General features: G+C 37.1%; 2 protein-coding genes across 2 annotated transcripts; both read left to right on the forward strand.

The window, feature by feature from the left end:
• The first annotated feature begins 16,334 nt into the window (after nucleotides 1–16,334).
• Nucleotides 16,335–42,767, forward strand: LOC110465158 (serine-rich adhesin for platelets-like). Its single transcript, XM_021520779.1, has 15 exons — nucleotides 16,335–16,655; nucleotides 17,462–17,610; nucleotides 18,562–18,736; nucleotides 21,071–21,162; nucleotides 21,492–21,629; nucleotides 21,940–22,064; nucleotides 23,814–23,987; nucleotides 27,978–28,179; nucleotides 28,740–28,812; nucleotides 30,209–30,280; nucleotides 30,840–31,823; nucleotides 32,510–34,103; nucleotides 35,397–35,536; nucleotides 38,445–40,713; nucleotides 41,135–42,767. Exons 1-15 carry the CDS (start codon nucleotides 16,403–16,405, stop codon nucleotides 42,765–42,767), a joined length of 8,073 nt encoding a protein of 2,690 aa, XP_021376454.1. The 5' UTR covers nucleotides 16,335–16,402.
• Nucleotides 42,724–60,466, forward strand: LOC110465154. The gene is made up of 6 exons (XM_021520775.1): nucleotides 42,724–43,091; nucleotides 43,415–43,527; nucleotides 44,917–45,072; nucleotides 45,456–45,612; nucleotides 46,286–47,213; nucleotides 47,580–60,466. The coding sequence occupies exons 1-6, from the start codon at nucleotides 42,840–42,842 to the stop codon at nucleotides 52,970–52,972; spliced, it is 6,999 nt and encodes a 2,332-aa protein (XP_021376450.1). The 5' UTR covers nucleotides 42,724–42,839; the 3' UTR covers nucleotides 52,973–60,466.
• The last annotated feature ends 1,188 nt before the right edge of the window (nucleotides 60,467–61,654 follow it).

Consider the following 61,654-nt stretch of genomic DNA (forward strand, 5'->3'; position numbering starts at 1 on the left):
AATTCTTTCGCAAAAATATGTATTCGCTAAGAAAAAAATAGATATTTAGGGCAACCTCGTTACCGGAAACGGAAGCGGAAATAGCGTCAAGACGACCAGACACCGGTAGCTAGTGTCTGATCAACTGGCGCGGTATACGTAGGATACCGTTGTGGGTATCACAATGATTATATAATAGCTAGAATCAATGTTTCCCTGTCAAACAAACTCCATTGTATAGAAATAACATTTATATTTCTAAATAGATTTGTCTGGAAATTGACTTTGGGTTAGAGCGCAAAGACCTCTATCTTTGAAAGCCTCACTTACCAAATTGATATGAAATGTGATTATACGCGAGGTCAGGGACGTTTAGGACCGTCAGACATTGTATAGGGTTTCTACGGGTCGGGCATTGCAATGATTAAGGTGAAACGCATTAATAGGAAAATCCCGTTGGGACCGAGAAGTGTATTGCACGTGGTTTGGGATAATTGAATTCTAAACATTTGTTGCCAAGATATCTTTAGAATGGCCCGACGGGTTAGAATTTTGGCTTTTTTTAAAAAAAAAAGAGTTAGGCAGAGCTGTTTCAATCATTGTAAGCATATATATGGGTCAAGGTCTAAGTCATAATTCTTGTTGACGGTGATTCATCGATGATGTCATCGTTTGGTTGCTGGGATTTCCATTAGGATACATTCTGACGAATTTCGGTCGCGTTTTCGGAAAGGGAAGTCAGTGGGATTACTTTATCAGGACAAACGGCGTGAATCTAAATGGGTGGTGACATAATCTTCAGTGAAAATCTAGTTATTTGTAAAGATAACGCAAAAAACATGTTATTTTCTGAAAATGAAAAATAACTGTAGTTTTTGCATCATGTTAAATTATTATACAATCCTAGTCATTTTAAGTCCAGATATACTTTCTTTTATTTCTTTGATAGGTGACATGCAGAAGCGGTGCTTTAGTTCTCACAACGGACTTTCCTCTGAAGGTCTAATACTGATTATTATCCAATTGGCGAGTCACTAGTGTCCTGTCGGGATATATGTAAAACTATTACCAATCTATCTTCAAATGTACTGTTCTATCAATTACATAAACCAGAAACCAATATTACTGATTATCCGACAGCTGTGCTAATTTGATGTCAGTGTCTGTCGATCTTCGATCGCTTTTTGAACTCGAGTTGCCATGTACTATGCAGTTGTTTTGAAACCAGAAGCTAATGAATTTTGAGTTTGAGTACAGGATTTAACTGTTTTCTAGGAAAACTACACATTTAAGAGTTGCTCTTTTGTATGGCGGTCCAATGCTGCCACTGATAAAACAAGTCGATCTGGGACATTTCAACAACGGAGAAAAAACGGTAAAAAATGGCATGATCAGTGTTGCTAAATATAGATCGCCTCTTTGTCTACATGGAAGTCAGTTATGTAGGTTCTATTTCTTTGAACTCACTTACTAATACACTAAAGCTCCTCACACTTTTGAGTTCTTAACCTGTGGTAAATTTTAAGCAAACTTGATTTTAAATGCAAACATTTTAAAAAAAGAGAGAAACTACCGAATTGCCAACAAAACTGCAATTCGAACCCAACACCAATAAAACTAGAAAAAAATGGAACGATTTACATGTAGACCGTTGTAAAAGTAAGACGACTATTACAATAAATATGACCAGGTGTTCAGGAAGGGAAACCGTCTCCTGTTTCATCGACGATACCCGCCGTTTAAATCAATGTCACATCTGAGAAACGTCATGTCCTAAAAGTAAGAACCGGGCTAGCGACAACGAAACAACAAGACACACTACTGAGCAAAGTCAAAACCCCAGGAAACGGCATCCATCCCAATGATATAACGGCGGATTGGTCGAGTGGTGAACACTCCGACCTTCCACGCAGGTGGCTGTGGTTCGATCTCCGAAGTCGTCGTACGCGTGGATATTCAAAGAAAGTGTTTTTCTCCTGCCCACTCAACTCCAACAACCCAGGTGGAGTATAAATTGGTTTGGGGTGGATGTTGCGGTATCTGTACTGTAGCGTTCAAGTGAGATGGCACTATAAATGATGCCGTTGGAAGCACGGTCCCACTACAAACAGAACACATCACATGTCCAGCACACATGCAGGCATATACACATAGTGAGATATTAGCCAGGTGGCATAAGACTAGTAGTTAGCGCCTGATAAGGCAGCTTCTGCGAATTCCTCAAAATTGTATTGATTAATGTATATGCTTATTGTATTAATTGTATATCTATGTACTGCACAGGTAGAGAGCTTTAGAGTGGTTTATGTTAGCTAGATAGGGCGCTATATCAAATGTTGTATATTATCATTATTAATAATGATAGCGACCATAAACCTTGCCCATAGTATTAATCATGCTACCTGCATCTCTGGAAACATTGTGTTGTAAGTTTGGCCGTCAGCAGTCCACATGTATCACGGAAATCATGATATTCGGCGCGAGTTCTTCAATACCGAATCAATTACAACACGTAAACACTGAAGTTTGGGGAAGCAGAGATGTTACTATCAAGACAGGGAAAGTTCACGACCGGAAAATCGAAATCGTCACACTTATCGTACAGCTTAGTAGTATGCCGATCTGTTGGTAGAGGAAATCGGGTGATGTCAAGGAGTCTGTAGTGGCCTTCATTTCAAGATCTTGAGGTTATATAGCGACCAACTTGGTAAAGAAATGCCATGTGATTTAGAGGAAGCACATCGATGAGATATTTGAAAGTGAAATGAAAGAACTTTGCCAGGACTTTTTTACCTGTCCTGTGATTGATAAATTCAGTCTCATATGAAGACAAAGCAAACAGAACAGGGACACTGTTTGTTCCCTTCGGAATGCCGAGAGTCTGTCGAACTCAGCAAAGACATTTTCAACTCAATCATTCTTATGATTTCATCTTCGGTATATTTATTGTTTGGTCTTAGGCGCCTTTTCAAAATAAATGTATGCTTCAAAATATTTTAACCATGTTATACTCATAGAAGAATTATTCATGAAAAGAGGGTGCTCAAGATTGATCAAAAGATTTTAAGTTTATTTCTCATAACCAACATCCCATTAATTCCGCTTCCTGAGCATACTGTGTCACCATACGACGACACTAGGAACAGCAGTAAAAATTTGGATAATGGCTTTGTTGAGAAAATAGCAGAGCTAGCGATAAAACGTTGTACATGAAAAGTCGACCTTAGATCCGGGTCTAGACATTAGTATACACTTAGAGACTCCCGGTTAGACGGAATAAGTGCACGGGTATATTTTGTGTAAGACTTCAAGATTTATTATCAAAGACAAAACCGTGTATAACTATCTCCCAAAGTGAGACATACGTTTGCTGTGGAACAGCAAAGTATACATTTTGGAATAAATCAAGAAAAAATATCACTTTCTTCATCGGCGTTAGGCCTACTCAATAGTGACCTATTACAATGAAGCAACTATGTGGTTTAACACTTAGTTTAGTTACGAATAGTTTTCATTCAGGTCCTTTATTTTTGTGGAGTAGAGCAGAGAACATCGTATGCGATACAGGGTCATCAAATTAAGTTTTTTTCTGAAGCAGAGTGGCAGCCTGGGCAACATCAGACAATATAACGGACATGTTTGTGATAGTCGTTCAGCGATCTGAGTCTTTGTGGCTTGCATACTTATCTTTATTGACAGCAAAAGAGAAGAATCAAATATACTGGAATTGATTACGTGTCACTTCAAACACGCTGCAAGCTCAAAGCTAAAAGTCAAGGACAAGGGCTTGCGGTCAGAGTGATTTAGGAAATATTATAGACCTATCTGTCTTTACACAGCTTATACAGAGGGTCGAATGAATACCAATATACTGTATTTGATGTGTCTGAAATACTCTCTAACTCAATTTAAGCATGTTTATAGCCAAACGTATAGCAAGGGGTTTAACACAAGTTATTCCAGTTTATCGATGCCTTCTCCCAACGTACATTAACATTACTGTGACAGCAAAGGAAACAGACCTATTATCATTAGCATCAATGAAATCAAAATATATTTCTGGATGCCTGTTTTGCACATATCTAAATATGTCCACGGTAATTAGCACCAGAACACACTTCCATTCGTAAAGCATTTGGCATTATCAAAAAATGGTGAACAACATTCTCACGTGGGTTTCCTAAATACAAACTGCAATATTGCCATAATTCAACTCATTCACCCCTGAAATTTCATCATTAACTACAATGTATTCAAACCTGTGAACAGTTTAAATCTTGTCAGAGGTGAATGAAAACGCGTTGGAAACAAATCTTGTTAGAATATCATATCGTTGAATGGAGACAGCACATATATTTACATAGTATGTACATTGTAGGTATGAGGTTGATAGATAATATGAATGATTTGTTTTTTATGAAAATTAGGACAACGAACGTGATGTAATGACATGTCCATAGGTCAGTCATGACCATCTGATGATTGCAGCGTGCGTGTAGTCTTAACTAACACGTAGTAACAGTAACCCCTCCAGAGTAAAGATAAACCACAAATGTTCAGTCGTGTTTGAGGGCGACTTTTATTACATTTACGGTGCACATATTCGTTAAGTATTTTTTCGATACTTGTTATATAATATAAACTTTTTTTTATTTTACAACAAGTATGAAAGTTATTTCCACTTATAGTAATTAATTTCGTTAGTCCGGATGTTTCCGCGCGTGAGTCGTAGTTTTAGGAGGAAACCGGAGTACCAAGAAAAAACGTGGTTGGGTAGGTGAACCAACACATTTTCACGTCCAATCGGGGAATCGAACCCCGGCCGCCGGGTGAAATGCTAGTGCGCTATCCACTGCGCGACCCGACCACCAGACCACCCGATATGTTTGAGATATTTGTTTCGATGCCAATAACATATTACAGCTATTGACATCGACATCTTCAAGTTGAATGTCAGTTTCTAGATTTTAAAGGTATAGATTTCAATCCACAGATGATTCTTCCAGTATTGCCAGTGTCGATATTAGACATGCTGTATTTTACACATCCGTGAATTTTCGAAAAGGACTCATGTGCATGCCGCTTCCGATTAAAGGGAGATTAACCCGGAAATATAAATGTTTTAATTGTTAAATAGTCAGTACTATCAATAATTTGTCCGGTTACAAGTGGCTCTCGCCCACATACAATATTACATGAACACTTTTTTTAAAACACACAAGCGAAATAGATTTGAGTAATACGTTACAAAACGCACCTTTGTTACCATCTTTATGTAGAATGAGATTTTGAAATTGAAATATCCTTTTTGCGTTTTGACATATTGGTGTATTCAACCTTCACAGAATGATTAAATGGTGTTTGTGAACTTTGAAGCTAAGCGATAACTGCTGACACATTGTTATCGATATTTACACTGTGTAAGCGTAAACCCATAACGTTCTGAACATTTATATGTGATCCATTCTACAGTTAAACCATCAGCACACCGTCCCTGTCAGTCGTAGTTCTATGACTGATACACAAGGTCGTGTCACTTCCTGAATCAAGGACATGTACCATTGTCTACTCGTTAATGCCTCCAGTTCGTCTGTCGCCACTACAAAACATGGACGTACCGCACCAGACAGTTTTCATTTTAAAACGGAGATTGATGCATCAGGCTGTCCTGTCACCGTCACTTTAACACTAAGGCTGACGCCATGACATCTTTTCACTATAAAACAGACGATGACGTCATGTAATATCGTTAGTACAAAACAAACAATGACGTCATGTATTCTCTTCACTATAAAACGGATGATGACGTCTTGTCATCTCATAACTACAAAACAATGGATGACGTCGTGTCATATCATCAGTACGAAACAGGATGGCGTCATGTCATATCGTTAGTACAAAACAGAGGATGGCATCATGTCATATCGTTAGTACAAAACAGAGGATGGCGTCATGTCATAACGTCAGTACAAAACAGGATGGCGTCATGTCATACATGTATCGTTAGTACAAAACAGGATGGCATCATGTCATATCGTTGGTACAAAACAGGATGGCGTCATGTCATATCGTTAGTACAAAACAGAGGATGGCATCATGTCATATCGTTAGTACAAAACAGAGGATGGCGTCATGTCATATCGTTAGTACAAAACAGAGGATGGCGTCATGTCATATCGTTAGTACAAAACAGAGGATGGCGTCATGTCATATCGTTAGTACAAAACAGAGGATGGCGTCATGTCATATCGTTAGTACAAAACAGAGGATGGCGTCATGTCATATCGTTAGTACAAAACAGAGGATGGCGTCATGTCATATCGTTAGTACAAAACAGAGGATGGCGTCATGTCATATCGTTAGTACAAAACAGAGGATGGCGTCATGCCATATCGTTAGTATAAAACAGAGGATGGCGTCATGTCATATCGTTAGTACAAAACAGCGGATGACGTCATGTCATCATTGCATGTCGTGTCGCAGTGGTTTTTTTCTACTTTTCTACCTCCTTTCCACAGGGGCTGCACCTTGTGAGTTTGAGAAAATATCACTGAAAGCATGATTTGGGAGACAGAAAGTGATTTTTGCATTGATTTTGTGAAAATACAGAAGAAAGTACAGGGGAAGGGGCTATATCAGGTCCCCAAATTCCTACTAAAAATCATTGTCCCATCAGTACAAAGCATGCATCTTACAAGTTTTTATTTTAAATTTGGATACATACATTACATACTGTAGTCTCTGTTCATATTCAGTCCTTTACTACGTCACAAAGGTCCTTTATCACACAAAATTCATCAAATTCATTCGAGAAAAATAAAAGACTAAATGAGAAAACAATAGACAATTTAGTTGGGGTTTTTTCATTTCACAACCCGTATAAGTCCTCGACCAATATCATCCCCACTTGCCTACAGGGGATATTGATCGTTGGGAGTGCACTGAAATACCTTCATGGACCCGTAACATTTGTAGGTCGGTACTTAGTAAAATTTCCTCGCCCTACTCTGACCCCGAGATTGCTGTTATCTGAGGAATAGGCACACCAAACCACACCTCCCTGACATCCGCCCTTATACACGTCACTTCCGCCACATTTTCCCGGAAATTACAAGCATTGGCTTGACATGGTGTCATTATAAATGAATAAGATCGGACAGCCAGCCGGCCTGTATGTATTCCAAAAACTCGATTAATCACGTGAACTAACCACATCACTGTAATTACCTTACGTGGTCAGGATCAATAGCGAAAGTATAGTACCGTAACTGTCTCAATTAAAACCCATATGGACTTACTGCATTACTGTAATTGATAGTACCGTAGCTGTCTCAGTAACACCCACTTGATCTAACTGCTGCACTGCAATGGTGTGTCAGGATCAATAGGTTTGTTATAGTACCGTAATCGTTTCAATAAAAAAAAAACATGTACAAACTTTATCATTTTAGTTATTACTATACAGAACGTGTTCAGGATCAACACCACGTTCAGGATCAACACAGGTAGTATAGTACCGTATCCGTCTCAATAAACCCTCCGTGTGGTAAAACCGCATCGCTATAAGGTTCTCTACGTAGCTATGGTATATAGGGGTAGTTTACTACCGTAACTGTCTCTCTAAAAGCCCCGTGAATTAACAGCATCACTACAATTACTTACGTCGACACAGAGACGTATAAAATCCTTCAGAAGTTTGTAAATGTCTCTGGTCTGTGGTCGACAGTATCATTAGAAGTTTTTATTAAGTTTTCACTTTTTATCGCTATTATCGAAAGGGTAAGATGAGTCTGGTGATTTTTTTTCACATTTCCACTAATATTGGATCAAAAGATTGTGAAATTGCTTGCATTTCGGGAAAGGCGATTGTACTCACAAACCTACTGTATCCGTCATAGACGTAGCTGTAAGTTCGATGGAGATGATCGGAAGATAGCGCCTACAGTCAAGATACAGCCTGTACAAGTGTTGGCGGTGGACGTTTGTAGGTAGGCGTGATGTTCCGACCATATTGGGAGAACTTTGATATCTTGTTCACATGGAATTAAGAATTTGGCACAGCTAAATTTGGACCTAAACTAAGGTGTTCAAAGTAACTTTACAAGTTTAGATATCATTGGGGTGGCATTTTTACGGAAAGTTGATGTAAACCCCTAGAACTTGTAAAATTACTTTGAAGACCTAAGTTTAGGTCCAAATATAGCCGTAAAAAAATCTCAAGTCCCTGTGCTCTTGCTATCAACCATGTACGTACCCGATGCAATGAATCCACCCCACCTGACATCCCACCGTAGGCCACGGGAGTTATTGGGTGTTGGAGCGAACTTCTGTACAGTATTCGGTAAAGGGGAAGTACGTGGAAAGGTCATGTCTAGTTATGAGAGCTGCGTGAAACCAAATCAGACCCAGACATTGATCCTCCTCTCCCCGCCCTGTTTCGTTCCTCTTTTGATTAAGGAGGTATGAAACGCCGCTAATTGCGTTCTGTAGATCATACTCACGTGTCATACGATATTATCTAGACAGTCTGTCAGAGGAGACAGCATCCGTAGCCAGGGGTGACGTCAGACTTCACACACAAATATTGATGAATCAACCTATATTATCTTAAGTCTTGTGGGGTAGATTGGAAAGTCGGGATGGACTCTTTATGAGTTTTTTTTATCAAAACTTGCCGCCAGATATTAAAAAGATAAATAAGTCAGTGTGATCTTTAAATGACTTAGAATGGGGAATTTACGCTTAGAACCGTTTGTTGAAGGAAACACGATTCTTTGTTTCCCCGATACTTTATCATATTAACAAAGAACAATAACACAACAGGAAAAAATAATCAGGCTTACACGCCATTGGTGTCTGTTGGAGACTGAAATTTGATGTGTTATGTTTAATGAACTGTTGAAAAACTTCAAAAAAAAATATAACAAAAAAATAAACATGCACGTACAATTCCAAAAAGAAACCACCCAAAAAACCCAATACAGTATATATGAGTGCCTGGTTCCTATTAACTACAAACTTCGAAAAATACATTTGATATTATACGTATTTAACCGCTTTTAAACGGACCGATCTAAGGCGAAGTACAATGCATAACATATTAGTCCATACTGGTTTGATATTATGTAAAATATGTACCCGTGTATTACGAACAGAAACTGTCCCGCGTCCGGTTTATACAGGTTTCACTGTATAGGTCCTGACAATAGGTCAGGCGACCCTAGACCGTGTTCTTCATCGACGACTGAAAGGGAAGTTGAATAAAACATACAATCTTATGATATACATGATGGACTAAGCTCTTTAAGTCCCCCATCTCCTCCTGTATGTGAGCTATCAAGGCAATGCAAGGACCCAGTAGTAATCACACAGATCTAGGCTGCCGAGTCAGCAATAATTCAAAATAGATCTGTATATCGATCGACAGGGCTGTCCTTGTTGGTGTAAACCAGAGATACTGCACCGTGTACAAGGTTACTAGGAACGCAGCGCGTGTCCAATTTCTTTTCCTTTCTAATTAACTGAGGGTGCAGATTTATTTTGACCATACTAACCAAACTCTAAGGTATAAAAATCATGAGATATCTGTATGGTTTTACGTCAATTCAGAATTACAGTAGATGAACTCGTTCTTCTTCCTTTCTACTTGACTTCCTCCTTTCTTAATGGTTAAAAGGGTTTGATGTAGCTCCAATACGTGATCATCTTTATAAAGTGTGACGTACTACAAGGAGATGATCAAACTTGTGTCCAAATAATTGTGTACGATATTTCATATACAATGTGTTTAAGCTAATAATATACAATTGCATCACTCTCCTTTCGAGCACCACTGGCTAAAATTGTTTTGCGATATAAAATAAAGATTCTACGACAAAACACCTATTTAAGACAATTTTCATATGAAATGGTATCATATAACGAACTATAAAGGTCACCGTGGAGCGATGTTTTAGTGATTTATATAACAGTCAGATGATATGATTAATGATACTTTCTTGGTATTTTAATGGTATTAACCATGTTTTAAAGTTTGAAGTCAGTTTAATAACAAGATATTAAGCAGAGACAACGATGTAGAAGAAATAAGGGTTCAAAAATTAATTAGTCGGATAAAAATGAAAATTGTCCGAGCTTGCTTGGCCCTTATTATTTTACGATTTGAGTTTGAAACTAATTGAATATCTTAATATAATTGAGCGGACACTGGGCATATATCTATCTATATACGTATGTTACCCTGTGTCAGCCGTCACGATCATTGCGGTCGGAATCAGAATCTTTGTTTTGTGTCCCAAAATCTCGTACTGTGACCTACGGAAACAGATGCTTTGGGAGGGTTTCGGCCACGTTGTGGAATAGCTTATCATCTGCTATTAGAAAGTCAAATACCCTGGTCAAATTCAAGAAAGACATAATAAATCACCTCTTCACGTCTGCATTTTTGGCTCTTTGCACATCTCTATTTGTGCACATTGAGATAATCTTCTTGCTTAATGTATAATGGTGATTAAAAGCCTTTTTGTTTAACAATTATAACTAATGTTATTATCCTTCTGTTGCAAAGCGCTTTAGAGTAATTTACAAATTATATAGGGCGCTATATAAATGTTGTATATTATAACTATTACTATAAAGAATAATAGTGGTTATCGAACCTATCCGAGCGTTCATGGTGAATTTTTAAATTCAGCCATAACTGATGAACAGATATTTCGAGTACCGACCACTTGCTCACGTGAAAACATAATAAACTTGTTGTGATCAGACAGCGTAATGAAACCTGCCGTTTTCGTTTATCGCGATCCAAACGGTTGAACTGGGCTGACCAGAGTTGTTCGTTTATGAAATAAGGTCGGACCCAGTAATCTAATTGTGCTTTCAGGCGAGCCTTTGCCAAGCCTTGCATAAACCTTTGCAGGTCCGCAAGCAGAGCTACATTTGGTAAAGGAAAGACAACTCCCAGCCTACTCGAGTAAGGAAGAATTTTCTTCAACGTTACAGTTTATATCTCTTCGATCCCACTTCAATGCAAGGTATCAAACTAATAAACCAAAGCATCACATGTGCGTTTTGTACAAGTATACAACGTTATGAAAATCATAGCTGAGAGCTTCACGACTCTAATTATGAGAAATACATTTGGACTATATGGCATTTATTAATTGAAAATTTTAAAAAAAACCGGGTCGAACAGCGGTTAATTTAAATGTACTGAATCAATGCAACGGTATGTTCGAATAAGGTCTACACAAAATGTAGAGTTTTAGAATTCTATATCGTCGTCATTTTAATCATATCTTATTGCCAAAATACAGCGATGGGTCGAGCTAATTCTTGAGAGGAATGCTATGATATAAGATAAACAACAGATAGTTGACTGCAGAGAGAAAAGTAAGAGGAGAGTGTGTATAAGAATTTTAGGATCCAACAGAAACGCCGATACTGAAACAATCTTGGACAGAAGTGAGTTTTCGTCCTCAGATAGCTCCTCGTCTCACCATAACATGAAGAGGTTGATACTTTTGGGGTTTATTTTGTGTTAGGTAACTACTGAACATTATATTTGGCGCAGGACAGAACAACGGAATTACATCTGAGCCCGTGACAGAAGATACTGCTGTGGATTTTCTTTGGGAGGACCACAGCTACACGATGGTGAATGAATTCAGTCACATTAAAACAAATCTGAATTTGGTTACCTAAATTTACATTATGCCTGAGGCCAGTCAAAAGTATATTCGATTTTCTATCATCAAATTAAAAGTAAATGGGATATGAGAGGATTTCTAGGCTTGAGAATATTTTTGAATGTGATTTTCTAATATCCACCTCAAGCATATGTTCATAATCTAACAGCTGACGCGGGGGAAAGCATATAACTTACGGTTTATTATTAGGCCGTGCGATTTTGACTGGTCTCTGAAGTTGTAACTAGTTATAGGTTAGATACTTAGGTAAATAAGTGGGGCCTACTTTGTTATAATTTTTATAGAAAAAAAAGTTACACTGCGAAACAAAATACGATTATTTTCATTGCTAATCACTCGATTTAATCTAGCACTTCAATACGCTGAATAATATATGATATAAAAGCACGAACCGTAAATACAACACACATCAGCCTTATAAAAAATCAACATTCTAATGTCTGTTTTCATCATTTTATATCTGATGTTTTTAAATTGCTATTATATACTGTTTTTATAGACTGTAAAAAATGCTAAAAATACGATCAAACAATAAAATGTTGAAATTAATCAAAACAATCACAGGGACTTGAAAAACTGTCACAATATGTATTTTCATCTATACTGCTGTTTAGAGACTATAGTTTAGACGTCTTGCATGTCCACCCCCTTAACCACTGGATTAGAGTTATGTATATCTTAATAACCAATATTGTATGCGGGGGGGAAATCGAAAATGTGGATTTCCATTCAATATTTTACGTATACAAAATAAAGTGAGATAAAATACACTTTTCTTTTACATAACGTATTTTCTGCGGGTTACACGGTAATGATGCTGAATCACTGTCGACTCGTATTGACATACCTATACAATAGGCAATATAGGCACGGAATTAGATTGCTTTTTAAGTCCGTGATATAGGTAATTAGTCATTGACTTACTGACGTCCTGTTATATTACCGTATCATGCAGACGAAAGACATTCTAGGGTTTGAAATATAAATCACCCACCGATCAAACAATGATCTGTTGACAGGTGTGCGATAAATGCGCGCGTACATGTTCCCTGTGTAACTAACATGGTCACGTGTGTCTGTGATGTCAGATCACAGCCCTCCAAATAACACACGTCATACTGAGTGTGACGTGACCTATAACCTCAATAAACAAGACCTCCTGCAGAGACTGACCAGCACCTGTACCGGGCCTCTATACTGACGATGTAGAGACAGCATGGTTACCGTACCACAAATGTATATATAATTCTGTGGCTAACAACAGATTCATGGTAAGTAACAAAGCTTCTTCATTTCTATTTTGTAATACAACGAACTTACATATTCTTGTGTGCATACTTGCCAACTCTCCCTATATTTTGGCCCCTAATTGATCATTTTCAACCAGCGAATTTGCTTAACTACTTATATTTTCTAAGATCTGATGATTTCATCTGAAAGAACAACACAAAAAATGATATTTGAAGGAGACATTTTCACCCTAGAGTGTACATAGACACATTTAAGTTATGCGCTTTTGATTTAGAGCAACAAGTTAAACTTTTTCGTTGCTACTATAAATAGAACGATGTGTGATGCCATTTGTGTTCTCATGAAAATTGAATTCTCCTTTAAAAATTAAGCTTTAACTTTTTCTACAACAAGTTATGAAACCCACCACGAATAATAAGACCCTGCTACCACCGAGCTTAATCAAAATTCATATATAGCTTAAACATCAATATTCTAACTGATCTCAGAAAAAAAGTATTCTTCTGCATCGAAGAGTAGTTCTCTAGAATAGGATAAGCCCCGGCGATATACACATGCAGTGTCGCCGTCAAATATATCATGGTTTGAGAGAAAATATTATAAATAAAAACAGTTCATGATTTCATAGGCACAATTATATAACAACTTATACAACGCGTGACAGCAGTCAAAACGAACATAGTATTATATTTCCATTAGCTCTGCATCGCATCTTACCAAACAAAATAGAAAGATATCAGGTTATAATTCTCACTTCATTCCCATTGGTGTAGTGATATGAAGAACATGCTCGTGACGTCGTTTTGACCGACGTCACTATATTAAGTGTATTATAGACGTCACGAATTTTTTTTACAATACGAATTCCTCGTGGTAACCTATCCGTGCTACCGGATTAAAAACTCAAATTGATCAATGTAACTCGCATCAATTTATGTAGTTACGTTGCGTAAAAGGTGAATATCTTCACGGTGGAATATATTGATTAAATTGTTGAAATTAAATTGATGATTTTGTGTTTATTTCCACGAACTATATTTTTTGCCGGGAACGGTCGCGTGTACTCGTGATGTCACAAGAACAGGTCTCATTGACAAACAGCGCGAAAGACTTTGAAATGCGATAACAGGTTGGAAATATAAGAAAAACTTCAATTGAAATCGGAAGTATAAATATTAAACTACTCTTCTTTGGAAAGTTATTGTCCTATAGTTCTCACAGGATAATATAGAGGACAATAACTTTCCAAAGGCAGTTTAATGCTTACAGATTGGATACTATCATAATTAACAACATATTGCTGGATTTGATACTTTTTTGCATATATATCTGAAATAAGCTGTTAAATTACCAAACAAAAACAGTTCAAAGTAATGAGACATATTTTGCATAAAAATACGCCATTCATTGTTAAAAAATGGCACTCTTACCGTACCCATTGAAGAGTGTCACAGTATTCAATGGTAGTACAAGCTGCACTGACAATGGCAAGATGATGTACGTAGCTCTAAGAGGTTAGTAACGTCATCATGAGTTTTGTATGATCGACTATGTATTTGACGTTAAATAGGTTTTGAATGAATAGAATCGAAAACATTCCAGCTACGTGTAACGTGGAGTGTGTTGTTTGAGTGGTTTTACGTCCGCTGAACTACCGAGTAGTTTGGATATCCAGCAGATGAGCATATACTTGAAGAGTAGATTTACAAACGTACATAAAAGAACAATTAGCGAGACTGATCGTAATTCAGAACTTGTAACGGTTATTTTCTCCAGTAAATGATGGCAAAATATGATGATTCTTTTTCTTAATAGTTCGGGTTTTTTTTCTCGTTTCCAGACCATGCAGGATATTAAAAAAAAGTTATGTAATTATAAGTTAGTCCTGTTTAAAATACGCACTATGTTTAAAATTTATGACCGATACACAAATTTCAAAGTTGAACACAGTTTTGCAAGAGTTGGTGGCCTACATTTTTGTAACGATTTATTTCGTGCCAAAACGTTTTACAAGTCATATTCAAAGACCATAATTAAACAACGAAATTCAGATATGTTTCGTAATAGCATCATGTAGAAATGATATCCATCCATTCAAGTATTTGACAGACACATTTTCCAAATCAAACGTTTTTCATTTGCATAAAACAAATGCTTTTATTAATTCCGTAAGGTAAGTAAAAATATTAGGGTATACAAAAAAAAATATATATAAATATAATTATTGTGTATCTATCTATCTATCTATCTATATATATATTCTGCATCACCCTCTTTCGAGTATTATGTGCAGCGTGCGCGTCTGTGCATGTTAAAAGGTATTGTGTGGTGACCGAGATAGAAATGATAAAGTGCGGACTGGTGCATGCATAAGGGAGAGGGAGAGGAAAGAAAGAAAAGTGTGATGAGAGAGTATTTGGTGCTAAAAAATGTCTATAAGTTTAGACCTGCTACTGCCCATACAAGGGCATATTTTATGGAACCTCTACGGATGTTGATAGCTCCTGTTAGTTTAAATAAATTTTATTGCAACAAAAGACAAATGGATTGGACAAAAGTTATTGCAACTTACTTACGTCCTTTCCGTAACAGAAAATATATATACAAAATTAATGAGTCACGTAATAACCTAATACAAATTCATATATGTATATATATATAAGATGTTAAAAATGGGGAACAGCAAAAGAGGTAATGATAGGATTAGGGACACAAACGTATAGTTTTTAAATATGTATTCGGAGAGTTTACTTGAGATCGCGTGTGGGATTTTCCCAATCGAGTTGGCGTAAGTAGTATAACTAATCTATACACACATATCCTTCTGCTTTTCTAAAGTTCAGTCACATTTCGTGCCGCATTTGCCTTTCTCCTGTGTCACTCCAAGTCCTTCTGTAAATTTTTGCCCTGCATACTTGCTCCTGTTGTACAAAATAGCGTATATATATGCAATGATATTTTTGCAAACAAAAAAGGATTTTAATGTGACGTTTCATACAGGAAAACATTTTAGCATGTTAATTATTGATATAACAAAAAAAACAAAAAAACAAAAAGTAAACAAACATAAATGATTAGAAGGGTTTGGCAGTTTGAACAAAATTAACCAAGTCTCCGCTCATATAATTTTGATAAACTTTGAGTTACACTTGACTTTCTTTAAAATAAAATCTTTGTATAGATCTATGACATTATCGTACAAATAACTAATTTCAAGAAAACATAGACGTATATTCTTCAAAGGTGTAAGCTTTATGTCTCTGAGAAAAACAAACACCGTCTAATGAATCGGCTTTGGGCACACCTTATTATATTTTAGAAGGTGAAAAAAGATGATAGAGTAGTTTCCCTTTGTTCAATTTTTTAACCAATGGAAAAGGCCTATTTCGCGTGCCTCGAGCTCACGTGTAATCTCGAAACAGACGGAGACATGAAGACACGGAAACGAAAAAACAAAGATTATGGATAACTTGTTTGACAGGTTAAATGCACCAACCGAATCTGTCCGATCACATTTAGACATTTTGAATGGGTACCCGTTGAAATTTCAGGATGTCAGCGACGACAAGCGTACGGAATGGGTGAAATCACATTCCGATGCGAATGTTTACAAGCAAGATGGCGGGAAGGAAACAACCATGCAAAAAGCATCGGGAACTAAGGAAGAGCGCCCTTCTCCCTTTGTCATTCCAAAGAAGAAGAGACGTACTAACGGTAAATTTTCCGAATAAGTATGAATTCAGGAAAGTGCCGGTTGCCAATACTTGATGTGAACAAAACTGAACATCTGTCGGAACGGAAACAAGTTTTGGCTGCTGATGTTGGCTGATGATGTTAAAATTCAATAAGTCATCAGAGGTGGTCGTTTTAACTTTCTCCTAATTGCGTAAAAGAATTACGTTAACGTTACTGTTATTTTGATTGCTTTAATTTAATTTCACTTTTGATTGTTAAGTGTGTCAAAAGACTTACTATTCCCCCTCTGACAACCATTGCCTGCTCTGGGAAATATAGTGATCATGGACAAGCATGTTTTTATGATGTCAAAATTTATTCAAAATGATCATGGTTTTCTGTTTGTTTTCTGTTACTGTTCCTACTACTGTGTACTATCTATCGCCGTTAGCAATTATCTTTGTTTATAACCTTGGACTTTAATTCTAGTGTTATCAGAATATTATGTAACTAGAAATATTTGTATATGGCCCATGATCTGTACAATGTAACAGATTGTACACTGCAATATTTGAAAGGTACAATCCCGCTGTGCATCATATGCCATTTGAAGAACTGCATCTGTTAAATTATTTAAAAAAAAAATGTTGGTTGCAGTGATAAATCTACATGCGAGTCCCGAGTCCTATACTCTTAGAATTTTGATGGGACTCGCAGAATTTCTGGAAACAGTTCAATTTAACATTGTGGGACTCATTGGTTTTAGCAATACAGTTGAAAAGGACTCATTAAAATAAATTGTAGATGGATCACTGTGGTTGTGATAATATAATCTATTTCCGCAGATGTACTGTTGGATGTGAAGGTGAGCTCGAGAGATTTCCAGCATGAGATACTGCCAGCTATTACCAAAAGTTATCGCCAGCCGCAGTCCAGTTCAAGATTTGTTTACGACCAAGTCCAGACTGTTCAAAACACGTACCTGACAGATGCAGTAAGTCCCAAGTTTCTGAAATATGCAGAACTAGAAAAGAGAAGATTCAAATGTTGATAAATTAAGAGAGGACTGTTTCTTTTTGTATCACTTTAATCCTATCATTCATTAAATGGGAACGGTCCTGACTGAAAAATATAAAAAGAGAGTGAGTATGGTCCATTAAACAGATCTGAAAAGATGTTGATATTAAGTCATTATCATGAGGCTTTTCCCCAAATTTATGTTTTATCAGTACAAGTTCTGTACTGCACACACTTAGCCTTTTCCTGTAGTACTTTTATATCCAATCTCTAAAATGTATGCAGCCCTATAGACTACAGGTCCACTTTCAGGTTTTTTCTGCCATTTAAATTTTAGTATATGTATTTATCATTCAAAGTCTTCTATCCATTAAAAGGAAGTATCTGTAGCGATATTCTTTATATTTATTATACAATATTCTCCTTTGACATATTTTGGATGATTTATTTGCTAACAAGTAACATTCTAATTGTAAACAATAATTGATATTAAAGCCAAAAATAAATTAAAAAAATGTGGGGGGGGTTGATGTTTGATGTATTTGTATCAGAAATGTGTTGATAACATATCTGCTTTGGCCTCTGATTTTGTAACTTTTTTCATCGGACCAGTTTGAAAAAATATACACAATTTCCTGTCATGGCCCTGTTCATGTGTACCCTAACCCTTGTTAATACAATACACAATGGAAGAGACACGTGTGATAATGTAATAGGAAGTTATTCTGTTCTGACGTTTTGTTTAATTAAAACAATATTGTGCACACTTTTAACATTAATATTCATGACTTGTTATGCGATACCAAATGGCAATATTTACAATAGGAGTCAATGAATCGGAAAGTATGATATCATCTGTCTTGTTATCCGATACCAACCTGAAATAATCAATAATTTGTTTGTAATAATATATGGACATGTTTTTCAGTATATGGAAAAGAGGAGGGAGCTGCGTGGGTGTGGATATGTTGAGAAGGAACTATCGGATAGCTTTGCATTTCTATGTATGGACATAGAGAACGAGGAAGAGACCAACAGAATCTGCAGAGAAGGTCTTCATGTAGGAAACAGTAACGATTCTTGTCTAGGACACCCAGAGATGGGTATGTTTTCAGGGAGATAAAAAACACCTAATTTTGTAATTTGATGTACCGTTTTTGACCTAATAAGCGCACTGTGAGGTTTCAAAAACACAAGAGAGATGCACTCAAACCCCTTCCATGCTTAAACTGGCTGAAACAGCATTCAAACTGACCTCCCAAACATTTGTGTAATCTTTCAAAGGATAAATCAAATAACTTAACAGAGACAATTGACCAAATCTTGAATCAGAAGAGGGTGCTAGAGCATTGGCTAACAATGCCTAGTAATATAAACACTAAAGGGCATAATGTCTTTAGGCAAAAAGACTGAAGATTATATAGGGGAGGGGGTTTGTTGCCTATTATATCAAATACGGTAATTAAGAAGCAATTTCATCAATAAAATCCAACAAAAAAATTATAATCAAAATGCTGCGTTGTGTGATTAGACAGCTTTCTATCTTAATTCTGCTATTTTTAGCTCACCTGGCACGAAGTGCAAAGTGAGCTTATGCCGTGGCGCGGCGTCCATCATCCGTCAACTTTTCCTTTAAACAACTTCTTCTGAAAAACGGACAGGCCTAGAGTCATGATATTTGGCTGAAAGCTTCGTTGGTAGGAGCCCTACAAAGTTTGAGAACGAAAATGACCTTGACCTGTTTTCAAGGTCACAGGGGTCAAATATGTCAAAAACTTCAAACGACTTCTTCTAAAGAACTAAAAGGTATAGAATCTTCATATTTGGCTGATGGCTTCCTGGGATAGAGCCCAACAAAGTTTGAGAATGAAAATGACCTTGACCTACTTTCAAGGTCACAGGGGTCAAATGTGTCAAACACTTCAAACGACTTCTTCTGAAGAACTGAAAGGTATAGAATCTTTATATTTGGCTGGTGGCTTCCTGGGATAGAGACCAACAAAGTTTGAGAATGAAAATTAGTTTGACCTACTTTCAAGGTCACAGGGGTCAAATATGTCAAAAACTTCAAACGACTTCTTCTGAAGAATTAAAAGGTATAGAATCTTCATATTTGGCTGATGGCTTCCTTGGATGGAGCCCAACAAAGTTTGAGAATGAAAATTACCTTGACCTTCTTTCAAGGTCACAGGGGTCAAATGTGTCAAACACTTCAAACGACTTCTTCTGAAGAACTGAAAGGTATATAATCTTTATATTTGGCTGGTGGCTTCCTGGGATAGAGCCCAACAAAGTTTGAGAATGAAAACTAGTTTGACCTACTTTCAAGGTCACAGGGGTCATATATGTCAAAAGCTTCAAATGACTTCTTCTGAAGAACTGAAAGGTATAGAATCTTTATTTTTGATTGATGGCTTCCTTGGATAGAGCCCGACAAAGTTTGAGAATGAAAATGACCTTGACCTTCTTTCAAGGTCACAGGAGTCAAATGTGTCAGACACTTCAAACGACTTCTTCTGAAGAACTGAAAGGTATATAATCTCTATATTTGGCTTGTAGCTTCCTAGGAAAGAGCCGAACAAAGTTTGAGAATGAAAATGACCTTGACCTTCTTTTAAGGTCACATGAGGCAGATATGTCAAACACTTTAAACGACTTCTTCTGAAGAACTGGTAGTTATAAAATCTTAATATTTGGCAGGTGGCTTCCTGGGAAAGAGCCAAACAAAGTTTGCGAATGAAAATGACCTTGACCTACTTTCAAGGTCACAGCGTTCAAATATGTCAAACAGTTCAAACAGCTTCTTCTGAAGAATTAAAAGGCATAAAATTATAATATTTGGCTGGTGACTTCCCGGGATAGAGCTCACCAAAGTTTGCAAATGAAAATGACCTCAACCTACTTTAGAGGTCACAGAGGTCAACAACATTTTAATGGATTTGTTCTTGAGAACTAAAAGGAATGGATTCATAAGATTTGGCTGGTAGCTTTTTGGAATAGAGCTAACCAATTTGAGAAGGAAAATGACATTGACCTACTTACAAGATCACAGGGAAAAATATGTCAAGCAACTTCTGAAGAAGAATCAAAAAGCATAGAATCTTATAATAATATTTTGCTGGTAGTTTCAACAGATGGAGCCAACAAAGTTTGCGAGGGAAATATTTTTAGTGCAATATAATATTTAATGAGAATATTTTGCTATGACTGCTTAAATATTCAGGTGAGCGATACAGGCCCTCTTGGGCCTCTTGTCTTTATGATTAGAATTGTGTTCACTGTTCACTTCAATGTTGTTCACATATATCCAAGTAAGCAAACAAACTTAAGGATTTCTGTAAGCCGTAGGTCATATTATTCAAATTTAATTACATATACTTGTATATATGGTATTTTTATTTTTCATTTTTATTGAAACAATCTTTATATCATTGCAGGAATTCATCTATGTAAGCATGCTGACATTTTGAAACCAGTTGGATTAAATTTGGGACATTCTGGACATCTCATTGTCTTTAAAGTCATGAAGGTACATATTTTATAGAGATAAATGAAAAGAAAATTTGGTTCTCAGGCATATTTTTTTTCAAAAGAGATGAGGCAGGGAGGTATTTTTTTTCATTTTACATGTTTTGCCTAACTTGCGACTATTATTTAAGCATGTAAATTAGAATACTGCTAAAATATGTACATGTTAACAGTATATTGTGCAATACATAGGTCTACAAAATCAGTGTATCACAATGACTTCAATTAAATTTAATGTCAAAATGGAAGTCTCCATTAATGTTTGTTCACTGTAAAATATTCAGTGGCATGTATATCCCTGACTATCATATATACGTCTTGTGTAATTAGGGAAAGATTAAATCAGTCATGGAAAACAGAAGTGGGAGTCGCCTTGAGCCCACCCCTAACTTTGACTGTCACCTGTCCTCAACCAGCGGCAATGACCTGGGCTCGCTGAACCACCACAACTTGTACGAGTCGACTCAGGTATGTTGTTTATAGATTAGAACATGACTCGTATATTGTGTTTTTATGTGAAAGTAAAAAATAAAAATAAAAGCATTTCCCTGTAATCCATTGGGATGCAAGAAGTATTTGAAATAATGTAAAAAATATATTTGAAAATACAGAAATACATGGGTGGATGTAATGCTGATATCTGAGATTAGTATGTATTTAAACATTTCGTTTATGTTTGAACCACAAATATAAGGACAATATGATGTTGCACTTCAGATGTTCTTTTAAAATTCACTGACAGTGACTACACTACAGCAGTGAATTTTAACTGTTCTAGTTGTACCTGTATGAGTATGGAGATGAAAATGTCAGAGATGTACCACGGAATGCCTGTCCTGTCGCTGTTGTTAGGTTTACCTATAATGAAAGTCAAAAGGATGTCAAGTCTCCAGATATGAGCAGGTAACTATTTTATATTATGGATCAATTTCAATTGAATTGTTGGAGAACCTTTTCAAACCATAAACTATCAGAAGTAAAAAAAGTAGTGAAATTATTAGAGTTATCTCCCCTATATCAACTGGTGTCTAGTTCTGGTATATTTGGTTTATTAATTTCGGTTTCAGTCCCAGATTTAGACATCTGTTGCCTTTCGCTGTTAAGTGATTTTGTATGTTTGCTTCTGTCGGAATATACCAGGCGCTAATAACAAGCTCTTGAGTAACTCGGATATCAATTTCCTTTTTAAACAGGAATAGCATAAAACCTAAAGGTGTTCCAAATTTCACATGGGAATGAATCAGGCACCTTTGAGGTTCCCAAAGGGGTAAACTGCTATATTATATTTATTGCTATTGATTGATTTAGATATTTTATGTCTGACCAAGGACTATAGTTAATATTTGCGTATAGTGCACACTTTTTTTATAGAAAAATTGAAGTGTCAAAAAAGGTGTGTGTGTACACAATACTCACAAACAATCCAAAACCAGTCCTTGGTCACGACTATTTATCTTAAATTTTTTGAGGATTTTTCAAAAATATTTTTAAATATGCTCGCAGCAATAAACTGCTAATATTCATTGAATAACTCCTGATTGCATTGCCAATTTAACAAATATGAAAAGTTGGAAGTTTAAGCCATATTATATTGATAGAATCTGATAAATAATCTTGAGTAAAGTAGGCCCAACTTTTCAGGATGTTGCATTGTGAATTGATAAATACCACGTATGGGGGAACATAAGAGTTGCATCATATTTAGCACTCTAGGGTATAAATGTGGTTCTTGTGTAAAATCATGCTGAACTATTCAATCTTGACAGTAGGAATGTGTCAAAACAACATGAGTAAAGTGGCGAAGTTAGCAAGTTTGTGTACCGCAAAGAGTCAAGCTCGCGTGATACTATTAACCGGCAGGAATTTACAAGGTGACATCCATGCGAATTGAACCGATTATGAAAAAAGTTTGAGTTTGAAAAATAAATATTAACAGGCTCAAAACAGCCAAATGCATTCCTATCTTTTCTTTTCAAAGGAGAATTGCTGAAATCACAATTGTTTGGCGTTCTTCATGTCTGACGAATTCGGCTGTTGGCGGTCCTTCTCGGACCTGTTTGAGTGACTACCTTAAAATGTACACACTCTGCCGATGTCGATGTCTGATTCATTCGGATTTGCAGACGATCAGAAAACTACTTGGAAAAATGTATTATATAACAAACAAAAAAGTGAAAGATTTATCCGTATATAAGATTAATTTTTTTCTGAAATTTATTGTTGTGAAAACAGCGTCGTTATATTCCAATTGCCTGTTCTGCCCACGCAGGTGAACATGTCAGTGCGCAGATCTCCCCATATTCGAGGTGTCGGTCAACGCTAACGTTATATTTGCCACATGGTTTCTTATTAATTCCTTATGTTGGCATGTCTACCAGGATGTGTATGTATTTATACCTGGTCATTGTTTACCATTTTGATTGACAGGTGGAAATATATCAGTTGTAGCTTGGTCAATGATTTATCTGAAAATTATCATACAGAATGATTGGGTGACTTTCATGTCATTTTGACATATTTCTATATATTTTTGTAAAATAATTTTTTCTGTGTTTGAAAATTGTTCTATTATGGATTAAAACTATTTGAAAAGGGTTCTCTTAGAAACATAGAATTATACATGTCATATAATAACTATATGTCTGGTTTTAGTCCAAAGTTTTCAATGCGGTCGCCACTATCGGTGAAACCAATCCCAATCTCTCCACAAATCAAGACCGAGAGTCAGAACTTTGTGGTATGGACTGGTCATCTAACAGTCAAAGGGTTGTATGCTTGCTCAGTAGAAATGATATCCAAAGCTGGACATGCAAAGCCTTCCAGAATGTAAGTATTACTTTAACTATTCATGACAACATTTAATCAAGACTTGGAGCTAAACTCATTGGAATTGTTAAAGTTGTGCTTAAATTTGAGGTTCTGTATATAGTTAAGTATGAGAATACTTCGGATGACATTCTTTGTTAGGCTCCCAATGTCAAAGTCTATTTATAGATCAGCCTCATTGCAAAGGTGATATTCCATTCTTTAAAGGGGCATCACGCTGAAGTAACTTTTTTTTTTGTCTTTTTTCCAAATACTACATAAACATATCAAGTGAGACTCCTTATGGAAAATGCCGATCGGATTTGGCTGAAATAGATTCATAAAAATGATTAAATCTAAGATAATCATCGGTATTTCTACCTGTCTGACCAACGTTTTGTTCAGGGATTTCCCTCTACTAGCGCATGCGCATAGCACACCATTTCTTTGTAAACAAAATGACTGGCCGTGTGAAGTAAGCCAAAGAAAAGTGTTGTACCGTGTCAGCTACGAAGCGAATAGTTGCCAAATGGTCAAAAGATAGCGCAAGGGGTACGTTACGGAATCATTATTGCCAGTGGGAAGTATTCAAAGCAGAAAATAACTGCCCTAGCAGTCAGTACGGTGCATGTTTTCTTCCGGATAGCGGCCGGTTAAGCTGAAATAAAATCGACAGAAATGCTAGCGCTGTTTATGTTATGAATAAATATCTAAAACTATTAACCTCGCTAGTATCATTGTGTGAGTTTGAACACAGATGAACTTAGTTTAATATGTTAATGGGCATGTATCGGAGAGAGTTTACTTTGTGTTTTTTTTAATTATACAGTGGTTTATGCAAACGAAAGGGATAAGTGACTGGTTAGTTTGATTTTGCCATGAGGCCCCCCAAGGGATAACTGCTGTGATGGCCACGGCGTATTCTGTTCTCTGATCCTCTGTCGGTGCTCGGGGTCAAATGAGATACGTGCGCTATTAGATTTACATAATTTATAATATTACCGGGATCAGTAAAATGGTATGATTTAATTATATTGCTGAATTAAACGATTGTTTTTTGTTTTGACATGCAAGTTTTAAATTAGTACTAATATAATACCCGGCCTGCCCTGGCGCGACGACGCAATATATAAAAAAAAAATCGCTCTTCGTCAGAAAGCTACGTTATCGCAGCTAGATTAAAAATGTCAAAATGACGGACCAGGATGAATAACTGAGGAAGGAGAACCTACTTCTAGTAAATAGGATCGCATAACACTTTTTTTTTAAATCGTAATTTTTCAACAGTTCATGTTTTCATATGATGTTGACTTAGAATGTATGATCATGTAACAACCTTTTCTCTATAAAGAATAAATTTTCGACTTCAGATAGAATCGGAATACGTATTGAAAACAGGGGAAAAAATATTTGATTACGTTATAAAAATGGCGCGTGCTGCCGATAACTACGGCTTCTGTTTCGGACCAAAGGAACTGATTAAAGAAAAGTTGTCTCAGCATAAAAAGGTCCATTTAAAAGTATGCTTTAATCTCTGTAAAGTATTGAAAAAATATAATTATCAAGTATCTCAACACGTTCCTTATTGACACATATTCTACATGTACACGTAGTGGTTTTGCCATACAGTTTATTGTGTGTGATGGTTAATATGACTTCCTAAATGTTAGCGTTTGGAGACAGTGAAAGTGGGAAAGAGAGTATACATAGATTTATATTCATGGTCTAGAAAAAAAATGGCCAAAGACATTGAGTTGTTTAATGTAATAAATAAATTCACAAACGTTTCCTTTTTATATTCGCGTGTAGTTTGTCATTGCATATATGCACTTTATGTAAACATTTGAAAAGGGATATTCGTCTCGTGAATATTCCTTTTTACAGAAAGGTTTGTCCCATTGTTGAGGGAGTGTTTAGCCCCGTACCACCTGTACCGGTCACGGGAGAAGGCTGTGATAAATTGTAAAAACTTGTGCCCCATCCTTTGTTTAATTTTATTGGCAACAAATTTATGTTAAAAGCTAAATAAATTTAAATTCTTAATATTGGCAAGTGTGCAATTAACTTCTGATGATGAATAATTACTGTTCAATAAGTTTGAATACGGAATTAGAAATCATATAACTTGGTTTCATAGTGCGGTAAGAAGTTGCAGTTGCCTGACGGCCCCTCTCTGAGGGCCCCTTTGTAAACCGTTTCATCTCGCTCGCACCACTTGTGTTTGCTGCCTAATCAGGTGACGTTATCGGCGCTATTTTTAGCCGGGCTTTCCCGAACAATTCAAGTGGTCAAACTGGACATTTGGAACGGACTATGAATATGGGGATAGCGAGGTAACATAAGTGGAAGTGCATACAATACATACATTCATTAAAAAAAAAACGCCTTTTCACGTGATGTCCCTTTAAAAAGTTTTCTTTGTTATTATACCCCCTGCAACGATGTTCAGCTTGTGTGTCTGTCTGTTCGTCAGTAGATTTGTTTTGTCTTGACAACTCCTTCTAAAGTAATTCACCGATCTCAGGGAAATTTTCCAGATATGATAACTACCACCTGAAGTTGTGCATCCAGGTATTATTTTTTCATTCTGACTTATTTTTACGAAGTTGTGGCCCTTTGTTGAAAAATCCTGAAACTTTTTGTCCGGGCAATTCCTTCTCAAGTTATGGATCGATTTCAACAAAACTTTCCATATACGATAACTACCACCTTTTTTTTACAGAGTTATTGCCCTTTGTTGAAAAATGCTTTCCCACACAACTTCTCCAAAACTTCTGGGCTAATTTCAATGAAAGTTTCACATATGATAACTACCACCTGATACTGTGCATCCAGGTTTTATTTTTTCAGTCTGTCCCTTTTTTTGGAGTAATGGCCTTTTGTTGAAAAATGCTTGTCCTGACAACTCCTCCAAGACTTATGCGGCCAATTTCAACAGAAGTTTTCAGATATGATAACTTCCCCTTTATGTTGTGCATCCAGGTTTTTTTCTCAACCCTTTTTTAAGGAGTTCTGGTCCTTTGTTGAAAAATTCTTGTCCTGTCAACTTTTTTTAATCTACTGGGCCAATTTCATTTTTTTTACAGATATGGTAACTGTCCCCAGAGGTTGTGCATCCAAGTAGTACCTTTTCATTCCAACCCTTTTAAAAGGAATTATGGCCCTTGGTTGAAAAAACCTTTGTCTGCCTCAATAAACTGCTGTGCCGATTTCAATGAAAGTTTACACATTGTAATTACCCCCTGATGTTGTTCATCATGCTATTATTAATTTTTTTTCAACCCTTTTTAAGGCTTGTTAAAAATCTTTGTCCTGATGTCTTTTCCTTAACTAATAGGACAATTTTAGCAAAACTGGTTCATCTGGGCTAACAAGATTTGGTATGTTAGTGTGTTTTGGCATGGGGAGGGAGTACAGGAAGTATGTCAGTGACCAGTATATGCTTAAATAATTGTACAGCTCAGTCAATAAAGAAATCATTACTGGTGGGAGACTGGGTTGCTTTGCAATGCTTTGCCTTAGTAAGCCTTTACCTTACAGTTCTAGTTTATAGATTGAATAACATTTCAAATGATGCCACCAGTTGCTGTTCAATTGTTTGCACCAATTTTAAAAGAATGTACTGCTTTCATAAACATATTCATGTTTTTCTGTAGCCATTTAGCATCCTCAAATTTTCAGTCGTTATACTCACTTGTGTTTTCTGCACCCCTGGAATATATTTTGACAGTTGCTAGGCTGATACTTTAAAGATTACAGAGGAACGACACCTGACTTTAACTGTTAAACTGCTGCATGAATCTATTGATGTACAGCAAAAGATCAAGCTAGTCGTTTTGTATTATCCACAAGTTGGCATGTACAGAGCGATTAATTTTGTCATGACTTTCCCGAGGTGCAGGGAATGCAAATAACTGGCCTTTGGGTTACCTTTTTAACTCGGTTGGTGTGATTATGAATTATGTCACTTTGTTTCCTAACACTGTTTATCTAATCTCTGCAATTCAACAGTGGTAAGGGAGTCAACATCACACACAAGATGCCGATAGCTCAGGCGAGGAAGAAGTACCTCCAGAGGGTAACGTCGTTAGACAGGAAGCACGAGGGATACTGGAATGGTTACTATATCAATGTGTGTGAACTTCATCCTGTCAAACCTGAGGGCAAGTCACACTTCCAGAAGGTTATGAACTACCTAGGAAAGCACAACTGTGTAGGTGCTTCAACTGATATGTTTCCATCAATGTTATTGATAATTTCAATTCATCTATACCATTGCACTTTGTTAATGCTTTGACTAAGCTCAAACCAAGTGATTATTTAAGATGATTAAAACGAAAGAAATTGTTCCAGTTGAAATAATTACCTAGCTGGGATGTTGCTGAGTTAGAAATGAATATGTTTAAATTAAGAATTGATTATATCTTTGTCAATATTCAGCTTCCTGTTTTATGAGCCATGACACAAAATAAATGTAAGCTGTTAAGATGTCTTGAAATTATTGGCTAGTAAGCTCTTGGAAACCAAAAAAAAGCATACCAGTTAGATGAGTCGAGAGTTGTGCTAGATGGTTTAGGGGTATTTCATAGGATCAGGCAAGATACCCAACTAATCTCATTGAAAACATTATTAAGTATTTCCAAATTGATGTTCGTAATTTCTTAGACCCTAAACAAGGGTATCTACTTCTACTAGATATTTCACATTTAATATTTGTCAGTGTTGTATGTTTATGTTGGTGCACTATGTTATGGTTCATACATCTCTTTGTAGGTTGCTATTAGGAAGCTAGAGAAGGATGTTGTGTTACTACTACTGACAGCCAGTGAACTCACATTCCAGCTGGGTAAGTATACACAATCACATCGATTTGTAGTCTGAATTATTCTGACGTTTTATCGACTTTTTTATATCGGTCTGTCGTCAATTAACGTCAGAATTCCGGCCCTCTATAATATGCGGGAAATAAGCGACCCGCACCCGGGTCGCGTTTCAAACTGATATTTTAGAAACAAATCGTCACTTTTACACACATGTCGCACATGGATCGAAAGATCTATTCTTTATGCACAAGATGAACATAAATAACATGCCTCAAACAACCAATACAATCACTAAAAACATATTTTTTCAAACTTACTCTGTTTTACTCTAGTTTTTTTATAGCCCCACCTTCTAATGCCACGTGACTAAAATCTTGCCGGCCTACGTCATAACGTTGGGAAATACCTTCGGTAACGCGAGATCTCGTCAAGTCATGTGACATTGCTCATGCCCTAATTTCAATTAAAAGCATGGGTTGGTATAGAAAACGTTGGAAAATACTTTTCGTTATGATCTTTGAAACATGTTATTGATACCACCTAGTGCATAAAGAATAGATCTTTCGATCCATGTATGACATGTGTGTGAAAGTGATGATTTGTTTCTAAAATATCAGTTTGAAGTGTGACCCGGGTGCGGGTCGCTTATTTTCTGCATATTATAGAGGGCCGGAGTTCTGACGTTAATCGACGACAGACTGATTAATCTTACTCCAGTGGTAAGGATTTGGCAGCTTAAACTGTGGCTCTGCCATTTGATGATGCAATCCTTTTGTAAAATATTGACATTTTCTGAATACATGGGCCTGTGAGTCTGCCATTCCTGCTCCTGCCTATAGCAATAGCAGACCTCAAAAGGTTACTCTTATTTGCTGGAAATTACAAAATCAGCAAGATGGGGAAATATTATATTAAACCATTTCTTATATACGATGGGGAAACCTGTGAAGTGCAGGAAAAAATTACTTGATTTATTGTAGCAATTCATGTCCTTTATTTGATATTCCTCCTGCCAAAGGATTGTAATATTGTAACAAGACATTCGGCTATACATGTATTAAAGCAGTGGATAGAAATATTCCAACAGTATGGTTGATTTACAGGGACTTTTTAAGGTCAATTTGGGGGTTTCCCTTGATAATTTCTGCTGTTCTAAAGTTAATACAAAATTGCTTTATTTTCCCAAAATCATGCTTTTTATAGGTAATATTTTCCCAAATTAAAAGGCTAAGGCCCCTGTGGAAAAGAGATAGAAAAATCACTGATTAATGATAGGCTTGATACTTTGATCTTTAAAGGGTTGCATTGATATGAAATTTGTAGGTACATTGGACCGATAATATAGGGAATATTTGTACTGATGAGTTGTTCGTTTTGTGTGTAAATAACAAGTTTTACTGATATGTCTTTATGTTTCAGGGTTGACCAAGCCACATCAATATCCTGTGATTCTGTACAGCATATTTCTCTCCAGGACTTCAAGAAAGCATGGTATAAACCAAGACTGTCCAGAGATATATGATGTTTGATGTTTGATGCAGCACACAATGATAATCCTGTAGCAGACAATTATAGTTTCTGCTAGAACAGTATTGAAGTTGGGATATATATTTATTATTTGGGATATATATATCTAAGTAACAAATTAAAGAGCCCGATAAAATTAGGAAATTTCTTTCAAAATATGCTCATAAACGGCCCTTATAAAAACAAAATCTGTGTTTATTGCCCAAATTTACAGGTTTTCCTGTTTTAACTCTCGGTTTTTCGACACAATGACATATCCGACCAAATGATCCTGTTTTTCTTGATGTGGGTATAGGCTTTTGTAGTCAAATATCTACCCCACCCCTAGATGGCAAAATAAAGAAAAAACAACTCTGTCTCATATGATGGTTGTTGGAAAATCACTTGGTCTATTTTCCATTCTTCAAATTTAAATAAAAATGTTACTTGGTAATTTAAAATGCTGATATATTTTTCAATGGTATGGTGTAATGTCATTATTTTAAACTGATGCACTTCTATATAGATATATTTATTTTCACAGGAGCTGTTCAAACTGATCCTTTGATCCAGTCAGTAATTACTATACCACCAGCTGGCTTAGCAAAAAGTGTGAGCTCTGATCCCCGCCTAAGAGAAAAAACTAAACCCCTTCACATCAACCTCCCTCCCTCAAGTGTACCCCATCAAGGTTTTTCAGAAAACTCAATACATTCCACTACAGCTAGCCCTAGTCACAACTTCCCTAGTCCCATCTATGTACATATGCCCCCACCTCCCTCCCCAACTAAAGGAATGAGGTTAGCAACAAGAGTTTCTCCATTGGTAGGGGTGGCTCCAAAGAGGTGGACAGCATCTTCCCCTCCTCCTGTACTTATCCTTCCAGCTTTCTTTCCCAGTCAGCCTCCCCCACCCCTGACACCTCCAGTGATGGCCCCAACCTCACCCATCCAAGGTCTAAGGTCACCTGTGCATGCCCCCATGTCACCAATTAATCCTTGGACACTAATTCCTCCCCCTCCTCCCCCACCCCCCAGGACCCCGACCCCAGGGATAACTCCTGACAGTCCATACTTCTCACAATCAGTGGACGTCGTGCAGTCTTTATATAGTCCCGTAACAAGTCCAGTTACAAGTCCTATGAACCGTTCAGCATCTCCTTCCCAGTCACTGCAGTACTGTCTGCCCCAGACTAGGCCAATACATAACAGTAGTGTGTATATGGGTGCAATTGGACAGCCATCCTCCCCAAGAGATCCCAGAGATCCACGAGACCGTGCCAGAGACCCAAGGGACAGAGATCCACGCCACACAAGAGATTATCCAAGGAGCCCACGAGAGCATGCCTGGGACCCACGGGCTGGCAGTGGCTACATATCTCAAGTGTCGCAGTCAGTGAACAGAGACCCTGTCCTAGATGGAGGAAAAAGCCCTGTATCCTCAGGTCCACTCACCTCTAGTCCACAACATCCTACCCAGCCTCCTCCAAAACTCCAGACTCCTCCTCCTCCTTCTTCTCCCAGACATGGTGATTGTTTATTATACTCCTATTAACCATCTCAATTTTACCAGTATTTATGTATGTATTTAATCTTTATCTCTCAGTTAGGAGAGCTTTGTTACCGCAGGAGCGAAAACATTTTGCCAAGAAAAATGCATACAGGTTTTTGAATTTGTAATAATCTTTGAGTTACGAACTTGGTGATATCAGAATGTGATATCAGATTGCAAGTTGAACAAGCCTAGATGAATTACTTACAAATTTGAATTTTTAGAAATTTGTACATCAAACTTTTTTGAAACAACACAAACTGGTATGTTCTACTTGAAGTCATCAATCGTTGAAATGACTATATAAATTTTCCATGAACATTTATGATGGCACATTTGACCTGTGGGAATAAATTATATTATTCTTTGTGTAAATTTAAATTATTTTAAGTTAACTTTTGAAACAAAATTTGCCAATAAGTAGTAAAAAACGATAAGTTACTAAACATTTTTATGCAGATTGGTATCAATTGTTAGTGTAATCTTTTAGAATTCTCATCTCACTTAAAGCAGAAACAAAAACATGTGCTCAAATTGTATTGATAAAATTGTTATTTTGCTTTTCCTTTTCTAGCAAGTTTTATTTGAAAGGAGCTGACATATCAACTGTTACACCACTTAATACATGTTGATAACTTTTTGTTGTTGTCTCAATTTCTTCAGAATCGGAAGGAACACGATTTGAATCACCACGGCACTTTTCTAGTTATCCACCCAAAACCAGCCTCCTATTGTGCGATCAGATCAAGTCAGAATTCACAAAGCAAGCAAAACTGCTAGAATCAATAGCGCATCGAAATTTGACTAAGTCTCGAACACTGACAAATCAATCAAATGGTCTCTTTAGTATGAGTTCAGACAGTGAGTCCGAGATGTCGGACACGGAGATGAATCGTATTGTTAAAAGATTCTGTGTACCGACGGACGACTCCATGGACACAGAAAACAGTGCCAAGGGAAGCCCTTCAAAACCATTACAGGAGGAATCCTGCATTGAAGAAGTTATGCATATGAAAGAACTTCTGAACAAAAGTTTGGAAAAGGCAACTGTAAAAAAGACAGGAAAAATAAAAGACTTGCAGAAGCAGGAAGCGGAAGCAATGCGACAGTTGCTAAATAGTGTCTCGTGTGACAAAAATCTGCAACAGAAAGGAAAGGTTATAGCAGGGTGCAAGCAGAAGCAATCAACTTTATCAGTGAAACCGTTGCCACATAAAAATGATCGGGAGAAAAAAGTCTCAAAGACATGTAGGGACAAAACCATAAGTTCTAAGCTTGAAAAGCTTGATTCCAAAAAACCAAGAGAGCGTAGTCATTCTCAAAGTGAGTCAACACGACAACTTATCTGTAAGGAAAAAGAGCGAAATAGTCATTCTAAAAGTGAGTCGACTAGGCAAAGTGGCTGTAAAGAGCAAGAACAAAAACCTATCCTGTCTAAAAAGCCAATATCTGGAAATGAAAGTGAGTATAACCTAGCAAACAGTAACCAGAAGCACATCTCAAAATCAAAAACTTCTGACAAAAAATGTGCAAAACCACGGGAGGAAGCCTGTTCATCTAAGGCTGCCAGTTATGAAAAGATCTTGGAGGAAACAAAAGAACAAAAATCTATTAAAAGTAGATCAAGAACATCCAGCACCAGTTCACAAAGCAGCCGTGGTATTACCGACGGCAAAAAGTCTGTCGCAAAATCTTCTGCTCCTAAGCCTTCAAAAAACCCGGAGCAGGCCGATACAAAACCGGATAGACTGAAAACATTTTCAGAAAAGTATGAAGAGTCTTGTTCAAAGAAAAAGCAAAAGGTGGATCAAAAGACATTGCCAAAACATAAAATTTCAACAAGTATCAAAAGTTCCCCTGTGATAGCAATGAAAATGGACATATCATTACCAGTGATGGCTAGCAAATCGCAAACTAAGACACTCCATCCAGAACCTCCATCAAGGGTAAGCAAGTCATCCTCCAGCAAAGTCCGGGCTCGCGCTTACAGTTCTAGTGAAGTAGGGAATAGTGTTAAAGTTTGTGATGAGCAAGTGAACAGTGCCCCAAAGAAGGCAAAACTAGACCCTGCAATTAGCTCTGGGAAAAAATCCAGTTTGTGGTGCGATGTCAACGTGAATTCAGACGCATCGAAAAAACCTGTTCCCAAGATCGACGAGAAACAACAGACCAATGAAAAGAAGCTGTCCTTCAAGATCAAGGGACAAAAATCTTTACTGCAGAAAGATCCTCTGAGTGTCAACAAGGGAAGCAAAAGGTATATTTTAAACACCTTTCTTATTATTCACTAACATTATATACTGTGATTGTGTATGCGGTAAAAGCTTTTTTGAATGGAAAATTGTCACAATGTAGTGGCAATATGTAATGAGCTTGATTGGCTGTATCCTATTCATAAAGATATATATAGGTTACTTTGTCCCGTCTTTTGTCCCGTCTTTTCCACGTTCACCTCACTGTCTTTAGATAGACTTTGTATTTGGCTCATTTTCTTTGGTTAGACTGTGTTTAAGTAGCTCTATTTCCATCAAAGCAGGGACATACCTTTTACGTACAGTTCCTAGTTTGATATAACTACATTTCTATAACATGTTAATACAACCAGCCTTTCAACATATACCATTAAGCACCTATTTAATGATTATGAAAAGATTCTTGTTACACAACCAATATGACGAATCAATGATTAGTACAGTATGAATAATGTACTCTGTCACCTCCATCAGACAAATTACCAGTGAAGCATGTGTAGCAATTGCAAGAACCTTCTCATAATCAATGCTTACCAACCTGAAGAAAATGTTTAGAAACCTATTTATTGAATTTGATACTTACTATTAATTGATGTGCTTGTGTGTAAAAATGCTTTTATCATATGACACGGACTAACGTTACTTTGGAAACAGTGCTTGGGATACTCCTAAAGAGTTTTTTCCAGAATGAGGGATTGTGTACATTTACATGTCCTCATCTAAATTTTGAAGCTCTGCCTACATTTGTATATTCCCCCCACTTCCACTTTTTTTAAACCTGGAGAAAACACTGATTTATCTATAATGGCATGACAATGCCATGGAAAAAAACACAGAAGAATAGATATAATACCAGTGTTCCAACTAAACGGTAGATCCATAGACGTTCACCTGGAAAGCCAGTAGGTATATTGGAATAGTTTACTTATAGACCAAGTTGTCTGAAGTTATTTCCTAAGACATATTTAATTCAATGATAAGTACATGTGTAGTAGGGAGTGAAAACGTCCTCTGTGAATTTACTTGTCATTATTCCATGTTATTGAACACTAAATATAGAAGTTAAATTTTCCTGGTCATGGTCTGGTTTAAAACAGCTTTAAACAATATTTAGTGGTTTATATCTATAAAGAAAAAAAATATAGAAACAGATGTCATATGATCAAAGTTTTTTGACCTTTGTTGTATTATGTATTTATACCTGTATCATGTCTACTCAGTTTAATACTTATATATATATTTGTGTATCCTAACCATCTGTACCCAAATGTGTGCTTATATAATCATCACTCATGCAGAGGTCTTAAGTGTGGAAAATCATCTTCATCATCATCTTCGTCATCGTTGTCATCATCTGCTAAAAGAACAAATGCGGTCAAAGAAAAGCGAAAGATAAAATCAGGGGTCGGAACCAATCGTGAAAAGTGTTCAATAGAAGGTGACACATGAAAATCACTCAGTTGCTTGTTCCTGGTCATCCCAATTCATATCCTAGTTCATACTCACACATGTTTTCAGGGTTAGACACGTGCACTAACTTGTTTTGCTTGGTAGTTCACAGGACTAGTTGAATAGATTATTTACTAGTCCTACCTCAATGTAACTAGTCTTAAGATTTTCCGATTAGGAAACACTGCGACCTACAGCACGAAACATCAAAAGTAATCGACTGTAGGGGACTTATTAACTACTGCCTTAAAATAAATTTTAGGAAAATTTTGACAATTATTATGTAATGTATCTTATTTTAAGCAGTTTTCTAAAATCTAAAAAGCAATATTCTTTTTCACAAGTCCAAAGGACCAGTTAGGTAAGGTGATTCACTAGTCCTTGCTGAAATCTACTAGTCCAGGTCTAGCAGACTAGTGTTAGTATCGAACCCTGATGTTTGTATTAATCATTTGTTTTACTCATTCATGTTTTTTTACTAATAACTATATGCATCACTTGTTTTAAAATGTTCAGTGTTTCACTTTTACTTGTTTACTAACAATTTGTTTTCAGATTATCGGGCTTTGTCACTTTAAGTGTATTTCTCTATCAAGTTATTAAAGATGCATGTGATCTATAATGAGTTTCTTTACCCGTTAATTGGTAACATAAACTGTTAATATCAGTGGCAAGATATTACAATACGGATGAATTTCACCATTTCTTATATGGGTAAACTGCGTGATGTCCGGGGAAGTAATTACAGTCGAACCTCGTTATCTCAAACTCTTATAACTCGAAGACCCTGTTTATCTCGAGGTATATCTCCGGTCACGACCAAATCTCTTCTTTATCTTAGTAAATAAAACTCTAATAATTCGAACCCTGAAAACTCGAAAAACTTGGATACCTCGAAGTAAGATATTGGTTTCAATAGCGTAAATCCAACATCAAAACATCGTCTACTGAAATAGGGTTCGAATTTCATTTTGTCAATTATTTATTCTTTGATACAAATAGATTGGAAAGCTACGGCATTTCGCCGTTCCGTGCTAGCATGAAATCTATAAAAATAATTTACTATAAAGCTTAAGACTGTAAAGTGTGCCGACTGTCAAAACCATGTTCTTCATAATAAAAAACAAACTTTGTCAATGTTGATCAACGGTATTCTGTACTTACTGCAATTTCATTTAATGATTTGTACACCCAAACTGACGACAGTCCAAACCGGAAAATTGATCACAAAGCGTGGTCATGCATAGAAGAGTTCCACAGTTAAAATCACAACATAGGACAGCTTCACGGGTTCGTGTTTTTACAGGAGCCAGTTTGGCTTTGAAAGTTAATCGTGAGATTTTAAGAACAATACGATAATTGCTGTTGATTACATCAAGTTGAGGTGTCAGGTGTCACATTTGGCCTTTATGAATCAATGTGTTACATGTACAATATAATCTGTTTGTGTGTGTTTTCATTTAAAGAATCAACTATGCGTACACTCCATTACAGTGATTTGTTTCAGACTTGCGCACTTTCATTTCCGCATCGTAAAGTACGAGGTCGGAGACAGCAGGATATTTCTATGTTAAAAGTAACACTTCAGAGGTAAAACTTGACGAAATTGCAAATATTTTAGACTTAGAAAGACTTTGCAAAGACTAGCCAAATCCACATTTAATTACTAGGCCTGTCCATATTTCATAACGAATTCGCAATATGGTCCAACCGTTTTCATCGCATTAAACGAAAGTAACGTTACGTTTTTTTGGAAAAAAAATTGCCCTGTTTTTGTAAGCGTGTTTATTATAAAATAACAAACATGTATGTGTCCTATTGATTACGTATATCATCCATCAATTGATTATAAACATTCGCTATTAGTACAAATCAACGACTGCTAGTTCTATGTCCAAACAGTACATTTCATACCAAATATATGAGCCCGCTTAACTCGAACACTCAGATAACTTGAAGTTTTCCTACGACCCCGTTGACTTCGAGATAACGAGGTTCGACTGTACTTGAAGGCTTAAAGGACTTCTAGATATTAATGTAACAGATACAGGGTTACTTACAACTGATAATTGCTCTTTTTTATGTGGGGTCCTCAAATAGTATTAACATTTGTATGTATACTGAGTGACACTACCTCATCCAACCCACCTTTAGGGAAAAAAGTATTATGGATGGTTGTAATGGTATCTCAGAAAAGTCTTCCTGACCCTTACATTGATAACTGGAATTGCCCTAATGGATCACGACTGGAATAGCTCTAATGGATCATGAATGAAATTAATGATACACTGTACTTAGAAATAAAGGGATATTGATGGAGTAGAGTTGAAGACCTAAATGCAAATTATTACAGGGAATGTTATACATTATATTTAACTGGCTCAAGCTCAAATTTACTGCATGAAGATATTTTGAAATGTTATCTTGGAAGAAAGTACAGTTTCCCTCAAATGAAATGGTGAATGGTAAAGATTATAACGAGGTGAAATAATATTACAATATTTCATGCCAGCATATGATACTATTGCAAAATAACCATGAAAAGTGCACTGATCTTGCTGATAATGCTCAGTTCTAGATCAGCAGACATGTGTCGTGAGTATTGCAGAACTAAAAATAAAAATAGACAGCTGCCTTTCGATTAACCCTGTAAATGCATTGAAATAGTGCCAAATTCTTTTGGAAGACTAAGATTTTGAAATCGTTCACTGCTTTGCAATATTTCAGTATGTGTGTTATTTACTGTAATACAGGCTTTACTCATATCGAACCCTAGAAATAATTTGAATTCAGGAAAAAAGGCTCAACCTGTTTTGTCCAAGATATAATATTTGAAAACAGGTCATTTGCTGTTTATGAAATAAAGTTTCAAACTAAGTTGTATGATTATTTTGCAGATGTCCTGCCTGGGTTATATAGCTCGGACATGTCCAAGTTGGGAAGGATTCCCAAGTTGCCAAAGATACCTAAAAGAGGACAAACATCTTCAAAAACAGACACTGCTTCTACTTCTACTTTAACGCCACAAGCTGCTTCCAACTTCATCACTATAAAACCATCAGCTGATATCAACACCTCATCTGATCTGCGATCATCAGCCGATGTCAACATCTCACCTGCCCTACAATCAGTTGTTGTCAGAAAATCGCCTGCCCTAAAATCATCTGATGTCAAAATATGTCCTGCCCTTCAATCATCTGATGTGAATGTCCCACCACCTGGCACTCCTGAACCCATCCATGATGCCAAGGCAATGTTGGTTGTCGCTCCACTACCATCCAAGGTAGAGAAAACTTCAAAGGATGGTGCGGTACACCCATCAGTCAAGCATGTAAATGATACAGACAAAAATATCAAGCATGTAGATGATGCAGACAAAGATATCAAGCATGTAGATGATGCAGACAAAGATATCAGAACATTGCCAGCAAGTATGGCTGAAGGATCTAAACCTCCAAAAGCAACTGAACATGCAAAATCCAGAACATCAATAGAAATTTGTTCAGAAGATAATACTTCAAGCAACGTTATTTTACAAGAAACTGAATCAAAAGATGAAAACAAATCTGCAGGTGGACATAAGCATAATCAGAGTTTGATGGAAGAACCGAAAGATACTTCATGTAATAGACCAATGTTAGAACAGAATGTCATGTTAAATCCTGTACCAGAACTTCGTTTCCTTGACCAAAGTTCTCAAAAGACTTCATATAGTTCTTCTTGCTGTTCCTCCAGAGGTTCCTCCGCGGAGAGGGATTCTAACACTGCACCAGAAAAAAGGCGAAAACATCTCCGAAAAAGGGACAAGGTAGAAAGCCCTCTGGACAGTATTATGAAATCCATTAGAAAGTCTGCTGCTGCCAAACTACGAAGCAGTCCTCAGAGTTGGACTGACAAGAATCAGAGTAAGAGTCCAGGTTTCAGCTCTGACACAGAAAGATCAAATGACTCGGCCAAATCATTTGCTGGCTTTAAAGGGAAGACCGATGAGGATATTGAGAAAAGACTTCAGAAAAAGTATGACAGAGATAATTCCAAATCCAGTAATACTGAAAGGTCAACTGAAGTTCTGAAGTTTGATGATCTGCCATCAGTAAACCTTGGTTTCATGATACCGGGGAGCTCCAATAGGATATGCCATGTTTATTCCAAAGAAAATACTGCAGAAGCTCCACGGATCAAAAGACAATCTGCTAAGCGAGAACGATCATCCTCAACGGAACGCGTATCCCCTGCATTGGATGATCTCCCTTTGATTGACAAAGACAATGAATCTGGTCATTCAAAGATTCTTAGACTTGAAGAAACTGGTGAGTTAGCTGTTAAAGATTCAAGAACACAGTCTTTTGCACAAGAGAAGTCAATCACACCAGAAATTGTTATTCCTGGACTGGGTGATCTCCCCTTGTCAGAGGTTGATCAAGATTGCAGAAGTTCAAATGTTGTTTATAATCCATTAAAACTTGAAGAAACTGCTGAGTTTTCTGGCAAGAAAACACCTCACTCTACCAAAAGAGACAGATCAATCACTCCAGAAATTGTTATTCCTGGATTGGGTGATCTCCCTCTGAAAGACTTGTATGACAATTCTCAAACTTCAAAAATTGTGTATGATCCACTTAAATTGTCTAACACAGCTGGATATGCAAGAGAAGAAGCAATACAACCTGCAAAAAGAGAAAGGTCAGATATACCGAAAACAGTAATTCCTGGACTGGGTGATCTCCCCTTTCCTGACCAAACCTCTCCCAACATAAATCAAACAGGACCTACGAACACAGCAGGACTAGAACCTTTCAAGACAGAAACTGCAGCACAGGAGAATCCTAAATTGAACACTATGAATGTGGATTCCCAAATGTTTGAAGAAAGAAAAATTCATTCAGCTGAGGACAGATCCTCTGTGTTTAATCCTGTTAAACCTCTGGAAAATGCTTCTTCTGCTTCCTCCTCTGCTAAAGATAGCAAACCTGCCACCCCAAGTTCAGGTGAATCTGTACAGGATGTTGATTCTGACGATGGAGAGCTAGTGGTGAATAGCACAAGAAAAGTTGAGCGAGCAGGTTGGGAGCTGAAGTTGAGGATCACCATTCCTAACGATCTCGGTGGGGATGCTCGTGTCGACCTTGCGACCTTGGATCAGACCATCAGACAGTCACTGCATGGGTAAGTGTTTAAAAATTAGGTGTTGTTTGAATGAAATATATATATTTGACTGATGGCAAAGGAAGTATATACATATATAGTACTTCTCCCCTGACCAAAATATAAAGAAAATCCACTTCTATGCATGTAGTCTCTTGAACTCATGTTAACATCTATATATTAATAAAAATGATTACAGTATCAATTACATACCTTAAATAAGATTCATCAGTTTTAAAATATCAAAGTTTTACTTTATACACAATCAATGTACGTATTAAACATGTCGTAACATTTCAAGACCAACTTGGTCCCTTTGTCATGGTATGACTTGGTCTTGAAACGTTGCAACATGTTTAAACATACATTGTTTGTGTTTAAAATAAAACTTTGACATTAGTATGAATTGCATTTTTAATGTTTTCCTGTCTTTATCATACAGCCATGGACAGTTTAGTCGACTGACACCCAGTGAAACACTCCTCATGACCACCATTAACAGGGTGGTACATAAGAAGTCGTTTGAAAGCCCGGACCAGCGCCAAGTGGAGGAATTAAATGGACAGAAGAAAGATTCTACCAAGAGCAAAAAAAGCTCTCACTCCCCAAGTATTGCAGAGCTCACAAGAAATCTCTCACCGAGCTTGGTGGAGTTTGCTAGGAAGCATCTCTCCCCGAGTGTAACAGATTTCACCAGGAAGCATGACCCTGATATTGACCTTGAACCCTCGGATCATTTAAGCGATTTTGTGTCTTACGAAAGTTGGGGAAGTAACAGGAATACTGACAGCCTAACATCATCTACAAAATCTACAAAATCAGAAAAGAAGTGTTTTGCGAAAAACAACCACAGTGCAAGTTCTACAGAAAAGTTGGCTAGTAGTGAATCAAAACCAGCTTCACCAAGCACATCATCTTTACCCGCAAGCATGAAATATGTTCCAGATTCAGCCTTTGTCCCTAAGAAAGGATCTTTGGCTGGTAAATCATTCATGGACAGGACAAGGGCTGTTAGTGCTGTTTCTTCATCATCAAACCGTGGTGCAGACATTGTACCACCCCAGTCCACCGCAGCCTCCTCTGGATATTCTAGTGACCTGTCGGATTCCTCAACAACTACTCGTACAGTTACTTATGCACCAAAGAAGGATTCATCATCCACAGTTAAAAGTGATTCTTCTGACAAAATTCTTAGGAAAAGTAAAACAAATTGTGCCATGTCTGAGAAATCCTCATCTGAAACAGATAACTCTGAATCAAAGGAAGCATCTGATTCTACCAGAGTTGAAAAATTATTGACAGACATTGCTAGCAGTAGTGAAAATCATAAAAATGAAAAGTGTGTTAAAGAAAAGTCATCTGCAAAATTTGCAAATATATCAAAAATGTCAGCTACTACACCACCAGAAACTGTATCATCACCCGTCTCATCTACAAATCTGTCAGAACCTGCATCATCATCACCCGTCTCATCTACAAATCTGTCAGAACCTGCATCATCATCGCTGTCTTCTACCAAAACATCGGAAAATGCATCATCATCACTGTCTTCTACCAAAACATTGGAAAATGCATCATCATCACTGTCTTCTACCAAAACATCGGAAACTGCATCATCATCGCTCCTTTCTACCAAAACATCGGAAAATGCATCATCATCACTGTCTTCTACCAAAACATCGGAAACTGAATCATCATCACTGTCTTCTACCAAAACATCGGAAACTGAATCATCATCACTGTCTTCTACCAAAACATTGGAAACTGCATCGTCATCGCTGTCTTCTACCAAAACATCGGAAACTGAATCATCATCACTGTCTTCTACCAAAACATTGGAAACTGCATCGTCATCGATGTCTTCTACCAAAACATCGGAAACTGAAACATCATCACTGTCTTCTACCAAAACAATGGAAACTGCATCGTCTTCGCTGTCTTCTACCAAAACATCGGAAACTGCCTCATCATCGCTCCTTTCTACCAAAACATCGGAAAATGCATCATCATCACTGACTTCTACCAAAACATCGGAAACTGAATCGTCATCACTGTCTTCTACCAAAACATCGTAAACTGAATCATCATCACTGACTTCTACCAAAACATCGGAAACTGAATCATCATCACTGTCTTCTACCAAAACAATGGAAACTGCATCGTCATCGCTGTCTTCTACCAAAACATCGGAAACTGCATCATCACCAGTCCCATGTGCCAGATCATCAGGAATTGAGTCATCATCAGTCTTATCTACTAAAACATCGGAAAATACTACCAAGGCAGCAGAAACTGCAAGTGAAGGATCAATAGCTTTTTCACCAATCCGGTTACCCGATCGGAACAAAGCTGAAGCTTTGAGTAAGACCTTGGTACCGGAATCGGACAAAAGTAGCCAGGTTTGTTTATGGTCTTTTTTCTAAAACTTGTATACAATTCTGCATAGACTTAGACTTTTATGAGCAGAAGATGACTTTAGAAAGGAAACATATTTTCGTTTAAAAGTTACACAGAAACCATTTGTGCCAACACCATCAGAATGATCCCGTGATGTCATCTTTTCCTTCACTGCCAACTCAATAAAATGTCAAAGAACAAAACAAATTTTTGTTTAGAGGTGTCTGAAATATTTGTACTTTTTGTGTATATTTGGTTAAAAATGAATTTGAATAATAAATATGATAATAAATATATACTAGAAATGATACAATAATGTGTGCAGGTTGGTGCCATGAGATCAGACAACCAGACATCCCGAAAGGAAAGGAAAGTCCAGTCTCACCCCTACACTAGGAGACCTCGCCGCGACTCTTGGTCATTTGACATTCCCTACAGGTAATGACTTCTAGTATGATTGATTGAGTGGTTTTACGCCCGCTTTACTACTGAGTAGTTCGGTGATCCAGCAGACGATAGACTTATAGTATAAACATGTACAACATATGATTTATAGGGGTCCTTCTGAGCTTAACAGACATTTTTATTTGAGAATGCTTAAATGAATTATGCAAGTGATACCATCATATTCATGAGATTGATTTGAGGGTTTCCTACTGTCTTCATCTTCTGAAAGTTCAAAGATAATCATCAATGAAACTACCTGGTAATGGATATAAAATACTGTTTTGTGGTGTTGTGAAGTTGTGGTGGACACGATCAGTGCTGTTGTACCTGTACCCAATGTACAGTGTTTCTGTATATTCAGTTAACTACCGTTCCCTTAATTACACAGTTTTCAGGTAGGAAATAGTTTAAAGCAGTCCAAATTAAAGGGCTGTGTTGAGGCTATTGAAATAACCAAAAAAAAAGCACACTTTAAATGTAACCACTGTTTATTATACAATACTATATGGTAATAGAGTCTATAATATGTAGGTATGAGGGGTACGGATATTCTATCCAAATGTGTCAAATTTGGGTCAGAATGGATGCTTTGTCGAGGCTCTGATACCAAATTCTGCACCGGAGGGTATCATTTCTATATTCCTTATACCTACAGTGTTTTCCCTAGAATGTTTTGAAAGAAGCATGGTATTTCAATATTTCTATTAAAGCAGCACTCTATGTAAATTCAAAGCAGCATGGTAACTTTAGACTTACTATGAATATATAGCAGAGAAGATCTAGGATAGGAGCATGGCAAGAAATTATAGGAGCATGGTGTCATGCTGCTAAAACAGCCTGGGGAGAGCACTGACCTACATAATGATCAAGACTCTTAACTGAATTTTTGGTAAAACACTACAAAGACAATGCAATTGCAAAGTTTAATATAGTGAAATTTCTAGAAAATATATACACAAGCATATTTTTAGAGTGAACAAAAGAGTAAGGTTTGCCAAAGGTAGGTATTGGAGTGCACGTGATTGATAGTGGAGCAAAAGTGCGAGTCTAATTTTAATTAGTTTAATCTTGAATCTAAGGACTTGAAGTAGTGTTGGCCTTAACAAAATATTCTGACAGTTGTTTTGATGATTCCAGATTTGCTTTATATGATGATTTAGTGTAAGATACTTCTTTAACAGTGACGGTAAACCTATGTATCCCACTTATACAGTTTTCTTTTTCCTCTCATAAATAGGGGATCATTCGCTCCATTGAAAGTAGAAGTATTGAAAAACTGAATAAAAAACTTATTGATAGTTCTACCACATGCCAACCTTTATCTTACAATTGATAGTTTTCCTTAGATTTTCGATGTTATATATCCTGTATTTGTTTCAGAAATCTACAAGATTTGATGAGAGACTTAACCACAGCTACATTTAGAGAAAAGAATGGGGATGTCCCAAAGTCACAGAAATCCAGGGGTCGCGCTCCTTGCCGATTCCGCAACTATAAATTCAGGCGATCCTCAGTTCCTGATTGTCTTCCTGATAGGTAAGAGTGTAAAACTTGGAATCTTATTATTATAATATACCCCCACCATTTTATTGAATGTGGGGCACATAGTGTTAACACTGCCTACCTGTCCTGTCCTGTCTCTTCAAGATTCCATTGTAATGACTCTTCTGTCCTGTCGCGTCCTGATCCGATTCATTGTAACGACCCAACCAATTAGATTTCTAAACAGGTTTTGATCAAAATTTATACAAAGGTCAAGTATAAAAATATCTTACATGAGTTCGTATTTCAGGATCCCAAGGTCACTTGTTATTTAAAAGCCAACAATAGGACAAAGGGGTCATTCATGCCTTACTTTGTGTCCTTACTTGGTGTTGAAATCCTTAAATTAAAGAAGACTTTCCAATTGTTGGTTGTAGTCCTGATGACTCGGATGAGTTTACTGCTGAGGCCATACCTGACTTTGAGGAGAGGAAGAGGAAGGCGGACATCATTGAAACCATGCAGACCAGCAAGAAGGAGGACCAGGAGGATTACACTGCTGAGCAGAGTAGCTACAGTCCTGGTGCCACACAGGTATGTACTTTATATCTTTTTCCATTCTACATAATCCAGGATTTATACATATCAATGTCCACTCGTGTCGTACCTTGCTTTATACAGAATTTTTAAAATTTAACTTGGTGACTTTATAAAACAATTTGTATCTTGCTTGGCTTTTTGCAGAATTTTTGTCTTTTTGGGGGGGTTTTGTGTTTTACTTCATACAGAGTTTTAAGAATTTTTGTCTTCCTATGGTTTATACAAATATATGTGTCGTACCTTGTGTGTTATATAGAATTTTAAGAACTTTTGTCCTGGTGACTTGAAACAATTATTTGCATCTTACCTGACTTAATGATCATTCAACTCATCCAATGCCTAGCTGAAAAATATTCAAGTAGTAAGACATTGGATAATGTCATTGAAAGGGTTTAACAAGATGTTAATGCTGGGGGCTGCGGTGGCCAAATGGTTAAGGTGTCTGACATTCTGCTACCACTAGCCCTCCACCACTGGGTCGCGGGTTTGAGACCTACAAGGGGCAGTCGCCAGGTACTGGCCGTTGTTCAGTGGTTTTTCTCCGGAACTCCGGTTTTCCTCCACCACCAAACCTGGCACGTCCTTAAATGACGATAGCTGTTAATAGGATGTAAAACACAAATAAACCAAACCAAACCAAATGTTAATGCTGGTTGGTTTGTTGTAGGCTTCCAAGGTCAAACCTGGTGGTGACAAAGAGAAGGAAGCGGAGGGTGACAAGGCGAACATACATACAAGACTCTTACGTATATCCAAATTGACATCTCCGGCACAGGTGAAGGAGAAGTCTCCAGAAGACAAGGACACTGCCTCCAAAGGGTCTAGTAAGGATAGTTATCAGGAGTCAAACAAGGACACTGCTTTGTCAGGAAATGGCATCAGTTCTTCAAATACTAACAGGAAGAGGAGGATCAGTCAGGCGTGTAGTCCAAATCGTAGGAGAGATTGGCGACAGAGCAGGAGTCGACACAACACCGGACTTGGGGAAACGAGGCATTCTGAACAACTTCAAGAGGAAATGTTCTCACAATGTAGGAGCAAGAACACCCCTACCGATGTCAAGAGTGGAAAATCTTCACAGAGAAGCAGCAGGGAAAGTACCCCATCTGACTTGACTACAGGTACAGCTCTGCGGAGACAAGGAAGCAGAGAATATTCACCATCAGAATGTTACTGTGTAACAGGAGAAGGGAAGAGTAGTAGGGAAAACACACCAACAGATGGTAGTGAAACACTGAAGAAGAAAATCTTGATAAAAAGACTAGACAGTAGCTCTGAGAAGGAATCATCATTGTCTCCGGCTACGGTGAGGTCTGATGACTGTATAAACCCTAACATGTTCCGACCCATTACCGCACACAAACTCACAGCTGACAGCGCTGAAAAGGAAGGGGGCGATTTGAGAAACTACATTCAACAGCTTAAGGGAAAAAAGGAAAAGAAATCAGAACCGTTCACCGTGAAAGTGAATGTCTCGGATGAATCTGGTTGTTCAGAGAAATTAGCATCAGACAAGGACAACAAGGGTGACAACAATGGACCAACAGCTCCTCCAGAAAGCAATAGAGCAGGCTCTCCAAATAAAAGGATATCCGGTTAGTATTGTGAGTGTATGTATCGCCAGTTTTAAATAATATTTTAACGGAGAGATATTCCTATGATGATATAATACAAATTACAGACTGAAAGAATCTCACAGGTAACATTCAAGTCTCAAGTTAAAACTTTGTGAAAGAACACACAAGATAAGAAACATAATCATAAGAACGGCATTTAATAGATGTTAAACTTTCCAGAGTTTAAATTTTACTGTTTAATTTACAAGAACATATTCATGAAAATTAAACTTTGTGCAACAGTATCAAATTGTAGTAATTGTAGCATAATTATCCCTGGGAATTTTATAATTACATAATGATGTCATGATTATATGAAATACTGTTATTTATTTTCTGGTGCAGATTGTGGACAGGAAAAGTCGGAGGAAGATACAGACAGAGATCCCACAGACTTTATTGTGAAGGAGGGAGATATCTCAAATGAAGATGTTAGTGACTGGATCGTGATGGACGAGTTCCATTGTCAGGAAGTGTCAGTGCTTAAAGAACCTGATAACCTTGACAACAAACCTGATGACCTTGACAACAACCCTGATGACCTTGACAACAAACCTGATAACCTTGACAACAAACCTGATGATCAAGATCAACGTGTTAAGAACATCGCTGAGGAACCTGTGACAAACAGCATGAAGGATGCTACTGATGATGATAAAAGAACAGATTTAGCACAAGTACAAACAAAGTCACCGACAACTGGGACAAAGGTAAAGGAATCCCATTCTGATGAACAAGGTCACCTTATTCAGAACATACCTAAGGAACCTATGACAAACATTACTACAGAAGACACAAATGATGAAATGAAAAAACAGGTATCCAGATATCAAACAAAGCTCCCGTCCGAGTTATCAACGACTGGAACAAAAGAAACGGGGTTGCCTACAGAAAATGGGAAAAGTATCAATGGTGACAGCAGTGATTCTTTGTGTACCCAACCTCACACTGAGTTAAATAATGAAATCAGACTGGAGACCAATCACGGAGATAAAACTATCATAGACAGCTGTGACATGAGCATCTCCGAGATTGTTAATGATCATCAGGGTGTCGATACTTCAACATTTGTGCCAGTCATTCATCTGTCCGGGACAAAGGGCAGGAAGATCCCATGGGCAAAAGAATTGAACCCGTCTGAAGTAATGGAGGAAAAAGTTGATAGTGAGAAGATTGGTTATCTGTCCAGAATAAAAGTAGAAAATCCTGCATTAAAAGAGATTGATAAAGAGGTCAGTCAAAATATTACAATCACTGGAACAAAAGAAGGGATTCCAACACCTACCAAAGTCCATGTCAAGGAGGAGCACAATACCAATAACAATTCAAGTCAATCTGCAGTTGTATTAAGAATAAAACAGGAGGATAGTCCCATGTTGAACCAAATCTTAGAAAGTCCAACTCGGGAATTAGTCAATCAGATATCAGAGGATGATAGAGTGGACAGTCAAATATCAGTTAAAGAGGAAATTCAACAGAATGTCAAATCAACCCTTGAAGAAATGTTGAAACAAAACTCAAAATCATATGAAGACGGAATTGCTTCTAAAATTTCTGAACCAGAAATTCTCCAAGAAGCAAAAAACGATACTCCATATTCAACAAGTGGACATAAAGCCCCTGCTGAGCAAATCAGGAGAGAAGCCACACAGGATACTGGAGGTAGTGAAATCAACACTCAAAACACCTACATAGACAATTTGAGCAGTGTGCATCTTGATGCTTCAGAAGACAAAACGACTAAAAATGTTGGTGTGGTCGTATCAAGTAAATCTATAGACCAACCAGATATGACAGGCGACAGGATCTACAGTAAAAGCTTGTATGGCTATGAGGAAGCGAACCCAGCTAACACCAGTGTATCCTCAAAAAGATTGGATTGCTCATGGGATTTCACAGACAAGGATGAGGGTTCCTCTGAACCAATTTATGGAAAATATTTCACTGCTGCCACTCGACAAGTACCCGAGAACAGCACAGATGACGATCCTAACAACATTGAGGCGAAAACTGTTGATAAGGATTTGACGGACAACAATCTGGGACAGGTTGAACAAAGTACTAGTTCCAGCAGTTCTTCTGGTTCTTGTGACACACCTGCGAACGAAGAAAAGATTGCCATTAACTCTGTAAACTTGAATTATAGAGAAAACTTAGAAGGTGTGAAGCACGACCACACTGCAATCCCAAATCCAGCTGAATTAAGTAATATGTCTTGCCAACTTGATATATATCAATCAGATAAACTTGACATTCATCAAGGAGTAGAATCTGTAAAATGTCACGATAAAGTGGAAGTGGGAGTTGAACAAACTGTACCCTGTATCAGTGCTGAGGAAAAAACTGTACCCTGTATCGGTGCGGAGGAAAAAACTGTTCCCTGTATCGGTGCTGAGGAAAAAACTGTACCCTGTATCGGTGCTGAGGAAAAAACTGTAACCTGTATCGGTGCTGAGGAAAAAACTGTTCCCTGTATCAGTGCTGAGGAAAAAACTGTACCCTGTATCGGTGCTGAGGAAAAAACTGGTGCTGATGCTGAGGAGGAACTGCTGCTAGCTACCAACACATGTGCTCTTCTGTGTCAGCGAGATGTATTCACGTCTGTCAATGGGAAGGATGAGACAAGCAGCTCGGAACAGGACAGTTCCCAGGGCTCCAGCCGCAAGTGTAATTTAAGCTTTGAGGCAGAGTACAGAGAAAATAGTGACAATGAGCTGTTGGAGATAGGAGAGTACTGCGCAGACTTGAATTACAGATTAGATAGGGACATGGACTTAGGTCATGACATTGAAGTTGAGAGTATCATTTCACGTTTAGAAGAGGGAAAAGATGACCATGAAACTTTGATTCCATGCGAGCACTTTGAAAAGTTTAAAGAAACTAGCATTCGTAATGCATCCCTTGGAAAGCATCATTCAAAAGCATTGCATTCAAAACTGAAGGCTGACGGTGAAGAAAAGTTCCCTAAACAGAAGGATAGCTGTGCAGACGTTGCTACAAATAAACTGAAGTTGCAGGAATTAAACAGTGACAAGATTACCCAAAAGACCACCACCTCTAATTACTACGAATGCTTTGATAATGATGACGTGGCTTTGAAATCAAATTATACATTTTTCGATGGGACATCTTTGGAATCGCAGAGAAATTCACCAGAGGAAATTTTGCCCAGCTCAATTAACCAGAATATTGAAATAAACAATGATCCAAAAACCCAACCACTTGAGAAATTAATAGGATATAGTCAAGAAGATTCTGGTCATGAAAACACCAAAGGTTTTGTGCCCGCGGGTGGTAGGGAGGAATTCATTCCTGATAGCCAAGAAGAATCAGATGGGAATGAGGCAGAGATGGTCAATATCAGCAACTTTCTTAAGTCAGATATTTTGCAGGATTGTAATTCCGGCCTCGCCGACAGCCAGCCAGGACAACCTGACAGCATGGTGTTGGAATCCAAAATCACAGAAGAAATACCACATGCTCAACCCCAAGTCAAAACATCTACACCCCGAGTCTCTCCAGTGGCAGACTTCTTTGGACTACAAGATCAGGCACCTGTAATGCCATCTGCTGACAGACCTTATACAGACTATGTGTATGGCATGTATAAAAATACACCTGAATCTGTAAGTGAAATACCATTGGACAGCAATGTGGAAGAACTTGATGAACATGAATTGGACGGTAATATATGGGCAAAATTACCAAAGTTTATTCAGAACAGTCCACTTAACCTGAGTGTGTCATCAAAACCCAGAACCAGTGAAGGAATTCCAGGGATGAATAGCTATGCAAGTCTAGACTGTTCTGATCTGGCTGATGAGGAAGTTTCTAACCATTGTGGAACCAACATCCAGCAGGTAACCTCTATTCAGAGTATCAACACCGATCCTAGCAGCAGTTTAGAACTACCACCACCAATGGAAGTTTCCTTGAAGGAATCATGTCCTGTTGAAAAAACACCAGCAATCTTGTTGACACGTAAATGTGAGGAACAAAATGAAATGTCTACAGATATTTCAAACCTTCCAGAGCAGACATCTTTGTCATCAGAGAGCGAGGCACCAGCCTCGAAGCCTCAACAAGTGTCAGCCTCAATAACATCCAAACTTCCAGGGGAGACATCTTTGTCCTCAGTGAGCGAGGCCCCTGCCTCGAAGCCTCAACCAGTGTCAGCCTCAGTAGCGTCCAATCTTCCAGAGGAGACATCTTTGTCCTCAGTGAGCGAGGCACCTGCCTCGAAGCCTCAACCAGTGTTGGCCTCAATAACGTCCAATCTTTTAAAGCAGACATCTTTGTCCTCAGTGAGCGGGGCACCTGCCTCGAAGCCTCAACCAGTGTTGGCCTCAATAACATCCAATCTTTTTAAGCAGACATCTTTGTCCTCGGTGAGCGAGGCACCTGTCTCAAAGCCTCAACCAGTGTTGGCCTCAATAATCTCAAATCTTCCAGAGCAGACAATGTTATCAACAGATAGTGAGGCTTCCTATGAGGATAAAACAGTATCACCCATGGCAGAGGATGGTCTTACACAAGCACAGCTTACACCATCAGTTGATAGCGATTGCTTTAAAACGTCCTCCCAGGATAGTGACTCTGATAATTGCTCACAGGAATCGGATACTGTTGTACAGCAGCAAAGTTCAGTACAGTGCAGCATAGTTGGAGAACATACTACCGTGTATGCAGAACAGTTAAATATCTCTACAGCATCGTCTAATGTAGACATCCTTGTACCAACCATGGAACCAGAGTATGTACAACAATCACAGCCTATGCTGGCTACAGAAGTTGGCAAAGAGGATGGTCGTCCATGTGCTCCTATGAGCTACAGCCCTCCCAAGCCATGGGTAATGTCACCTCCACCGTATGTTCCAAACTTCTGGCCATACTCACCACGTCTTAATTATGCTGCACCAAATCCATATTTTCCATACAGACCTCCATTACTGCAGCATCCCCTAAACAGCTACAGGTTCTGGCGTCCACCGTTCTTCCATTACCCTGACAGCCGATGTATTCCACTACAGCAGCACGGCCTCATGTCCTCCCTGGATCCCCGAATCCTCAGCTGGACTGGGGCCATGAGGCAACAGCTCCAGGCCAGCACAACTGGTCTCTGTCCTTTGCCGATGTTCCAGCCTAGACTTCCTATGTACAGTTCATACTCGTACTGTAGATCAGACACACGTGTGGGAGATCAACAACATGAAGTCTCCGACAATCCTTTGAATGCTGTGCATCCTAATTCAAACCTGCAAACTCCAACATCACCTGATCAGGGAGGAAATCTTCCCAGTTATTCCAATGTCTTCATGCAGTATGTTGTTCACAAACGGCCTGTTCTGACAAGTGATGCTGTGGTGTCTCCTCAGCCTACTGCCAGGCCCCAACGTTCTGTATCTCTGACCACCACCACCACCACCACCACCATGTGTACGGCTACTCCACAGCCAACAGGTCACCTACCTGTTGTAGAGACCCCTTCAGTTAGGTCTTCAATTGCTTCTATTACACCACCAGCAACATCAGAAGGAACAAGAACATTTTGTTGTGCAAATTCTTCCAAATGCACAACTACAGATTGTGCTCGATGTTTAATAGCTCCTGAAAACATTCCACTACCTGACTATTCTTCAGATACCTCACCTCAAGCTGTGCCGGAAACACCTGCACTGCTTCCCCCCATCTCCACTTTCACAAGGAAGCCCGAAGTGGACAGAAAATCTGACCGGTGACTGATCCACGGTCAGGAGCAGGATTTACACTAGATAGTGCTACTTGTGTTGGTGATGGTTCCAGTGCTGTGTGATGTTAGGAACACATGTCCATCTCCAGATATTTGAGGGGCAGATATTGCCACCGTTTTAGTTTTAGTGCTGACTGTGACATTCTAATGACATGGTCATCTCCAGTGCTGGAGAGACGGAACATAAGGGTATTTTTTCTAAGGAAAGCAAAGAATCAAACTGGTAGTGCCCCGTAAGACTACCCATTCCTGGAGCAACTGGAGCTGAACTGATTTATGGTAACAATACAGTGACAAGATCTCTCTCACCTCAAGTTTATAGAGACTTGTTTTCTATAGCAAAAGGTTTCGGGTTTAATTCTGTAGTGATTTTGGAAAAGATTGCTTTAAAGCCTTCAAACACTTGTCATTTACAGGAAGATCTAACTGAGCATTGCAAAGAATGTTCAAACTAAATGTGTGAAGTATATTTCAGCAGATATGACTTTAAGTGTAACCATGCATAGAAAAATTGAATTAGGATGTTTCAAAGGTGAATGTTGATGTCAATGTATGATATATACTGGAAATGCTAGCGTTTTTCACCGAGTAAATCAGCCTTAAAAAAAAAAAAATATACAAATATTTATTTATAGATTATAGAAGAAGAGATTTCAGAACTATCCGTGATCGGATTAAACTCGAGTCACAATGCAAACATTTCAGGTGATATAGTTGTAGGCTGACTGGCATAAATGAAAAGTGTTTTTGTTTTAATTTGTTAACTCATTCACCCCTGAAGACACATTTGAAGTCTTCCGATTCAAAGGTTGGAATAGTTCATCATGAAATTTCAGGGGTGAATGGGTTAATATATATGCTGTCAGATAGGCATCATTGCACTTCTCGTCACAGCCAGTGATATTTCATAATCTAGCTAACTTGAGACTCGGATAGTATATACCATGCCTTAAGACAACGATGCTTCATTTTTGCTTTCTTGAATTGGTTATAAATTGCCTGTGAGTTTACTCCTAGGTGCAGCATCCATTGTCCAGCACACATATTGTGTTGCTATGACTGGAGTCATATTTGCTATAACTTCATAAGAGTAGGATTATCCAATCTGTTCAAAGACATTGCCTTGATACATTTTTAGGTAAAATGTGAGAACGTTGACACTAAAAGTAACATTATTTGGCTGGTTGCTTGCAAGGGTAATATGTTAACAGATTTGTGCAAATAGGTTTCCCTTTATGTACATTCAAGATCACAGGGTATAAATGTATGTAGCTTTCTGATATGAGGGACTATTAAGATGTTTAGATAAATCACATTGACACAGTGATTAGATGTGGTGAAAGTACTTTTACTATAATACCATTCCAAGTATTCAAGGGTTACAGGTCTGAATGTGTTAGAAACTTGAAACTATTTCTAAACAACCTTGATGCCAGCATAATGATATATTGTATTTGACATGTAGCTTGTGGGGATGAAGAGTTGTTCAACTTTAAGTTTGTTCAAATAAGTGATAAAATATGGTGTAGCTTCTTGATTGCTTGATATTATTATGATCAGTTGATCATGAGCTTTAAACATAATGTCAATATATTACTGGTGAGTGATACAGGCCTATTGGGCCTTTATGTAGTTTGTTTTCTCATGAAAAATTATTATGAAGCAATACCAGCAATTTAAATAGAAATTTAGGAAAATGTTTATGTTGTTGATTGTGAATTCTTTTTTATAAAAAAGTTAGTTTGTGTCCCCTGGTAAGAACGCTTTTATCAACACGGTGCATAATAACTTCTTATAACATATTATGCACTGAAAACATTTGATTTCGTGTTCCCCAGGGTTTGTTAGGTAGTTCTGTATTATGTTCTCCCTAAATCACTAATTAAAATGCCAAGATTCAGGATCTGTGCTTTCATTTAACTTTTGTATTGAGTTTACATGTACTGAAAATACTCGTAGTCTAGCTTGTTACTGTGTAGTTACTGAAACTGAACCAACAAATGAGAGTGTATGCAAAATTTGTGTGATACCTTTTGTGATAAAACAACTATTATTCCATAGTTCAAATTTATATATTCGTTTTTTTTACTTTTAGTTCATGTGTAGTAGTGTAAAAGAAATTGTAGCACATTTTTCAAAAATAGTTCATTTGTAGCAAATTTTATACTTGATGAGGAAACTATAGGATGTTTTAGGTCATACGCCTAGTTCTATACTTACTGAAATAAGAAAGGTTCTGATGTTTGACCTACAATGTTGTTGTATTAATTTTGTTTTCGCCATTAGTTTTGGGTATACACTTTGTTATGTAATCCTCTCGCATTAGCATCGTTTGTAATATTAGATATGAAAATCATGCTAAAACACCACAATTCTTCATTTTAATAATGATACCAAATTAGTAATACATTAGAATGTGCTAATTAAGATATAATAGTTACAAAAAATGTCATTCAAAAGTTTTGAATTTGTCGATGTTTTAGTGAAGGGAGGTAATCCAAAGTTTTTGTGGGGGTTTACGCTTGTTTGTAGTGTTTGTAGGAGCCAGTTTTATATTGTTATGTTGGTAGAAATATAGTGAAATGTTGGTGCCATTTTGTCTGTAATTGGAGTCTTTCTTAACAATTTTAGGAAAGAAATTATCTTGACAGAAGGTCTCGTCTTTTTATCAGTATGTAGTAAAACATATCTTGAATGTTTCGTTAGCCCTTTCACCACTGTAGACCATAATGGACTCACCCAGACAAATGTGTGGTAGAGTCTACTAAAGTTATCTAGGGGTGAAATGGTTAAGAATCTCTACATTGGTGCAATTTTTTTTGTCTCATTATTGTACTCTGAGCACTTTTGGTTCACACTTTTTGTCTCATTATTGTACTCTGAGCACTTTTGGTTCACACTTTTTGTCTCATTATTTTACACAAGAAGCAAAAAGAGAGAGTAAAATCTTCTAAGGGATGGTTGTTCACATATAATTGGGGTTTTTTCTTTTCAATTTAAGGTGAGGGAATGTCATTGTATTTTTTGAAGTAAAGTTTACACTTGCATCATCTTGCAAATATACCTATTAGTACACAATAATTTTTATGTGCACAGATAATTGTGTTTTCATGATGCAAAAATGCAGAAATGGAGTTTCTGAGTTATGTATGGACACCATAATATATACAATATATCTTAAATCTAGTCGGTCAGTTATTGAAAACTAGATGCATGTTCAACATGCCAAGGCTAGTCAAATAATTGTACACAATACGCTACCCGGTAATATGTTTTGTAGTAATTTTACTAATTTATAGAAATGCACATTCTAGACCGATGAGATACTGTATTAAGTCATTGTGATATTATCAGATTATTTTGGGGGGTTTTGCAACAAGAACATTAGTGAAAATAGACCTAGGATTATCTGTAGGCCTCATTACCAGCTTTTACTGGTGATAATAACACAGCCAGATGTCCCGACTTCTGTCACTACTACAAGTACACAATATGAAAAATTTGCTGTACTATCAAAATCAATACATCATGTATAACAAATTACATACTTAGTAATGGACCTGTACGACATGTATGTCAGTTAAAATACACATGCTATACTGATCTGGGTCACAGCATGTATGCTTATGTGTAATGTGGCACATATATATATATCAGTATAGCATATATGTGTATTTTAAACATATGTAACGAACCCCTGTGGCTTGCCCAGGGAAACCATTTTTTTTTTTTTACTACTAGTCTTAGTAACTTACTAAATATTTCACAAGCCCAGACTTCCAATAGAAAAAAGACCTATCCAAACTGAAACACGTACTGCTAATCATGTGTAGTATATACAGGATAAATATCTACTATCTAGCATATTGTCTTATGAAATTCAAACACAATAAAGACAGTTATTTATCAGATATACATTAAAGTTGTATGGGATTTATTGACATAATATGTAACTATAAGATTAATGTAACAGTTGCTACTTGTTTTTGTGCCTTGTTCAAAAAGATTCTTTGATAATAGTTTGTTATTTCGACAAATTTAGAAAACCGCTATGGTGTTTGACTTTCAATAGTTCCACAGTTAATGGTGCTATGTAGTTTTGTTCACTATATGTTTTTCAGTTGATTTTGATAAACTTTAATCAAGATACATTTATACCCCGGTACCAGCAGATAATGATATTATGCATTTTAGTATTTATCTGCTTTATATGTCATGTTTCAGTGAGATTCTCATATTTAATCAACTCAATCTTCAGAAAATATACATTATGTAATTCTTATTTTAAAATACTCGTCTTCAATTATCTGAATAAACAACTAATTAGTGAAATGTTATGAACAAATTCACCAAAGGAAGGAAGCTTAGGTACCGGGGTATTTGTAAAGCTTACGAATCTACAGAACATTTCATTGTCAAGCTTTTCATTATTATTTTTTTAATTTTATTTCCTTTCTCTTAACCGGGAAATTCTGCTTCTTTCCAATCTGTGCATAATCTCAATAATGTTGAAATTCGTTTAGACCTGTGCTTTTTAGATGTGGTTATCCTAGGGAAATTCAAATTATCGCACACCTCTGCATGCAAGACTTCCATCATGTGAAAAATCAGTTGCTTAAGTTGAAAGAACTGTCTTTCTCTCAAACTTGATAGATACATTCTTGAAATTTTGATTAAGATGGCCGACACATGCCTTGATTATGAAAATGTCAGAACTTCACAGTAGGATCACATCATCAATTGTCGTTACTTTTATCCTGTGTAACAGTATCATTATAGGATGTCTCATCAATTTTGACACACATGCAAAAAATAGCAGCAATATTTAAAGAGCATTAGGATAGTAATCAAAAATAATCATCCCTGTGAGATGTAGACACAGAAATACTGACATTCAAGATTTTTGTGGATCAGTACATGGCAAAACCTTGTACTGAACTATGGAGGTTTCCTCATCTGGCATCATGTCATGATTATGGTGTTGTGATGTCACAATGCTGTTGTCACATTTGTCAAGCTTAATTGCCATCAGAGGGGAAACTTTTCCCCATATTATTTAGACTTGTAGTTCATTTGATGGAAAAAGTATTAAGAATAGAATACTCTTTCAAACACGTTTATTACAATATATTTCAACCTTTAGGACTAATTCTCCAATTCACAACTCCTTGTGTGGAATTTTCTTATCTTATCACTCATGTATTTAAAAATGTCTTGTATTCTTTGCGGTTTCATTTTGTCTTACATTCAGTATAACGTTATTTTAATATAGGTATGCTACATTATTTGGAAAGTGAGATGCTTTATATATATATATATTTGTGGGTTATCAAAGTATTAGTGGTAAAGTTTATTGTGATTTTATTGTGATATACAATATCCGTCAACTTGTATTGTTTCTATATAAAATGTTTTTCGTTTTTTTGTAATTTTTACATTTTCTTTCCCACGTTTCTAGGTTGCCTTTGTTCCCACCTTCCATCCTGTGTTCCTCAGAGGGACATGGATTGTAGATATATAGTTAATATTTTAATATTTTTATACACTGCTCTCAGTCATGTGCTTTTGACTCAATGTTTTGTATGGCTTGGAATAACGAAAGCTAGACATAATATGTTTGTATGGCTTAAAAATAAAAGAAACTAGACTTAAAAAATGTAGAGAACTGCTTTTTTTTTTAGAAAACAAAACAAACAAAAATCCCATATTTTGATACAACAATGTTTTTTTTCGATACCATGTAATGCATAATGATTATCATCATATTGGTTGACACCAGTACTTTAGTATATGACGGCTTTATAAGGTACTATACTACAATATTGTTTACGAAGTGTGTATGATACATATGAACTAAGAGGAGGGGGGGGGGGATCATTTAGAAACAGTAATTACACCTATAATTCTTAATGAACCCCTTTATTCTAATTTTAAGTCAACGACGCATTAATCACCGAAGTAACTGTGTGGAGAATATAGTTTGCAATAAACTTGCTTTAATTTGTTTATCATCCTCACTTTGAAATTAGTATTGATACCTGGTAGGTGCTTTTTGTATTAATTTTGTCATTCTTTCAATTGTGACCTCATAATGGAACCTGTTGAAAAAAGCTACTGACTTGCTGAAGTTTTATAGAGGGTCCATGTTCCCATTGTTTTACCATGATAACATTCTCGTCCAAGGTGCAATAGTACAACTTTCATTGGGTTACTTCCCCTCATAGCAAATTAAAACGAGTTTGCTTTATAATTTTTCGAAAACAGTACCATTGTTCTTGGAAATAGAACAAGATTCTGTTTTATAAAGATGCAATATAAAAAATCACATATATTGATAAAACATTTGGTTATGTGACCAATTTGGAGCAAACATTTGGTTTTTGACACATTTGAAGGTTATTATTTTGACTAAGTATATTTGAAAGATTTTTTATGAAAACATTCCAATGATGTATGTTGGTGTTCTTGTTTCACATTGCACAACAGCACATAATAAGGAGTGAAAAGTAACAAATGGTTACTATTGTTCGTGCACCAAAAGTGATATTTAATGTTCAGAACGCTTGTATGTCTGTTGTTAAACTAGTACACAGCTGCTGGGTGAGTGAACTTTTTTTTACAGTGTATTGCATATCACATTTGATGCTGATGTTTTTGATTATTGTTATTTTTTTTCGGAGGGGGAGTGGGGGCAAGCATACAGAAGGTCAGAAATGACAAAATGGCTGGTACACATACATTAAGCTTCATGACGACATAATCAAATATAAAAATGGCTTATCATGTTAACACTTCAAATACATATTTAACATTATGATTGACATTAACTGCTGTTACATAATTAGTAGTTAACACTATTCTGTTTTTGTGTAAATTTTTCATATTTTTATCAGTACAGTGTACATCCAAGTTGGTTTTCTCTCCAGTAAAATTTGTGATGCGTGTAATTTGTGTTCCTTTATAAAACAAGTGATAGGTTACTTCAGTTATCAATTGCCCCATTAATTCATTCACCCCTGAAGATTTATTTAAACTCTTCCTATTCAAAGGCTGGAATAGTTCATTAGGAAATTTCAGGGGGTGAATGAGTTATAGTCTTTAACTGACCAATACAAGTACACTTGACAGGAAGTGATAGGTGCTTGTAGCCTACCATTTGTTACTTCCAATATATGCTGCCATTTACAGCTCACTGCACTGTGTAATGCTATTGAAGGGAGATAACTCTTAAACAAATCATGCATATCATAAGGTAGCTTACAACCTTAAGACAAATTGAGTGTTACACATGTAACCATCTACTAATATTAGCACAAGCTTTCTATAGAAATGTTAATATGACATAACCTCATAACATAAGAATGGTTTATTTGCTACCTATTGTCTATATAATATGCATTGTCTTTTGATTGTGATATTTCTTTTGAGGAACAGAAGTAAACTACTTGTAAGTGTTTATGCTATTAAACTTTAACTGTTTTGACCTGTTGCGTTTCTTTGTTTTGTCATATCATGTATAGTCATTTAAGAAAACAAACCATCAACTCCGACCAATTCATTAAACATTCGACAGTATTATGAATTTCTGTAACTATTGGGAAGGTTTGTGCTAACCAAAATCGGTGTAAATTTTCTCGAAAATTGATTAATCTTACCAACATTTAAAAATAGGTGCACAATTGTCTTCTTTGTTCTCTGTGACTTACTTGCACTAGAGCTATTGTCTTCCTTGTTCTCTGTGTGACTTACTTGCACTAGAGCTATTGTCTTCTTTGTTCTCTCTCTGACTTACTTGCACTAGAGCTATTGTCTTCCTTGTCCTCTCTGTGACTTACCTGCACTAGAGCTATTGCCTTCCTTGTTCTCTCTCTGCCTTACTTGCACTAGAGCGATTGTCTTCCTTGTTCTCTGTGTGAGTTACTTGCACTAGAGCTATCGTCTTCCTTGTTCTCTCTCTGACTTACTTGCACTAGAGCTATTGTCTCCCTTGTTCTCTCTGTGACTTGCTTGCATCAGAGCTATTGTCTTCCTTGTTCTCTCTGTGACTTACTTGCACTAGTGCTATTGTCTTCCTTGTTCTCTGTGTGACTAACTTGCACTCGAGATATTGTTAGCCCACCATCATCTGATGGTGGGCTATTCAAATCACCCTGCGTCCGTGGTCCATGGTCCGACGTCCATCATCTGTCGTCCGTCCGTAAACAATTCTTGTTATCGGTATTTCTCAAGAAGTACCAGAGGGATCTTTCTCAAATGTTATATGCAGGTTCCCCTTGGTCCTTAGCTGTGCAGGGCAACTTTTGAGACTGATCAGATGAACAACATGGCCGACAGGCAGCCATCTTGGATTTTGATAGTGAAAGTTTGTTATCGCTATTTCTCAAGAAGTACCAGAGGGATCTTTCTCAAATTTTATATGTAGGTTCCCCTTGGTCATTAGCTGTGCAGGACAAGTTTTGAGACTGATCGATGAACAACATGGCCGACAGGCAGCCATCTTGGATTTTGATAGTGAAAGTTTGTTATCGCTATTTCTCAAGAAGTATCAAAGGGGATCTTTCTCAAATTTTATATGTAGGTTCCCCTTGGTCATTAGCTGTGCAGGACAAGTTTTGAGACTGATCGGATAAACAACATGGCCGACAGGCAGCCATCTTGGATTTTGATAGTG

Source organism: Mizuhopecten yessoensis, unplaced genomic scaffold (genome assembly GCF_002113885.1).
Source record: "Mizuhopecten yessoensis strain PY_sf001 unplaced genomic scaffold, ASM211388v2 scaffold11059, whole genome shotgun sequence".
Taxonomy (NCBI): domain Eukaryota; kingdom Metazoa; phylum Mollusca; class Bivalvia; order Pectinida; family Pectinidae; genus Mizuhopecten; species Mizuhopecten yessoensis.

What these genes read in the sequence shown, in the direction of transcription:
- LOC110465154 (XM_021520775.1), top strand. Translation starts at nt 42,840, where the DNA reads ATGGAAACTGCATCGTCATCGCTGTCTTCTACCAAAACATCGGAAACT. An exon ending in CCTGATTGTCTTCCTGATAG is followed by an intron (nt 45,073 to 45,455) that starts GTAAGAGTGTAA and finishes TGTTGGTTGTAG; the next exon opens with TCCTGATGACTCGGATGAGT. An exon ending in ACAGTCCTGGTGCCACACAG is followed by an intron (nt 45,613 to 46,285) that starts GTATGTACTTTA and finishes GGTTTGTTGTAG; the next exon opens with GCTTCCAAGGTCAAACCTGG.
- LOC110465158 (XM_021520779.1), top strand. Translation starts at nt 16,403, where the DNA reads ATGGATAACTTGTTTGACAGGTTAAATGCACCAACCGAATCTGTCCGA. An exon ending in GAAGAAGAGACGTACTAACG is followed by an intron (nt 16,656 to 17,461) that starts GTAAATTTTCCG and finishes CTATTTCCGCAG; the next exon opens with ATGTACTGTTGGATGTGAAG. An exon ending in TGAAAAGTGTTCAATAGAAG is followed by an intron (nt 35,537 to 38,444) that starts GTGACACATGAA and finishes ATTATTTTGCAG; the next exon opens with ATGTCCTGCCTGGGTTATAT.